Consider the following 72,089-nt stretch of genomic DNA (forward strand, 5'->3'; position numbering starts at 1 on the left):
AGATCACCCCGAACCCCCCTCCTTCAGCACGAAACCTTTCTTCACAAGCACACGACCCGACACAAGTTCGTGGTGCTTCCTCTTCGCAGGCTGAGAGGCCTGCATCTTCCCAAACTGCCCTGGCTCAGGCGACTCCATCTAACGCTGGAGGAGCCCCCGTCCCTCTGCCAGACTTCAAAACTCTATACCCCTAGGCTAACCCAACCCTTCTAAAGGAGACCTCGTCGGTGAACACTGCGGGAGCAGTTCTGCGGTTGACTAAGGGGGACGAGGCCTATCAATTGTTTCACAAGGAGCACGACGAGAGAATGATGGTGCTGCCTTGCCCCGCCGCTCTGCCAGTGTGTGCCGATGACAAAGTAAGCGCCGACGGGCCCTTCTGCTTCGTCTACACAACTTTCTTCAAGAAGGTCAAGCTCAGGTTCCCTCATACACTTATCCTTTTCTTCTCTGAGCTAACTCATGCACTTTCGTTTCATGCAGACACCATGTTGGGTAAAAATATGCTCGCCGACTTAAAGGCGCTCGCCCGAAACCACGGGTTGGCGACCGGTTCCCAAACGGTGCCCAACTCGGCGGTCGAGAAGGCCATCGTTCATGGGCGATCACCGCCCAAGGAACCCACCCAGCGCAAGAAACTGGTCCTTAAGAGGCCTAAGCGAAAAGCCCCCCAAATCGTCCAAGAGGAGGAAGAAGAGGACGACGAGGTCACAGAGGATGGCCTTGTCACGAAAAGGAAGAGGGTGGCACCATCTTCTCCACCTGCTCCACCCCCTCTTCCAACCTCAACACCACCATCAACGCCTGCTCTTCCTCCCTCATCGCCAACACCACAAGCCCCTTCATCACCAGTCCAAGCAGTTCCATTGGCCACTGCGCCACCTGCAGCTGAGGCCCAAGAGCCAAATTTCTTGGAGGACCCCCCAAGCGCCTCTACGCCACATGTGTCAGCAGGAGGGGGCCCCCCTTCAAATACTTCAGCTGCAGGAAACGTTCCGATCGGGGATGAGGTTGCTCATACCTCTCCGATTATAATCACCGAATCCCCGATCCCGTCGCCACACCAGGAAGCAAACACTGAAAATCCTGCTAAGGAAGGTGGCGACGAGAACCCTCAACAAGCCCCCCTGGCGCCTCTCCAAGCCGCAAACCTTTCCATCGAGGTCACAAGGATGTGGGAACCTCTGACTGCTAAACTGAAAACCATAGCAGAGGATATCCCATCGATTATAACGAGGGCCGTGGAGAGCTCCACCAGGAGGCTTCAAGACGATCTCTTCAACCTCAGGACTGAAAATAGCACTATGAAGGTCGAGGTGGAGAAGATGTCATTCAGCCTGACGCTCGCAGAAGTCGAACACTCCCGGGTGGAGGATGCCATGAATACCGAGCTCAGGCTGGCGCGCAAGGAAGCTGCTGACCTTCGCCGCAAAGTCCACGATCTTGCCCAAGAGAAAGTCGAGTTGGAAAGCAAGATCGTACCTCTCCGCGCCAAGGCGATTGACCTGGAGGCTCACATTCAAGCTGACGCCGCTAAGGTACAAAAGCTGGAGCAAAGGTCGATCGATCGCGAGAAGCTACTTGGGCAAGTAGAAAAAGCGAGGGACGACGCCATGGCTGATCTCGCCGAGGCAAACAAGGAAAAGGGAAAGATGGCTGCCGAGCTGACCCAAGCTCAAACGGAATCCAAGAAGGTTACTGACGACCTTCTCCATGCTCAAGAGACCAACGAACAACTCCAAAAACAGGTCGAAGAGCTGGAGCAGCAGAACAAGGAGCTCAAGAAACAGGTTGAAGAACTGCAAGGGCAAATTGAAGAACTTAAGCTAAGCTCTGCTCAGATTCTGGTTGCTGGATTCGAAGCCACTCGGGAACAATTCGCATGTCTATTCCCCGATCTCGACCTCAGCATGGTGTCGTTAAACAACGAAGTAGTAGATGGAAAGGTCGTTCCCGCCGAAGACTTAACCAACTCCACCTCATCTGCTACTTTATAATTTCGCTTGTATATACCTTGTAATAAAAACTCGTGCATATGTGTTTTGAATAGATACTTATTTCAATCACAAAACTTGGATATTCTTTCTTCTGACTTCTTTAAGCGCTTTCACCTTCTTTGTATGTTTAACTTTGTCGGTCTTAACTTAACGATTTCGCAAACACAACCTTTTGACTTTAACTGCCTCGCACCACTTCAAATTTAAGCAATAATCGCTTTAAACAACTTGTACTCTTGAGGCACTAACCTTATCATAAGAATACCTTCCAAGCAACGAACTGCAACTCAATCATTGGCTCAAACAACGTCCCACTCGACCTGCTTTATCAAACAAGTCTTTCAATCTTCTCGCCGTGTTTGAACTTTTCCCGATCGCCAAGACCTCTTGGTAACACCAGCTTTTCCTAGCCTCATGCTTTGGCAATCGTTTCTTTATCTGGGGTAGAAACGCCCTTTGGGATCTTCCTTTTCCCCCGTGAACTTCATTGCAAAAGACCGGCTGACTAGGCGTTCTCTTCGAACCTACCTTAGCCACCCTTCAAGCTTCTTCCACCCTCTTCGCCATACCTGAACTCGTCCGAGACGAGAAGGATTTTATCTTGCCTATGCTCGCACATAAGCGAGAAGGTCTTTAACTCGCCTGAACTCGCTCAACGGCGAGAAGGTCTTTTGACTCGCCTGAACTCGCTCAACGGCGAGAAGGACTTTATATGGTGCCTCAACTTGCCCAGGGTGTACATCTCCTCCCCCCTGGATGCACTGAGGACCTTTTCTTTCTCTCGCCTGCACTCGCTCGACGGCGAGGAGGTCTTTAACTGGCCTTAGCTCGCACAACGGCGAGAAGGACTTTATCTGGTGCCTCAACTTGCCCAGGGTGTACATCTCCTCCCCCCTGGATGCACTGAGGACCCTTTCTTTCTCTCGCCTGCACTCGCTCGACGGCGAGGAGGTCTTTAACTTGCCTCTACACTGCCCCAGGAGTTACATCTTCTCGCTCCCAGAAACACGGAGGACTTTTTCTCTTTCTCGCCTGCACTCGCTCGACGGCGAGGAGGTCTTTAACTTGCCTCTACACTGCCCCAGGAGTTACATCTTCTCGCTCCCAGAAACACGGAGGACTTTAAAACTTAACTGGTGCCTCCAATCGCCGAAAAACGATGAGGACTTAAAACTTAACTCGTGCCTCCAATCGCCGAAAAACGATGAGGACTTAAAACTTTTTAGAAAGCACGCGATATATCTTTTCTTACCTTGAGTCATGTACAAATGACAAGGTCTTTCTTCAAAACTTTTGAAAATGGCACACATGCAATCTGAAAACACCTTATACTTCGAAAACTCTTCTTTTATTGGGTGGCCTCATTAAAAACCCTCCTTAGGGAAAAAAGAGTGCCCCCTTCAAACTGTTTAACAGAGACATTGTAATATAACATTGTGTTTGTCTTTACTTACAAAGCTCTTAACTATAGTACAACTTCAGGTGTGTGGCGTTCCAGGTGCGAGGAATCGCCCCTCCTTCCAGCGTCTCTAAGCGGTAGGCCCCGTTCCCGAGCGCCTCGGTTATTCTGAACGGTCCAGTCCACTTGGGTGATAGTTTATTCTCCATCTCGTACTGGTGGGCCTTCCTCATCACCAGATCGCCTTCTCTAAACTGCCTTGGCGTCACCTTTGAGTTGTATCTTCGCTCGATCCTCCTCTTCACCGCCTCAGCCTTCAGCCTCGCCTCTTCCCTGACTTCATCCAGCAGATCCAGGTTCAGCCTTCTCTCTTCATTCGAGTCTTCCTCTACAAAGTTCTGGAATCTCGGCGAGCTCTCCTGGATCTCCACCGGAATCATGGCGTCACACCCATAGACCAAGCTAAACGGGGTCTCATGGGTTCCTGACTGCTCGGTGGTGTGGTACGCCCAAACTATACGGGGCACCTCCTCAGCCCAACTTCCCTTGGCTTTCTCAAGCCTTCTCTTCAAACCTCTCAACAACACCCGATTAGCTGATTCCACCTGGCCATTTGTTTGAGGGTGCTCGACGGATGCAAACACTTGTTGAATTCCTACCCCTTCGCAAAGCTTCTTCAACAGGTGGCTTGCAAACTGCGTCCCATTATCTGACACCAGGCGCTTAGGCACTCCAAACCGGCACACGATGTTCTTCCACACAAAACCTTCGATCTTGTGTGCGGTGATCTGGGCCACTGGTTCTGCTTCAATCCACTTGGTGAAATACTCAATCGCCACCACCAAGTACTTCATTTGCCTGATCGCCAGCGGGAAAGGTCCCAGGATGTCGATCCCCCAAGTATGAAACGGCCAAGGGCTATAGATCGACTTCAACTCCTCGGGAGGTGCCTTGTGCCAATCGGCGTGCTGCTGGCATTGTTTACAACATTGGGCATATTTCTTGCAATCTTCTCTCATAGATGGCCAGTAGTAGCCTGCACGGAGAGTCCTCGCGGCCAGAGCTCGACCCCCGACGTGGCTTCCACATATACCTTCGTGGAGCTCTGCCATAATTCTCGTGCACTTCTCGCCGTGTATACATTCCAGGAGTGGGTGAGTGAACCCAAACCTGTACAGATCGCCATCAATCAATGTACACTTGCTGGAATTTTTCTTTACCTTCCTAGCTTCTGTTGGATCCAGCGGGAGGAGGCCATCTGCCAAGCACCGCTTGTACTGTGTTATCCAAGTGTCTGGCTCATGGGCGGCGCAGACCTGCACCACGTCCACCTTCTCTCCTCGACATGCTCTAACTCTCGGCGATCTCAGGGTTTCTTGCGTCAAAGACTTATGGCTTCTCGCTGCTCTCTCCGTCGACCTGCTTATCTGAAGGACCAGGTGATCTGCTACAAATGCCCTCGGCGTCTTCAGGGTTTCTTGAATCACCGTCCTTTGCCTACCCCCCTTGCCTGAGCTGGCGAGCTTAGCTAGCAAGTCAGCTCGGGCATTCTGCTCTCGGGGCACATGCACTACTTCAAAAGAGGCAAAGGAACTCTTCAATTCCTGCACATACGCCAAGTAAGCCGCCATTTGTGGATCTTTAGCCTGGAACTCGCCTGTTACTTGCCATGTGACTAGCAGCGAGTCACTCTTAGCCATCAGAACCCTAGCCCCCATCTCCTTGGCCAGCAAAATCCCGGCGATCAGCGCCTCATACTCTGCTTGATTGTTGCTGGCTTTAAAGGCAAACCTCAAAGATTGCTCAATCAGTACGCCGTTGGGTCCTTCCAATATGACTCCAGCACCGTTACCCTGCTGGTTCGACGATCCATCCACCGAGAGTACCCAGTGGAAATCGTCTCCTTCAACCCGCGTCGCCTCTGATGAGAGCTCGACCACAAAATCTGCAAAGATTTGCCCCTTGATCGGGCCTCGGGGCTCATACTTAATATCAAACTCTGACAACTCTACCGCCCACTTCACCATCCTTCCCGCAACGTCGGGTTTCTTCAAGACCTTCTGGATGGGCAGGTCAGTCATCACCAGTATTGTGAAACTGTGGAAGTAGTGGCGCAACCTCCTCGCCGAAAACACCACAGCTAGCGCAGCCTTCTCCAGGGTCTGATATCTCGTTTCTGGGCCCTGCAACACTTTGCTCACAAAATAAATAGGCTTCTGAGCCTGATCTTGATCCTGGGCGAGCACCGCACTCACCGCCCTCTCAGTCACAGCGAAATACAACCTGAGAGGGATACCCGCCAGTGGTTTGCACAGAACCGGCGGGCTCGCCAGATACTCTTTTAGCTTGACGAAAGCTTCCTCGCATTCTTTCGTCCAAGCGAACTTGTTATTGCGCCGCAGACATTGGAAATAGGGATGCCCCTTTTCTCCGCTAGCTGACACGAAGCGAGATAGGGCTGCCATCCGACCTGTCAGCTGCTGGACTTCTTTCACCGTAGTCGGGCTTCTCATCGCCAAAATGGCGGCACACTTGTCTGGGTTAGCTTCTATCCCCCTTTCAGTCAAGAGAAAACCCAAGAACTTTCCAGCCTCCACGCCGAAAATGCATTTCTCCGGGTTGAGCTTTAACTTGAACTTGGCGATCGTCGTTGACAATTCTTCCAAGTCTGCAACGTGCTTGCTTTTCTCCTACGAGGTCACGACCATGTCATCGATGTAGGCTTGCACGTTCCTTCCCAGCATTGGTGCAAGTACTCTATCCATCAACCTCTGGTACGTGGCCCCCGCGTTCTTCAGCCCAAACGGCATCACCTTATAGCAGTAGCACGACCTCTCCGTCATGAAGGCTGTTTTTTCTTCATCCATGGGATGCATCTTGATCTGATTATAGCCCGAGAAGGCATCCAGGAAACTCAGCAGCTTGCACCCTGCAGCACTATCGACCAGGGCATCAATGCTTGGTAAAGGATACGAATCCTTTGGGCAAGCTTTGTTCAGATCGGTGAAATCGACGCACATGCGCCATTTCCCGTTGCTCTTCTTCACCAGTACGACATTTGCCAACCATTCAGGGTACTGGACTTCCCTGATGTGGCCTGCAGCGAGGAGTTTCTGTGTTTCGTCCCTAATCGCCTGCCTCCTCTCTTCATTGAATTTTCTACTCCTCTGTCGCACCGGTCTCACCATGTTGTCCATCGCCAGATGATGGCACAAGAAGTCGGGATCGATCCTGGGCATGTCCGAAGCGGACCAAGCAAACGCGTCCAGATGCCGCTCAATCACCTTGGCGATCTGGTCCTGGAGATCGACCTCCAGAGATCTTCCGAGCTTGAAGATTTTCCCTCCGATCTCCTTTTCGAGCCACTGTTCAACGGGTTTGGGCCTGGATTCTCTGGCGATCACCGCCTTGGCGATTCCCAGTTTTCTCGCTTCCTCGGGGCGATTCCGCGCCTCTTCCTCCTCCAGGCCAGCATTTCTCTCCCCTAGCTCAGCGTCTATCATCTCTACATCCCTTCCGGCGGCCTCCTCTGATACTGGCGGTCTGGGCTTCACACCGGGAGGTGGGGTGGTTGTTACATAGCTCACTGATCTTTTGTTTTTCAGGCTATTCTCATAGCACCTTTTCGCTTCTTTCTGATCCGACTTGATCGTGATCACCACCCCTTCCATGGACGGCAGCTTCACTTTCATGTGCCGAGTCGATGGAATGGCGCCTATCCTGTTAAGAGTGGGCCTACCCAACAGGATGTTATATGCTGAAGGGGCGTTTACGATGAGGTACTTGATTTTCTCCGTCCTCGACCCGGCCTCATCTGTAAACGTGGTTCTCAGCTCAATGTACCCCCTGACCTCCACCTGGTCACCAGCGAATCCATATAAGCACCCTCCATAGGGCCTTAGCTGGTCAAGGGGCAATTCCAGCTGCGTGAAAGTCGGCCAGAACATCACGTCTGCCGAGCTTCCTTGGTCCACCAGAACTCTGTGGACCTTCCTCCCTGCTGTTATCAACGAAATAACAATGGGATCGTTGTCATGAGGCACAACGTCCCGAAGATCCTGCTTTGTGAACGTAATGTCCACTTCCGGCGAGTGATCTTCAAACATGTCCACTGCCATCACCGATCGCGCATACTTTTTCCTCTGCGATGCGGTGCATCCACCACCTGAGAAACCCCTTGCAATGGTGTGGATCTCCCCGTGGATTGGCATCTCGTGTTGCTGGGCTTCTCCACCTGCTGGCTGGGAACTCGATGCTCCCCCCGTCCTCCTGTCCAGCAGATAGTCATTTAGGAACCCGCTCTTAACCAGATCGTCGAGCTAGTATCCTAAAGACAAACACGAGTCCAGGTTGTGGCCAAAACACTGGTGGAACTCGCACCAGGCGTCCGGCTTTGACCCCAGCACCTTGTCTCCCACCTTCTCGGGCGCCTTCAACCTAGCAGATATGTTAGGGATAGCGATCAAGTCCGCTAGTCCCATGACGAATTTGTGCTTAGGCGGGCGATTGTATTCCCGGCGTGCTGGTTGTTGGCGTGCTGGTTGTTGGCGCGCTTGGCTTCTTCCCTTATTTCTCATATCGTAAGGATAGCGAGTCCTTTGGTCTTTTCTGGCCGCCGCCGCCGTTTCCAGCACCCTCTGCGGCTGGATCCTGGTCTGGGCGCGTGGCCTGGCGGGAGCCACGCTGCCTCTCTTCTCGGCGACTTCACTCTCGTCGGCGATGTGGGCCACCGCAAGTCGCCTGACTTCAGCAAACGTCGCTGGATGAGCCCTGATCAAGGCCTCGCAGAATGGCCCTGGCTGCACGCCCTTCTTGAAGGCATAGACCAGCATTTCTTCATCCTTGGCCGGCGATCTGACCATCTGCGCTCCGAAGCGATTGAGGTAGTCTCTGAGGGACTCCCCATGGTACTGCCTTATGTCAAACAGATCATAGGACACCCTGGGCGGTGCCTTATTCACAATGTATTGCTCGACAAAGATTTTCGAGAATTGTTGAAAATTGGTTATGTGGCCATTAGGCAGGCTCACAAACCACTCCATCGCCGTTCCCTGGAGCGTACTCACGAACATCTTGCAGTAGACGGCGTCTGACCCTCCCGACAGCATCATCTGCGTGTGGAACGTGGTCAGATGAGCCTCTGGATCCTCCACGCCGGTAAAAACAGCTTTAACCGGAACCACGCTCGTGGGAATTGGCGTGTCGGTAATCGCCTGAACAAAAGGCATTGGGAAAACACGAGGTGGCGTCGACGGTGCCACCTCTTCAGCAGAAGAACGTCCCTGCTGCTCCTGAAGAGCTCGACGCAGCTCCTCAGTTACCTTGCTAAGCTCCTCGTTCCTGGCGCGAGAGGCGACCAGGTCCTCATGTATCCTCGCCTGCTCTACGCGCGAGGCTTCCACAGTTGCCTGCAACGAGCGCATCATCTCTGCCATCTGCGCCATGGTCATGGCGGCGTCGCCTTCAGCAGCGACAGGCGCCACGGGACTGGAGCGATTGCTTCGCATTTTTCTCATTAACTTCAGCGAACCACAGGAATACAGCAAACAACACTTCAACCACGATCGGCTTCAGCGATCAATCGGAGAAAACTCAAGAAACTGCGCAAGAACTTCAAGAACACCGCAAACCTTCGAAGAAAAGCACAACTTCACCAAAAAAAACCACCGTTTCCCCGCGGACAGCCAAACAAACGAAAGAACTCGAACTTCCACCAAACAGATTGCGCGCAAGCAACAAAAGACCTCACTCCACCGATCGAAGAGCCAAGCGAACGGTTAAAAACGCGGATTCACCGAACGAAACTAAAAAAAAAACTACGAACGACGGTTGCACCAGCACACAACCACGCCGAAAACCTCGAAAACTTCCACGAACTCACGCTGTGGATGGGAGCAAGCTTTACACGGCCCCACGGTGGGCGCCTGATGATCCTTCCTGTTGACCCGGAACACTGGAGAATGCCTCGTCAAAGGATCGACGTGCGCACCGCTTCTCACCTCCGTTCCTCTTCGGGATCTATCTCAAGAACCTGCAAAGAAACGATACGGCGCCGCTGCGGCCGATCGCACTCCGACGCTCAAGTCAGTGACGGTATCACCAAATACTAAGAACAAGAACCGTGCAAATCCTCTCTTACTCGCAAGCGTAAAGTGCATCAACTGAACGTGCGTACCTCAGAAAGTCTGTTAAGAACTCTTATATACCTGGTGGTTTTCTCTCTCCTGGCAGTTACAGACTTGGACACGTGGCTCGTATCCAACTGTACACGTGCCATCATCTGGAGGCTCCCTGACTTGGCGCTGCTTCTACTCTCATTTTGGCTAAGTTACTTATGCATGGTACTGCCCAGTGCATTGCTAACTTAGGAGTGCGATCTCTACTGGAACTGGCGAGTTGGGACTTCATACACCTTCCCTGTGGTCTCGCCGGCCGCCTTCATAATCTTCTTCTCCTTCATCTTCGGCGATGTGCTTGTTCTGGCGATCTCCGACGGCTTGGTCGCCTGAGTCTACATCTGGCGACTTCATCTTCAACCTGGCGATCGCCTATTCTGGTAAGCTGGAAATCGGAACACGCCAACTTAACAACTGGCGACTACACGTGCCTCCCGACTTCCTTCCCATCTGCCAACCTGGCGCTTCGTCAACACGCCTACACTGTAGCAGGATGCCACGTCATCACACCCGACCACCAGGGCGGTACAAATAACATGGATATTAATATATATCACTCAAATCAATAAAATTTGCAACTCTATTCATAATTCAAAACAATAATATTTTTCTTTCATACTCAATGCTTATAGAAAACTAACATCAAGCATGTCCTAACAAATATTATCACTTGACTCATAAAAAAATATTGGAATACGTTCTCAACTCCCTTATTCTAGGATGATGTAATACATACGCTATGAAGTTATACTTCAAACTATTTCTCACCTTATTATAACCTTAATTTCCTTGATCATATTAGTAGTGAAATTAAGATATCTCACTTTCTTAATAAATTCTATGTTGAATACCCGACTTTAATACCTTTTTAGGTCTCATCACCACAACATCCATAAAAAGACAACAACATTCTTAAAGTACTACACCACTCAAAAAGGACAACACAACATCCATCTAAGATAACTTAATAACTCATCAATAAATATTAATAAGTGTTTATCACAGCTAGTACTTAAATTTAACTTCAAATTTTATTTATACAATGTAAACATATATTTTTACTCATAATTATAAAAAGTAACATCAAGCACATATTCCCACTTAGGAGGAAAATCAAACAAAACATATCCAATAATTTTTGCTTGAGTAAGATTACTTGCTTCAATGAAGATGCTTCAATGAAGATGCAACATAGAGCAACCCTTAATTTTCACTTGAGCAAAATTGTGTTGGATGAGATAAAAGAATTTTATTAAGATACTTTACAAATATATCTAATCTTATTCTTTATAAACAATAAAACAATTCATATTAAAAAGACATGTTGGTTAAAAAGACTCTCACTTACATAAATTGAAAAATAGTCTCATTGGCATTGATAAAAAAAATTCTAGGTAACATAAACTAAAAAATAACCTTATCAATGTTGATAGATAAAATCTTAATTAATGTTGATCGAAAATTAACTTTGACCTACATTATGAATAACAATATTGAAAAATAATCCTAAATGACATCAATTGAAAATAATATTTGTAATGTTATTAAAAATAATCCTAAATAACATTAATTGAAAATAATATTTGTTAATGCTAAAAAAGTGTATATGACATTAGTAAAAAAAATAGGTTGTACTTTGAACGCATGATTGTGAGTCTTCTTTATTTTAAACTTTAGTTTCTTAGTTAGTTCACATTTTTCTAATTAATTTCTTAGGCGCATGATTCAAGAGAGAGAAGATAAGCATTCCCATAAAGTATACGATGAAACAAAGTGGGTATTGATTAAATTAGTAGACGCATATTTTACTGGTGAGCTTCAGTTGAATCAGATTGACGCATGTTCAATATGCTCTGTTGGAGGATTGATAAATGATTAATCTTTAGAGAACTTGTGAAGATTTCAATGGTGGAAGAACTTAATAATCAAGCGTTTTTTATTCGTTATTTTAATATTTTTTATATTTTCTGCACAACTATCTCAACCCCTTTTTGTTATTATTGTTATTGCTAACTTTTATTGCTTGAAAAAAAAATTAATTAAAAAATAACACTAGCTTATACCATAAAAAAGAGAATAAAAAATACATAGATAGGAAAAAAAGACCAAATACAAAAAGTTTAAATTCTTAAATTTTCATGTAAAAAATAAAATTATGTAACTTTAACTAATCAAATTACTTTTATAAATTTATAAAATTTATTTTTTAAAAGTTTCTATTCAACCAACATGTATTATTATAAAAAATAAATTATTTATGAAGTAAATTATTCTTTACAAATTTCCTATCTAAAAACTGTCTAATAAGTTTTCAAATAATATTGTATTTGAGAAGAAAAATAGGAGTCCGAAAAAAAAAAAACAAACCAAACTAGTTTTTACCCGAATTAAGACATATTAGAAAAAAAATACATGCTAAAACCCAAATCAAACGGTATTCTGATAGTAGTTTAATCTGCACTATTTTTCTTACAGCAATTATTCAAATCAGTTTAATTCTTTGGAAAATCAAATAATATTATAAGAAAAATCAAACCAAAAACCTTCATAAAAAGAAATTTGGTTCGAAGGTGATTTGCTTAGAATTATATTTTAATAACACATAATGAAATTTAAAATATAATTAAATAACAACACCAACCAATCTTATAAGTAAGTTTCGTCTCTTTTCACAATTCTAAAATGATCCACGTGAAAAAGAAAATCAATTAATAAAATTACTTTTAAAAGTTTCTCCAAAATTATGAGGCCAAACGTCATTTTTAATCTTTTATAGTTTAAAAAAATAGTTATTTGTCATTTTTAACTAAACCGTTAAATAATGGAAAAATAAACTAAACTTGTTAACCTATTAAACATTTGAAATAATTTTTTAAAAAACATAACATACGATATTAAGATTTTTAAGACACTTTAAAATTAACTTACAATAACTGAAAAACATAATGAAAAAGCATAATTTTGTTTTTTTAATTTCATTTTTCTACTATTTTAGATGTTTTGAATTTGTTCTCACTGATGATGTCTGAGTGGGAGATCCAAAGTGCAAGGAGCAGTTGGTGGATCCAAAACTGGCTATAAATACTCCGCAGACCACTCCATTTCATTCGCGCCTTCTTTCTTTCTCTTCTTCTCCACAAACAAACAAAGAACTGGTCAATCACCACCCTCTTCTCCTTCTCTCACTCTCATTCGTTCATCTACCTTCACCTCTTCCCTTTTCACCCTTCACTTCCCTTATTAAATTCACCACTCTCACTTTCTCTTCACAATCTCACTCTTCTCTCCATTTCATTACCACTAGCACTAATCTTACTATTCCTTTTTTCTCATTCCCCACTCCGGTAATTTTCCATGCTTTAACTGTTTCTTCTTCTAATGTGTAGAAACAATTCAATTGCGTACAATGTGATCTTTCATGAAATTTAACACCTACCCTACACCTACTTCTGATTAGTGTATTGAGTTTGTTTACCAATCCAAGATTTTCAATTGTTGTTGCTGCTTATGTTTTCTTAGTCTTTTTCATCTGGGGTGGTTGGATGTGACATTTCTTTCGAAACATTTTGTAAATGTAGTATTTTTTTCATGAATCATGGAACTTGAGTTCTCCCAGGTTTCTGCTTTTGAATTTTGCACCTAATCTGTGCACCTGTTGGTGTGAAATTGGTATGAGTTTGTGGAAAATTCTAGGCGAAACCGTGTTATTAATTTAAAACCTGCATGCATCCAAGGCGCAATGTTAATCAATGATTTTATTCATGTGTATGTGAATGGATGGTGTGGAATATTTGGTTTGCAATTTGATGTTTGATTTGATTTGGCAGAACAATGGCATCCCATATTGTTGGATACCCTCGCATGGGTCCCAAGAGAGAGTTGAAGTTTGCTCTAGAGTCATTCTGGGACGGGAAGAGCAGTGCTGAGGATTTGCAGAAGGTGGCTTCTGATCTCAGAGCATCCATCTGGAAACAAATGACTGATGCTGGGATTAAGTACATCCCCAGCAACACTTTCTCATACTATGATCAGGTGCTCGACACCACTGCCATGCTTGGCGCCGTTCCAGCCAGATATGGGTGGACTGGCGGCGAGATTGGGTTTGATACCTTCTTCTCCATGGCCAGAGGTAATGCCTCTGTGCCGGCCATGGAGATGACCAAGTGGTTTGACACCAACTAGTAAGTGTAGCTCAGGTTTTTGTTGTATTGTAACTTATGATGCAGTGATGGTAATGATTTGGTTACTGATCTGATTTGTGTTTCCACTGATCCAGCCACTTTATTGTCCCTGAATTGGGACCTGATATGACTTTTACTTATGCTTCCCACAAGGCAGTGAATGAGTACAAGGAGGCCAAGGCGGTATGCATTTATAGCCATTCACTTTATCTGGTTAATTGCAAACCTTAAGCTGTGAGTGTGAGCAGCATTGGCATGAAAAAATTGGCTATTATGTTTCCTCACTGTATCTCTCATTCATTAGGAAACGTTCTGGTGATATTTGTTGATCTGTGTAGGAGTCATTATGATGTTTTTGAGTGGCTATTATCCACATCAACATTTTCATTGAATGTTTATTTTCTCTTCCAGCTTGGAGTAGATACAGTTCCAGTTCTCGTTGGCCCTGTAACATACTTGGTGCTCTCCAAACCTGCCAAGGGTGTTGATAAATCCTTTTGTCTTCTTTCTCTCCTCCCAAAAGTCCTTGCTGTCTACAAGTAAGAATTCAAATTGTGTACAGTGCAGTTGTAGAATTTGGGCTTCATGTTAATTCTCAATCTTGCTTGTGACTAAAACTCAGGGAAGTTGTGGCTGATCTTAAGGCAGCTGGTGCTACATGGATTCAATTTGATGAACCTATCCTTGTCACAGACCTTGACTCTCAAAAGTTGCAAGCAATTTCTGCAGCATATGCAGAACTTGAATCTGCTTTATCCGGCTTAAATGTTCTCATTGAGACCTACTTCGCTGATGTTACTGCCGAGGCATACCAGACCCTCACATCTCTTAATGTAGTCACAGCATTCGGATTTGATTTAGTCCGTGGAACTAAGACTCTTGATCTAATCAAGGGTGGATTTCCTAGTGGAAAGTACTTGTTTGCTGGAGTGGTTGATGGAAGAAACATTTGGGCTAATAATCTTGCTACTTCACTCGATACATTAAATAGTCTTGAGGGCATTGTGGGCAAAGGTACTTGTTGCACTTCATGACAAAATTCAGGAAACTTCTTTGGTTGACATAGTCACTTGATTTGTTTATTTACTAAACTATAATGCAGATAAACTTGTTGTGTCCACCTCCTGCTCACTTCTCCACACCGCTGTTGATCTTGTTAATGAGACCAAGTTGGATAATGAGATCAAATCATGGCTGGCTTTTGCTGCCCAAAAAATTGTTGAAGTAAATGCATTGGCCAAGGCATTGGCTGGTCAAAAGGATGAGGTAAACTCAGTTACTTTTATTCACTGTTTCACTACATTTTTTTCCTCTGTTTCACTACATTATTCACTGAATTACTGTTTTTATCCTTTCATTTTCAGGCCTTTTTCTCTTCTAATGCTGCTGCTCAGGCTTCAAGAAAGTCCTCTCCAAGAGTGACTAATGAGGCTGTTCAGAAGGCTGTGAGTGCTGATTTCTGTGGTTTTCTGATTCTCAATTCAGTTGAGCAGGATTTGTAATGAAATTTATTCTCTTGTTATTCATGGCATCTGTTATTTCCTTCATAGGCTGCTGCATTGAAGGGTTCTGATCATCGCCGCGCCACAAATGTCAGCACTAGATTGGATGCTCAACAAAAGAAGCTCAACCTTCCAATCCTCCCAACTACCACCATTGGATCCTTCCCTCAGACTGTTGAACTGAGGAAGGTGCGACGTGAATACAAGGCTACCAAGTAAGATATGCCTAGAGTCAATATATTGGCTTGTTTTCTTTTCCATGGTTCTTTTACTTACTATTTTGTTTTTCTTTCTTTCAGGATCTCCGAAGAGGAGTATGTTAGTGCAATTAAAGAGGAAATCCGCAAAGTTGTTGAACTCCAAGAGCAGCTTGACATCGATGTCCTGGTACACGGGGAGCCTGAGGTCAGCTTCCATCCTCACATCACTAAATATTGACATGCTGAGAATGGAAAACAAGAGTGATCTATTACATTACACACTCAAACCTTTTTGATAGATCTTCTTCCACCTCTTTCATTTTGAAGAGCAAAATACTCTTGTTGACAAATCTTTGTATTTGCTAATGGTTTGGCTTTATTTGCAGAGGAATGACATGGTGGAGTACTTTGGTGAGCAGTTATCAGGCTTTGCCTTCACTGTTAATGGGTGGGTGCAATCCTATGGATCTCGTTGTGTGAAGCCACCAATCATCTATGGTGATGTGAGTCGCCCCAAGGCAATGACTGTCTTCTGGTCATCCACTGCTCAGAGCATGACCAAACGCCCAATGAAGGGAATGCTTACTGGCCCCGTCACTATTCTCAACTGGTCCTTTGTTAGAAATGATCAGCCAAGGTACAAACTCAAGATCCATTGACAAGAACAACACCTTAATCAGAATCAACCACTGTTATTTCTAACATGGTGTGAATTAAACCTATCTATCTACAGGTCTGAGACCACCTATCAGATTGCTTTGGCTATCAAGGACGAAGTAGAAGATCTTGAAAAGGCTGGTATCACTGTTATCCAGATTGATGAAGCTGCTTTGAGAGAGGGGTTACCATTGAGAAAGTCAGAGCAAGCTAACTACTTGGACTGGGCTGTTCATTCATTCAGAATCACCAATGTTGGTGTGCAGGATACAACTCAGGTACTTTCTGGATCACAACCAAAGGGTTAGAATGAAATTGTTTTTCATCTGCATAAAAAGTAATGAACTTGCATGCATTGTGTGTTCTTGACAATTGACAGATCCACACCCACATGTGCTACTCCAACTTCAATGACATCATCCACTCAATCATCGATATGGATGCTGATGTGATCACCATTGAGAACTCTCGCTCTGATGAAAAGCTCTTGTCAGTGTTCCGCGAAGGAGTGAAGTATGGAGCTGGAATTGGCCCTGGAGTGTACGACATTCACTCCCCAAGAATACCACCAACTGAAGAAATTGCTGATAGGATCAACAAGATGCTTGCAGTGCTTGAGCGAAACATTTTGTGGGTGAACCCTGACTGTGGGCTCAAGACTCGTAAGTACCCAGAGGTGAATCCAGCTCTCACAAACATGGTGGCTGCCACAAAACTCATCCGTAACCAGCTTGCCAAGTGAATGGTGTCACCAGAGTAGCATCTCAGCAATCACCATGGTTCTGCTGGATGCACTAAGAAAGGAAAATTTGCTTTTTTTTGGTTGTTGCAATAACAGTGTTGAATACTTAGTCCCTTAGTTACACTCTTCCCTGCTTTTCTGTATTTTTGTGGCATTGCCTCAGTGTTGCCTTGGTATGCAACTGCAATATTGTATGTTTTTTTTCTTCATGCATCAATACAATTTTTTCCCTTTGAGTAATGCACTATTCTCTACCTAATATCCAACAACAATTTACCAATATTTTTACAACCGATCAACGAACTTGTTGAAGATTTTAAGGTTCAATAGAAGTAAAAAGTTAATAAATTGATATAGGATAAAACAAGAAAAGCCAACAACATCACAAAATGTGCATGGCTATATTCCAAGTAAAAGTTCACACTATTAAAAAATGTAAAATATTACTTTCATAATTATAAACACTAATTTATAATTATAATTTGATCGATATAATTTTAAAATTACTTTATTTCAGTTAAAATTATTTTTTTAATCAGTTATAATATGATACATAATTATCAACAGTTTTTAAAAAAATATACTTAAAAAATGTGTATAGAATCAAAATGCCTTGGACACAAAAGTTCCATAGAACAATTGGAGTCAACCTATAGATTATTTTTTAAATAAAAATTCTTCTTTAAAAATGAAAAATCTAAAAAAACACTTACATAAAAAAAATATGTTCACGAAAAAAAAATTACTCTAATATTAATCACAATACAATTTAATTTTAATTCTTAACATTCATATTATAGTTTAACATAATTAGATTACAATATATCAAAGTTTTGGAGGCTGGTGCTTTTTTAACTCACTCGTTAAGTCAATAAAAGATATAACTTATTTTATGAGTGAGTTGAAGTTAATTTATGGATAATAGATCAAATTAACAGCTTTATACTTACTATATTTTCAAATATTCAGTTGAAGTGTTCACAAGTTTAATTATTCTCGTATAACATCACATTATTTGACAATCATTTTAAACACAGAAGTTAGATAAATAACATAAATATTTGAGAGATAATTTTTTATTCTTTTTTATTACATTTTTATATATTCAATTCAAGTGTTTAATAATTAGTTTTTAGAACATAAAAATGTCTCCATTCAGGATAAAAGAAACTTTTAAATATACTTAGAAAATAAACGAAATTTGAAAAATAGTAGAGAGTAACTTTTAAACGGAAGAAAAAATATATACATTTATATTACAAAGAGCTTTTTAAGAAAAAAAAATCGATAATATTTCCATGCATATTTAGAATAAAATTCCTCAACTACATTCTTATTTTATTATTAAATATTTTTAAAGTTTCATCAACAAAATTCATTATTCAATTACTTAGTAAAAAGTTCAATTGTAATAGTCATATTTTAAACTACTACTTTCAATTTATAACAATGTTATACTTTCTAATGTATCTTTCAAATATTACAAATTTTTATTGATAAAATGTATTTTTTCTTTCATTTATATGTTCCATTAAAGTTTTTATTAGAAATTTATATTAAAACTATATTTTATATATCAAACATTATTAATAATAACATGTTACATTCAAATATGATTTACACAACCCACTTAATATTATTTCTTACAAAAAAAATTGTTTTATTATTTATTATTCCCATTATTTTAAAATCTAAAAATAAAATCATAATACAAATTTCTTAATTATTTATTTAAATTATACTTTTTATCTATTTTTTTATGACAATGGTATTCTGTTTCTCGGAAATCTAAATAATATTGACAAAGGTTTATTTTATGTAATTTTGTTTACAAAAAGAAGGTTTAATTAGGAAAAAAAAATCCCCAAGGAAGGAATCTGTGTCCAATGTTCTTATCCTTTTAATAACAGGGTTCGGTTTCATTTCACTCGGTGTGGTACCATTACAGTGATGTAATGCTCAGTGGAAACAGTTGGGAAGAACGTTGAAGGCGAAAGAAGAACGAAGGGAGCGAGAAATGTACAAAACGAAGGTGCAAGAGCTATGCCAGCGACGCTCATGGACATTGCCCGACTACAACACCACCAGAGAAGGCCCCGATCACGATCCTCGCTTCATCTCCACAGTCACCGTTAACGGCGTGTCCTTCGAAACCCCTTCCGCCACGCGCAACGCCAAAAGCGCGCAAAACGACGCCGCTATGCTCGCCTTTCTCCATTTCTCCCCGCCGTCATCGTCATCGTCGCCGTCGCCGTCGCCGTCGCCATCGCTCTCGCCGTCACCTTCGCCATCGCTCTCGCCGTCACCTTCGCCGTCGCCTGCCTCTTTTCCCCAACACGTTCTCTCCGTTTCCGCTCTCTCTTCTTTCCCTCAGCCTTCGCTTTGCAACTCGTCTTCTGGTACCCTTCCCCCCTTTTTCCACGTGTTATTATTTTGATTGTAGCACGTGGTGTTGTATTTTTTGCATTTGATGATGATTGTCCTGTGTGTAATTTGTGTGGCAATTTTTTGGCGGTGTAAATTGCATGTTCAGTAATAAAGTAATTTTATAATTTTGTTGAGTGTTGATGGATAAAGGATTGTGTTATGCTCTTATTTGTGGGTGTACTTCCTCTATAGGCTAGAGGAGATTATTTCCTATTGCGTGATTCCGAACAATTTTATCATGGCTCTGATTCCCGTTACTGAACCAAAATTAAAGCTTTCTTAGTCGTCCTCGTGAAAATGCTTGCAGTTTCAGCTTGTTAAAATACTGGAATGTTACCTTTTTCGAAAAAAAAAATGTTAGGATGAGTACCGGGAAGAAAAGAATGCATAAATTTATGAACACCAAGTCATGTTTATATGTTAAAATTAGTGCGTTGATTTGGTTGTTTCATGAATTGCTGCTGCTGTGTTGTTGAGAAGTTTGTTATGAGATTTTGTTTTGATTGCGTGAAAGAGAATATTTAAATTGTAAACTGATAGTACTTTTTCTAATAGTGTGTTTGGTTTTAGGTTGCAGACGTGATTTTTTACGTTTCGGATGTGATGATGTGATTTTCTTTTGTTTTGGATGCGATGATAATCTTTTATGTTTTGGGTGCGATGACATGTGAATTTTTACTTTTTGGATGTGATAATGTTTTTTTACGATAAGGAAGTGATTTTTATAAGCTAATAATTAATGTGCCCACATCTTAAATCCTTATTCAACAAGTTTCCAAACACAAACCTAAATTGTAGGCAATCTCTTAACTAAGTGGTCTAGGGTTTGAATCCTAGTGATGCCACTTTAGTATGGAATAAACCATGTTGTTGGAAGGGGAATACTCACCTTATGTCTGCTCAAAATCTTTGACAGGTATTTGTTATTGTTTCTGGCGATGAATAATTCTTACCAATACCAAATTTACCAAAAATAGAACTGTAGGGACTATATTCATAATTCTTGATTTCTGTGTGACTACAGTTAGGATTTCAGAATTTACAGAAGATTCATGCTATTTTGCACTGGACCTACAGGTGCACTTGATCCCAGATCTGTTGTTGATGACGTACTTCACACAAACGGATTGTTTCAACAACTGAAATTGGAAGAAGTGTGCCAAACATCTCAAATCAGTAGCCCTCTTGCAGCTGTTAGAGATACAATAACAGTGAAAGATCAAAAAAGTGATATGATTTCTCTTTATCTTTTCTTTGTTGAATCAAATTGATATTTATTGGTTGTTATGCTTATGTTTTAGTTAGTTCTAGTTTAGTACGGTAAAATTCTTGTTAGAGATAGAGTGTTCTTTTGGTGTGAGATGTGCAGGGAAGACTGGATTTGTTAATATGATTTGAGTGACCTAAAATCCAATGTAGTTTTTCCTCTTACTACTTGGCAGTTTCACAGAAAAAAAAACTTGTGGCTCTTGAAATCAGGAACAAATATATTCTGTGTTTATTAGCAGTTTATAGGCGGGTAGATTCTGATATACGGGAACCTAACCTTCAATTATGTATATTAATTACCTCTAACCTATATAAACGTGTATCTGTGGTATATTCAAACACAGTTTTAGCATCACTTTTAGTTTCTTTTTCTCTCTCTCAACATGGAACCGTAGTCATTTATAGAACCATTTTTGGACCCACCTGCATTTGCCACACTTAATGCTGGAAGTCCTGGAGATGAGGATAAGTTTTAACAAGCCACCTTAATTGCACTGTAGCCTTCCTTAGTTGTGGCCAATTTGGGAGTTGCTTGGTGGTTTAGTCCCATATCAACCAATGATGAGGCCAAACCAGTGTATATAAGTAGAAGACAATTCTAATTGCATGGAAAAAACCCTTTTCCCACATATGAATCAAATTAGTGTGGTTGAAATGAATTTATTTTATTTGCACCTTCATAGGGGAATGAATTATTTTGTTGTAACAAACTGAAGTAGATTCATTTGAAGGCGAGTGTTAAAAATCAGGAACAAACATGTTCTATATTATTAACAGTTTATAGGCACATAAAATTTGATTTAGGAGAAAGTAAATTTCCTATATTATGTGTGTTAATTGCCATGAGCCTGTATTAAATATCCTGTATAAAACAGTGATTGTTTGCAGCCAACATTCACTATGCAATGCAGTTGTAGTAGAAACTAAAAGGCTGGTTTTGGTTTTGTATTTTGTTTACCAAATTTTTTGGTCACGAATACTCAAGATTGTTGGTAACAGTGTCCAAAAAATTGTTTTTTCATATTATAAATTTATGTGTGCATGTGTGTTATTTTTAGTTGGACATGTATTGATGCATTTTGATACACTAAACATATTTCATCTTTATCCCACTAGTTTAGGTTGGCTACACATATCAACTCAAGCATCGTAAGAAATAAAAGTATGGAGAAAATTGGTAGTATCAAATAACATATTTGATCTTTTTGTTACGTCCTCTCATGGCATTATATTATTTTATTAATGATGTTGTAATTGTATTACTTGTAACTTTTTGGCATTCAATTTTGTCATAGATATGTTACATTTGTACAAGAACCAGCTGCAAAGCTTTGCTCAAAAGAAAAATCTAGGTCTTCCAGTATATTCTTCCGAGTGGGAGGGTCCTCCTCATGCCATGTGTTTCAAGTGCAAAGTTACTATTGATGGACATACCTATGAAAGTGACAAATTATATTCTACATTAAAGGACGCTGAGCATGCTGCAGCTGAAGCTGCTTTAATGTCATTATCACCAGGCGGAGATCAAGAGGCTAGTCTTAATCACTTGTAACTAATTAGATAACTTAACTCTATATTATTCAGCTTAAAGGATTTCTTTTGGTGGTGGTGCTTATATTCTTATGATTGTCTAAAACATTCAGGCTCATGCTGGATTATACAAAAATCTATTACAAGAATTGGCTCAAAAGGAAGGATTTCAATTACCCATTTATAGCACAAATAAAAAGGGTGAAGCACATATGCCAATATTTGTCTCACATGTAAAGGTAGAAGGGGGGCTTTTTACTGGGCAAGAAGCTAAATCCAAAAAGCAAGCAGAGATGAGTGCAGCCAAGGTAGCTTATATGGCTTTGAAAGAGCATGGAGGTATTCTTTTAATACCAGTGTTGTAGTTTGTCATTCCAACATACGTCTCTCATTCTTTGACCGAGCCTTTTGTTTGTTTAGTCTCTCTGTTCCAAACATTAGCCATGCTGTTGTTCTGTGTGAGTGTGACGAATTTAACCATAATCTATCTCAATTCAATAAAATCATTTTGTAAGGTGGGAACTTTTCAAAGCATTGTAGTTAGTTTTGTACAAGTTGAATGATATGATACAGATCATGAAGCTGACGATGTAAATAGTTTAACATCTTTTTTGTGCTGTGTATTGCAAAGTGAATCACATGATTCGGTCTAGAATCATAAAAATCATGAAACCTTATCGTCTAGAGTGGTAATTTTTTAGGCCAAAATAATGAAAAATGGTTGTCAGTTACTGTAAATCATGTTGCACTAATGGTAGTTGTGCACTCATGGAAGTTAAATCATGTTTCAAATCTATTGTATGTTTCACATGTCTTGATACTAGTTACAGGATTTGAAAGTAATAATCAATAGGGGCTATCAACCACAAATTTTTAATTAGGAAATTGGGTCTGAATAAAACTAGTTATACGTTTTGGATTACAGTAACATCTTTCTTTTATTGTTGTTATATTATGATTTAAGTGCATGGTATTTCCTATCTATTCAGAAGTGCTTCTCATTGTGCTTTTTTATCATGCTTTGTTTTTGTTCAGGCAAGTCAGATAAGAGTTCTTCATTTCCTTTTTCAAATTATGAAGGACAGATTCTCGAGTTCTCGCCTGACCACTCTGAGTCAAATGGGGTATCTGGTCTGAAACGCAATGCTAATCCAAATTCATCTGTGGGTCTTGGATTAGTCACCTGGAAAGAACGTAGCAAAGACACGTGTAAGCCCGTTAGAGCCCTTGTCATTTCTACCTCCTTCCCCTATTGAAACAATTTTCTGGATTTCTTCTCAGGTCTGTAGATTATCTACTGTCAAGTATAATACCCTTAATCCAGATCACGGATTTCAGATTATAATATACTTAGATACTTAGATTCCAAAAATATAGAAATAAGATTGAGGTACACAGTTTGAAAAAAAAAAACTGCTTACGATTCTCCATTAGCTGGCTGTGTCAGCCCCAGCTATGAATTCGTTGGTAATCAATCCAGTTTAAGATAGTCTAACTCCCTAATTTTGGAGGATGACATGGCACATATAAAACTGTTACCACTAGGAAGATGATCAATACATCATAAACCACTATGGAATCCATTGTTTTGCTGTAAACCTGGTCTAGTTATTTTAGGCTGTAATCACATTAGACCAATTGAAGCTATAGGTCTGACCAAGTTTTGGTGCAAGTTTGATCTTTAGCTTTGAAGAAGTTTGACTAAGTGTTAGGTAGGATCCTATTTGGATAAATACTGTTAAACTTTCAATTTTAAATGCCATCAGTCTCCAAGATGAGACAGAGATATCTTTTCAATATTGATAATCTAATTCATTGAGAAATTGATAATCTAATGCACAAATCTTACTTCAATTTCATCTTGAGATTCTGTTATTGTTACAGTGAAGAATGTATCTACTTCATCTGGAAATTCAAATGGCTGCACCGAGGATTCTACCTTGTCGAATGGTAGGTCTTCACCTTCTCTCTCTGGCAGCACCAAAATGGTTTCTGACACAAGTGACAAGTCTTCAACTGCAGTAAACACCACCTCCTCATGCACAAAAAAAATCATTGTTTACTCACGCAAGACAAATGTGAAAATTGAAGATGGTGGTACTCTATTGCCAATTAGCGATGACAAATGGGTTGCTTACTCATATTCTGACTTTAGATAAGTTGAAACTTCTGTATCATATTTTTCGTCTCTCAGTGGATTTGTGTACAAGGATTTGACTCCGGGTAAACTTTAAAAGATAAAATGTGGAACTTATAAGCTATTGATTAGAAAACTAATTCGATAAGATTCTAACTTCAAGAAAGTGAAGCAGATTAGTAAATAATTCTGTCATCAACAACTAGGAATTTCTCTGCTCTGTGCTCAGATTATTTAGAAGAACATTTAAGAATATGTTGATAACTTGCTTTAGGGGGAAATGTTAGAGGCCCTTATTTTTGTTTTTTTATTCTTTTTTAATTCTTAGCCATTATATACCTTCAATTCGCAAATGACTAATTCTCGTTCCTTAATTTTTTGAGAGATGTATGTTGCATATTATCTCTTGGAATAGTCCAGCAATATCTCTTCATTATTTTTTCTAAGGTCAAAACATACTTTTACTCTATAAACATAGAAAAGCTTGTTTTTAATCCTCCATCTAAAACGTCGAGTTTTGGTAGTCTACTTTTAAAATGTCACAAAAATTCCCTTTCAGTAACTTCTCGTAAGGAGAAATGGTTACAAATCCATCATAAAATTGTGAATTATGATTACAAAAGTTTGGAGGGATTTTTATCAAATTTTTTTCCTTCAAAATCACGATAAAAATGTGAATTGCGATTATGAAAGTGTGGAAATATTTTTACCACCACAAAAGTCACATATATGTATTTTCAATTTCACCTCCCACCTTTTCCCTGTTCCTTCCAACTCCAACCTCATTACAAATGTTCTCTCAACCCTCATCTACTACCTTATCATCCCTTTCAATGCTGTCACCTTGTGAAAAATGCCTATTTTGAATATTATAGTAAAAAAATTATTTGAACATTTTGAATATCAAGTGCCTAAGTTTCACAACAATGAAGATGTAGTTAATGAGTTGGGTTGTTACTGAGGAAATCTGGAAGCACAATGTTATTGGTTTTGGATAATGTTTGGCTTGGCTGAGAAGCTCTTGTAAATAAATTAACATTCTATTTATCAATTAAAAGATGTGATTTCAAAGGTTAAATTCCCAAGATTTGCCTCTTGAGAGACAAAGGTGCTCAATTTTGTTTGAGTTAGATGTTTAATAAGTGTTGTGATGATTGTTAAAACTATTTGAACTAAATTAAATTTATATTAAATTATATAAAAAAAATGAAGTTGTTTTCAAATAAAATTGGCTGGTTTTTGAGGTGGGGTTGAATAAGAAGTGGAGATAATCCTTTTGAGATGATCTAAAGGGATGATGATGTTTGGGTGGTCTAGGAACACTGTTGCAGCAGGAGATGGTGGGGTAGATGCAGAGGTTAGCTGGAGTATTGAGAAAGAGTTACAACTACAACTTGTTGAATGGTGTTTTCTTCATCCTTTATAATTTTCTTATATTATTTTTTCTTTGTTAGTGCACATGGTTTATTATGACAATTGAGACACGTTTTGTTAAGGCATAAATAAATTATAATAAATTATGAGACAAGTTTTGTTAAGGTATAAACAAATTTTTATATGATAAGACAAATTTTAATATGAAATTTATGTCTAACACATTCATAATTTAGTAATAATATGTTTTATTGGGCCTAACATTTTACCTAGTCTGAAACAAATATTAGATAAAATTTAGCATAATGTTTGATACTAAGTTATAAAGATTTAAACCAAGTCTTTAAAGATTTGACTGAAGCTAGATGCATAAGACAAGACAAAGTTTCCTAGAAAAACATATTTAAAGAGTAGACACGATTCTCTATAAGGTGCAAGACAGATAACTTAGATATTGATTACAAGTACTTAGCACTAAGTATACCGTTATGTTAAAATCTCTAAAACTTATGAGTTGTCCAAAAACACATCCAAGGATGATTTTGATATAACATACCAACAACTAGAGTTTGTATGTTAAATATGTCATTATTAGAAAAACATAGAAGAAACAAAGATTAAAATTATCATATGTACAACACTTTAAGTGAAACAATAAATATAACATTAAGTCAAGCCCAATTCTAAAAAGGTGCTGACATAAGAATAAATTACATTTATGTGAAGTGATCCTTAAATGCAGTCATGCAATGCTTAAGAATGAGTGTTGGAAGTGTACTGTCTAGGCCGAAAGATCAAAAGGCCAAGTCGAAAGGTTAATACAATAAATAAATTAAATTAAATTAGTTACTATAGCAAAACCCATAAAATAGGCCCAAAGATACAAGTGTGTGTTTAAAAAATATTAGGTGCAAAAAGAAAAGACCCAAGCAGTCTCTAAGTCCAATAGAAAAAACCTTATAAATAGATGTTCAACCTAAAAGGTAAGTAGAGTGAATTTATTTGATAATTAATTAGTACTAATTCTGACTTTGGCATCAGAACACCTTTCAGGTACACACACACATTCGTGAGAGGAGACTGAGATCAAGAACCGAGAGATCCAGTGGACTCTGATGGAGGACCATCTTCACTTCTTGGGCACCATACACTTAACTAAGAGTAGAAGACCAGCCTCAAAAGTTTACAAAAGAAATATTTGCCTTAGCTTGTATAAATTGTTAAATAATAGAATACTCTCTTTTTAATCTTTGTATTTCTAAGCCATTTTAAAATAACTCAAAGGCACTCTAGAAACCTTCACTTAATATTTAAGCAAAGGTTTCTAGAGCACCTAATGGAGCTTGTGCGATCATGGCTTGCTTTAACCTTCACCATATAATTAAGTTTAACTTAACTAAGGTGAAGACATCCAAGAGGCACAAATTTGTGAACATCTTAGACTTGGATGAAATGAAATGTGTAAGGATCTAGAAAATAACTTTGGAGTAGATGTGGTACATTTTAAGTGACACTTGAATATTTTATTATTAAAGTGAGAAAAGTATATAAATAGAAAATCCAGTTATTCAGGATTCATAAAAGAACCACTATTTCTCTAGAAGTTTCATTTTCCTTGCTTTGCCTTCTCTCAAGATTTCTAACCTCCTCGCTCATTAGATTGACAATCAGAGTTCGCCATTGGACTCCTAACAACGATTCCAAATCTAAGATAGATTAAGTTCATTTTGGCTCTTTTTTCCTTTGAGTTATATTTTATCTGGTTAGGTTTACCTTCAGTATAGGTCTTTGCTTGTGACACTTTTAGTTTTAGGGTTAATCCCTGTTAGCTCAGAGTCCTAGTGATATAGTTAGATTTTTTATTAGGAGTCGGTGGTGCAGGTTAAGTTTTCCTTGGTCCTTGTAGGACTTGGAACTCTTATTGAGCACCTGCTCAAAATCAGGTAAGGAGAGCTAGTTTTATTTTCAATAAAACCCTAGGTTAGAGAATATGGTTGTGGGGATGTTTGATTTCGAGTAAAGTAGTATTTTGATTGAAATTAAAATTTGAATTGGTTGATTTTGTGTATTTGGTATTATATAGGTTGATTTTGTTGTGAATGAGTGATTGAATATGTTTTGGATGAGATTAAAATGTTAGTCTGGTTGTATGAATGAATTGAGGTGTATTTTAGTGCATTTGAAATGTAAATTTTTTTGTGAGAACACGTTTAAACCAGTTTTTATGCAGATTTTTATGCATATCTTGCTCAGGTGAAAATGAAAGGATACACTAAGCATTAAACATCTACTGAATGGAATTGAAAGGAATGAAAGAAAGAAGACTTATGGAGTGAAGCTTGCTGGATTTGAGACTTGGAAAAGCAATCACGCCACTTGGAGCCTTGTTCCAAGATAAGTGAAGGAATGCCGCCACTTGAAGCTCACCATTGGCACACAAGATAAGGCAAAGGAAGAAGAAGACACAAGACTCACAATTTCTCTCTAAATTTGAGTATAGTCTCTCTACTTCTAAATTCCAAATCTGCATTGTACAAGGGAAACACCTTTATTTATAGCCTATAAGGTGCTGAAATGCAAAGCCAAATGTGCCTCAAATGAGACTCAAATTCGGCGCCAACTAGTGCATGAAGGAAGTGTGACTTTCCTTCCTAGTTTGGCACCTCCTAACTCCTATCTACACTTCCCCTAGCATCCCTTACTACTTACACACCTATTTATTACATCCGCACCCCTACTCTACAAAAGAAATAAGAAGAGCCATCTTTTGATACTCTTGTCCCAAAGCTTTTGCCATGCTCCTAGTGATTCGTTGGGCTTGGGCCCCTTGTTGGGCTTGGGCTTCATGGGCTTGAGCATCCTCTACTTGGTTTCCATCATACTCCCCGGGTTGGAGAGAATTCGTCCACGAATTTGGGAAACCTGCAGCAAAAGGAGTGAGATCAGTAATATTGAAAGAATTACTTCCAAGATAAGTAGTAGGCATATCTAACTCATAGGCATTATGATTAATCCTCTTGATGACTTGGAAAGGGCCATCACCACGAGGCATAAGTTTGGACTTCCTTAGAGAAGGAAATCTATCCTTTCTTAAATGAAGCCAAACCCAATCGCCGGGCTCAAAGATTAATGCCTTTCTCCTTTGGTTGGCAGTGTCAGCATACTTACCAACTTTCTTCTCAATTTGTAACTTGATGCGGTTATGCAAATCCTTAATAAAAGAAGCCTTTTCAAAACCGTCCTTGCATAGAACCTCATCAAGTACAGGAATGGGAAGAAGATCTAGAGGTGTGAGGGGATTAAACCCATAAACAACCTCAAAAGGAGAATGGTTAGTGGTGGAATTTACTACCCTATTATAAGCAAACTCAACATGAGGTAGTAAATCCTCCCAAGCCCTTGGATTCCCGGAAATAAAGCATCGCAATAATTGACCCAAAGTTCTATTAACCACTTCAGTTTGACCATCAGTTTGGGGGTGGCAAGTAGTAGAAAACAGAAGTTTTGTGCCAAGTTTCCCCCATAAGGTCCTCCAAAAGTGACTTAAGAACTTAGAATCCCTATCGGATACTATACTTCTAGGAAGTCCATGTAAACAAACAACTTCCTTGAAGAAGAGATTTGCAATATGGCATGCATCATCCACTTTGTGGCATGGAATAAAATGAGCCATTTTAGAAAAACGGTCCACTACCACAAAGATGGAATCCTTACCCTTCGATGTCTTGGGTAGTCCTAAGATAAAATCCATAGAAATATCAACCCAAGGCATTGTAGGGATAGGAAGAGGGGTATATAAACCATGGGGTTGGACCTTAGATTCAGCCTTCCTACATGCTATACATTTATCACAGAAGGTATGTACGGATTTGCGCATGTGAGGCCAAAAGAAATTGTTCCGTCCGGTTGACCGGGGCGTCTTCGTGCGCGACCTCAACCGTCAGCTAGGGACTCCTTCCCACGGGTTACCTGTGGATTCCTGCAAAAAGAGGACAAAAGGGCGCCCTAGCGGCCGTTTGCACTCCGACGCTCAAGTTAGCCAGCAAGAAACACCACAACTGGGCACCTCCGTATCTGAGCACCGCGTATGGCACTCTGAAGGTGGTAAAAGAACTGTGTTGTGTGTATGTTTTCTCCCTCAGGCAAAGATCTTTTCCCAGTCCCTTGTGCGTAACCTAAAGGCACGAGCAAGCAACTAGAGAGTTCTGGTAAATTTGCCAAAAGTTCGAACCCCGTTCCCAACATTCTCCGCGCTATTTAAACTACCCAAGCATTTAAAGCGCCTTAAAGCGCTTTTAATCACAAACGTAACGCACTCATTAAAGCGTTTAATTAGAAAACGTAGCGCATTTAAGACGTTGAAACGCTTGGGAGCCATCATAGTACTTGAACGCTCGAAACGGAAACTGTATTGAATGACTTGATTACCTGGCACCTGACTAAAGGGTGTTTCTATTCTGACCTGGCTGTCGAACACGTGGAGGACCTCACGACACCTTGACCCCATCTGGGGGCGTTTCTGCCCAGCTGGGGACGTTTCTACGTGTGGGTCCTCCTGCCTGGGAGTGCTACTGCGCAAGGGGTGACTTCTTGGGTGCCAACTCATGCCCCCAATTATCTAGTCACTTACTTTGAGAGCGTATCTGCCTTCCTCTCGTACCCTGCACCCGGCTACCCTGGGCGTGACCTTCCTCTTGAGTTGTATCTGTCCCAAAGGCGTCTCTGGGGCGGCAGGGGTACTTCTCGAGTCAGGCTGCTCTACACTGGTGTTGTTGCTATGGCCTTGAAGCCACCTTTCTCTCCTCTTTATTACTGTTCCCTGGTTATCCAGGGTCTGGGGCCTTCCCACGGCGTCGCCCCCTCCATGGTCTTTCCTACCCATGGGTATCGGGGAGCAGCGCCGTGGCCTCCTTGCCCTGGTGCCAATCCATCTTGGCGACACCCAGTTGGGCGGCGCCCTATCTCGGCGATGCCCTGCTAGGTGACGCCTTACCTGGGCGACGCCTTACCCTGGCGACGCTTTACGTTGACTTTGACCTGGACTTTGTCAACGCCCGGGTACGGGATGGTACACAAGCCCCCCAGTCTTAAGCCGAAGACTTGTCTTCAGCGTAAAGACTAAAGCCTCGCCCACGCCGTCCAGGTGGCACCCGGTGACGTGTCATTCTTGATGACGTAGCAACCTTGAGACCATTGACGTGACGCTCTTAATGGTTGATTGGACATCCTCTGAAACGGGGAAAGCACCGCTTTTTGGGGCCACGCTTAATCGCGTGCCACGTGGTTCATCACGCGGTCATCCTTAAGAACCTCTTGCGCTCCCCCTGAGCGCCTAATCCTGCAACACGTGGCATCATCGCACGGTCACCATTCGTTGTCCCTCGCGCTTCTTGTAACGTTTAAGTTACCCAAACCCCGCGCTTGGAACCACTGTTACATCCACTTTCTTTGCCTTTCCCCACTGTTCATCTTCCTCGAATCCATTCTCTCACGACCCCTGCTCTTTCGTGCTTCCGCTCTCCACGCCCTTCAACCCCCAAAGGTACGGTTTTTCCTCTCCTTGATGATTCCCTTACTGCATGAACTGCCTGGGACTGTCCATGTTACTGCGTTTCTTTGGATATCGTTTGTATGCTTCTCCGTTCCTCTCGTTCCTCTTTTCTCTCGTGTGGGTAGGGTTCTCCTAGGATTCCTCCATTTTTTCCCCTTTTCTTCACCAAACCATTTTTCTCTGAACCCTTTCTTTCTCTTTTGATCTTCAGCTCTGGCATCCATGGCGAAAACTAAGACCGCCGCGCCTCCCCCGCTCCCTAAGTCTTACTACAAAGGTGAGTATGACTGGGCCCCCGACGATCTCCTCGACGAATGCTCCACCCTAAACTCTGTTGAGGACGTGGAGGCCCACAGGGGGGACCCTGCGCTTTACAATTTCAACGCCTTCCATAAAAATCACGACTCCCACGTCCTGGTATGCCGGGTGAGACCTGGGATACCCGTTTGTGTGGACTCAAGAGACACTGGAGGGAGCCCCTTCTTCTTTCTTTATCAAATGGTACTCAGGAGAGTGGGCCTGCGTCTGCCTCTTACTTCCTTCGAGAAAGAACTGCTTACAGAGATAAACACCGCCCCAGCCCAGCTCCACCCCAACAGCTGGGCTTTCGTAAGGGGGTTTCAGATTCTTTGCGGATATCTGGGTGTCCCCTCTTCCGTGGACGTTTTTCTTCATTTTTTCGAGGTAAAGAAACAGGGGAAGAGCCTATGGATGAGCTTTTCTGGCATCGCCGGGCGCATCATCCTAACGCTCTTCCAAAATTCGTTCAAAGGATGGAAAGGGAAGTTCTTCAAAGTTCGTGCGACCAAGCGCGATCCTACCGTTTTAGAGGGCTTTCCCCTATACTGGACGGATAAGCCCATAACCATGAAGGCCCTGGCTTTGGATGAGCTCGCCCCAGCCGATCGGGACGTGTGCAAAGCCTTGGCGGGGCTGGGGGTAGTCTTCGATACCGCCAAACTCATCGCAAACGAATTCAACGCCCATGGGCTCTCTACCTACTTTGGTATCTACCCTTGATCGTTTACACTGCTTTAGCTGTTGTGGTTATACGGACTCACTTGCTTGCTTGAACCCTTGTGATTATCTGCGCGTGTCTGGTTATAACACTCCCCTTCTGCTTTATCTGAATTAATCTTTGTTCTACTATTCTTCGCCGCTGCAGGTTCAGTGATGACTTCTTCGAGGCGGCTTGCTCTTGCCAAATTTTTGAAGAAGGCAAAATCTGCCAAAGAGGGCGGGGACGCCGTCGCCTCTGACGTGCCCACCGTCGCTTCCCTGCCGACTCCTCCACCATCTGCTTCTCCTCCTCCTATTGCCGCGGTTCCATTAGCCATGGCGTCAACCCCTGCCCCTGCACGCCCCAACAAAGGGAAAAGGGTGCTGATAGTAGACTCTGACAGCGAAGACTCGGGCAATGCCCTGGTTTCCCATAAGAGGAGGGCTACGGGCCTTCCTGCCTCATCAGCCGCGTCCCCCGGTGGTGGGAACTCTCTCAGGGACGATCCTCTTAGTGCCACATCACCGCCACCTCCACCAGCCCACGAGGAACGAGAAGAAAGGATTGACTTGGTTCCCCCGCCTTCGCCGTTGCCGCATCGTGACGCAGCTGAGGCCTCGGGCTCCGCCCCTCCTGTATCAGTCCCTGGCTCGACTTCTCGCAAACCCCGAATTCCTCGCCCCATTCATAGGGAGTTGACGCAGGGCTTCACCGAAGGAATGTCGCCGACTGATCCTCAAAAGGGGGGAGGCATGCCTTATTATATGGGGGCATTCCTGGCGGTGGCAATCAAGTGGCGCACTCAGGCTCGAAATGCTATCAAAGGGAGGGAGGCTCTCCGCAAGCTGAGACAAGAGGTGGGGGCGTTGAAGGAGGAAAAACAAAACTGGGGACTCAAGGAGGAAGCTTCCCAATCTTTGCTAAAGCTGAGGCGTACGCGCGAGAACTGGAACAGGCGCATGCCGCTCAACTAGCCCAGCTCACCTCCTACCAAATCCAAAACATTGGCCTCCAAGAGGCGACTCTTACATCCGAAGTGCAGCGAAGAAAACTTGAAGAGCTGGATGCTGCTTGGAGGCAGAAGCTAGGTGAGAGAGAGGACGCCTTGGCTGCGAAGGTTGAAGCTTTGAGCCTTCTCCAAGCCGAGGCCAATAAGCTCCGCGTGGAGAAGGAATTTCTGGAGAAGCAATTGACATCCAAGGACTCTAGGGTTGCGGAACTAGAGGGAGAGGTCCAAGAATTGACCGGGGAGATGGCGGGGGCGTTTGAAGAGGGCTTCCAAGAGGCTCTGACCCAGGCGTCCTGCGAGAACCCTGGCATCAATATTTCAAACTGCGACCCCACACACCATGTCGTCGACGGGAAGGTCGTGCCCATGGACTTGGATGACTGAACCGCTGTCTCTCACCCGCTACCTTTACCTTCAAGCTTAATTCTTTTATACTTTACCTTTGCTTTTGACTCTCTCTGTTAAACTTGTAATTCTTTGAACCATCTGTACTCTTGTTACAACTCTGGGTGTTTGTATGATTACTTTTGCGCCTTCGCGATATAGAATCCTGCATGTGCGCTCTTATTCTCATCCTTTGCCTTCGCGCGCTTCGGTTATTTTGTTTGTGTTTTACCCGTTTCTTTCACTTCGTTGGACGGCCTTGTATGTCCGGGAAAGGTCACGTGCCAACACTCACGCCCATGGAGAGGCTCACCTAGTGAAGCCGTATCGTCCACGGGGTGTCTCTAACGCCGAAACGGTTCTTTCCTTGATCCTTAACACCCGGCGCCCACGCCTAAGGAGAGGCCTGCTACAGCAGCGCCGTATCGTCCCCGGGTGTCTAAAACGTCGAGTACTCTGGGGGGGGGGGTCGTTCCCTCCATGGTCTTACCTTCCCATAGGTATCGGGGAACACCCTGCCAGCAATTCGCTGGCGTTTGGCGGTCTTATCTCCCTCCACAGTCTTTCCTACCCGTGGGTATCGGGGAGGTGACGCCAGCAACTAACTTTGCCCCCTTCAATTTCGTCTCCCTCCACAGTCTTTCCTACCTGTGGGTATCGGGGAGACGACCCTGCTGATATTTGGGGATGGCGACGCCCGCGACGTCTCACGCTGGCGTCGCCCTTCACGTCCTTCCGGGCGACGCCTCGGGCGTTATCTTTACCTTGACATTGACTTTGATCCTTGCCTTGGTCGACGCTTGATTACAGCAAAGAGCTCAAGGTTTTGTCCGTGCCATCCACGTGGCGCTTCTTGTATGGCTGATGGGACGTTCAGTCATTTGACTTGATCCACGTGGCGCTTCTTGTATGGCTGATGGGACATTCAGTCATTCAACTTGATCCACGTGGCGCTTCTTGTATGGCTGATGGGACATTCAGTCATTCCACTGAGTCCTGACTCCTACTGTGCCCTTGACCCACTTTCGACGGCGCATCGTACCACTGGATATTCTGTTGATACGACGTTCTCTGAGTTTAACCAGCGGTGCCAGGGTCATCCTTTCATCTTCTGCCACGTGGCTCGATCGTGCGGTGCATCCATTCGCGTTGTTTAATGCCCTAACTGCAATACTTCTACTTGCGTCGTTTGGCGCTCTAACCGCTTTATTTAACTCTTCAAACTCTGAAACCATTCTCATCATTTCTGCACTCTTCGTAACCTACTTGCACTCTCTCTTCTTGCACCCTTTCTTCTCTCACGAAGGGTTCTTCCACCATTTGCTCCCTTCGCTCGACTCTTGCATTTCCGGCGGGCCATACGCCTTTGACAATCCCGATCTTGTTAAAGAATGTCTTCTCATGCTGCCTCCCCCAGGGTCAGTCCCAAGGACCTGTACCCTTGGGCTTCGAGTGAACTTCTTGACGAATGTTCATGCTTACTTGCTACCAGGGCCATAAGGGAACACAAAGGGGCCTTCGCGAGGAGGCACGACGACGACATTGCTGTGCTCCCTTGCACTCTAGGGGAGCCAGTATGCGGAGACGAACGGGCCAACGAAGGGGTCCCCTTCTTTTACCTTTACCAGGTGGTTTTCAAGACCATCGGAGTGCGCCTACCCTTCTCCTGGTTCGAGAAGGAACTGCTGACGGAGATCAATGTCGCTCCGGCCCAGTTATACCCCAACAGCTGGGCCTTTGTCAAAGCCTTCGATATCCTCTTCGGGTTTCTGGGTTGTGCGCCCTCGGTTGACCTCTTTCTTCACTTCTTTGAGGTGAAGAGGCAAAGGCACAACCTCTGGGTAACTCTCAGTAACGTCCCCGGGAGAGTTCTTCTCACACCCTTCCAAAACTCGTTCACCGGGTGGAAAGGCCGGTTCTTCAAGATCTGCTGCACTGACCTTGTTCCCGACGCTCTGGATGGGTTTCCGCTGTACTGGGTGAGAGAGGCAAGGGCCCTCAAAACCAAACCCTTCAAGAAGCTGGCTCCAAGTGATCAAATAGCTTGCCAGATTCTTGCTGAGGCGGGAGGTTTTGACTTTGCCACTTTGATCAGCTTGGAGTTCAACGCCAGAACTCTCGAAAAGTACATATGTAAGAGTCGCTGCCCTAGAAACTTCGGCCTTTGTTGCTTTCTAACCGTGTCTGTCTTGCTTCATGGTGTCTCTGACACATTTATCTCCCTTGGTGCAGGCTCGAAAATAAACCAAGAGAGGAGGACACGACTTACTCGAGCTCTGCGGGTTAGGAATGGGGTTTCGCCTTCCTCCAGTGCTGATTCGGATGGCCACTGAGAAATGGCTTGTTCGTGTTTTTGCATGATCTGTAATATTTGCTCCATTTGTGCTACTCCCATTGTATCGAACATTGCTTGTAACACCAACTTTTCTATATCATACTTAATTTTTTGCAACGCCACTTTACTTTGCATATGTTTCGCATATTGCGCGCTTTTCCTTCGTCCTGTTCCCCAACGGCGCCTGCCTTCATCCAGGCGACGCCTTCACCTAGGCGACGCCTCACATTACTTCAAACGGAGAAAGATAAAGGATAAAAACCAAGGCACTTCTTTTTCTCAAACTGGTTTTCCCTTTTATTTGGGTGACCTCATTAAAAAACCCCCGAGAGGGAAAAAGAGTGTCCCCTTCAACTAAACTGTTACATGGCTGCTTACATAAATCAACTAAAATAAAATTTTAAGTTGGCTGCATTCCAGCTGCGTGGGATGGGACCCCCATCCAAGGTCTCTAGGTTATACGACCCGTTGCCCTTAGCCTCGGTAATCCTGAAGGGTCCGGTCCACTTGGGAGACAGCTTATTCTCCAGCTCGTATGGATGAGCCTTCCTCAAAACTAGGTCACCAATCTGGAATTGCCGCGACTTTACCTTAGAGCTGTAGTGTCGCTCTACTCTTCTCTTCACTGCTTCAGCCTTTATTCTGGCTTCCTCCTTGGCTTCGTCCAGTAGGTCCAGGTTCACCCGCCTTTCTTCGTTGGATTCTTCAGCCACGAAGTTTTGGAAACGTGGTGAGCTTTCGTGAATCTCCACTGGGATCATCGCGTCCGACCCATATACCAAGCTAAAAGGCGTCTCCATGGTGGAGGATTGGGGCGTGGTGTGGTATGCCCACACGATCCTTGGCACCTCCTCCGCCCATGCTCCTTTGGCCTTTTCCAGCCTTCTCTTTAGCCCTCTCAGCAAAACTCTGTTTGCTGACTCTACTTGCCCATTAGTCTGGGGGTGTTCAACCGATGCAAACACCTGCTTGATGCCTACCTCAGCACATAGGTTTCTCAACTGTTGACTGGCGAACTGGGTTCCGTTGTCGGATATCAGCCGCCTAGGTACGCCAAAACGGCACACAATGTTCTTCCACACAAAATGTTGTACCTTGTGCGCAGTGATCTGTGCTACGGGCTCTGCCTCTATCCATTTGGTGAAGTATTTGATGGCGACGATCAAATAGTGCTACGGGCTCTGCCTCTATCCATTTGGTGAAGTATTCGATGGCGACGATCAAATACTTCATCTGCCTGATTGCCAGTGGAAACAGGCCCAGGATGTCGATTCCCCATGTATGGAAAGGCCACGGGCTGTATATGGATCACAACTCTTCTGGCGGCGCCTTGTGCCAGTCGGCGTGCTTTTGGCATTGCCTGCAACGCTGAGCGTGTCACGCGCAGTCCTCTTTTACTATTGGACAGAAGAAGCCTGCGCGTATTACCTTAGAGGCTAGGGACCTTCCCCCTACGTGGCTCCCGCAGATGCCTTCGTGTAGCTCCGCCATTATCCTGGTGCACTCGTCGCCACTTACGCATGTTAGGATAGGGTGAGTGAAACCGTGCCTGAACAGCACCCCATCCACCAAAGTATATCTTGCGGCATTCCTTTTGACCTTCTTGCCCTCTTCAGGCTCCACTGGGAGAGCCCCATCCGCCAAGTATCGCCTGTAAGGCGTCATCCAGGTGTCTCCCTCAGTTAAAACACACACTTGCATTTGCTCCTCTCCCTCGGGCACATCCGCGTATGTGCTGATGCGGGACACCCTCTGCGTATCCTGGGTCAAAGAGTAATGACTCCTCGGCCTTCCTCTTGTTGTATAAATCTGGAGGACGTCCACCCTGTTGTCTTCCACGAATCTACGCGGAGCTTTGAGAGTCTCCTGGATTACTGTCCTCTGTCTACCCCCCTTGCCTGAGCTGGCTAGCTTTGCAAGCAGGTCAGCTCTGGCATTCTGCTCCCTTGGGACATGTATCAGTTCAAGAGTGTTGAACGCTCCCTTCAACAACTGGACGTATTTCATATATGCCGCCATCTGTGGGTCCTTCGCCTGGAACTCACCCGACACCTGCCCCGTTATCAGCTGGGAGTCGCTTTTCACCAGGAGGTTCTGCGCGCCCATCTCCTTTGCCAGGAGCATTCCTGCTATCAGGGCTTCATATTCTGCCTGATTGTTACTTGCCATGAAGGCGAAGCGCAGGGCCTGCTCAATCAGCACGCCGTTGGGTCCCTCCAAGACTATTCCCGCACCACTCCCTTGCTGGTTGGAAGAGCCATCAACCGAGAGCAACCACTGCGAGCCCACCTCCACCTCTTGCTCACCTCCGGGCGAAAGTTCCGCTATAAAATCCGCGTATACCTGCCCTTTGATGGATCCTCTAGGCTCATACTGGATGTCGAATTCTGACAGTTCCACCGCCCAGCGTACCATTCTCCCAGCCACGTCAGGCTTCTGCAGCACCTTCTGTATGGGGAGGTTTGTCATCACTACCACCGTAAAGCTGTGGAAGTAATGACGGAGCCTCCTGGCTGAAAATACCACCGCCAGCGCTGCCTTCTCCAACGCCTGGTATCTGGTTTCTGCGCCTTGTAAGGCCTTGCTTACAAAATAAATGGGTTTTTGAACCTGGTCCTGCTCCTGGACCAGCACTGAGCTGATAGCTCGTTCCGTTACTGTAAAGTATAACCGGAGGGGCACGCCTGTCACCGGTTTGCAGAGGACCGGTGGCGTCGCTAGGTACTCCTTTAACTTAATGAAAGCCGCTTCGCATTCGTCAGTCCACGCAAAGCGACTGTTTCTCTTGAGGCATTGGAAATATGGATGCCCCTTCTCTCCCCCGGCGGAAACAAACCTTGAGAGCGCTGCCATCCGCCCTGTCAGCTGTTGCACTTCCTTTACCGACGCCGGGCTTCGCATGGCGATAATCGTCGCGCATTTGTCGGGGTTCGCCTCTATCCCCCTCTCTGTGAGCATAAAACCCAAGAACTTACCGGCCTCTACCCCGAAAACACACTTCTCAGGGTTTAACTTGAGGCGGTACTTGGATATCGTGACGAACAACTCCTCCAGATCTGCCATGTGCTGCGCCCTATCCTGCGACGCCACCACCATGTCGTCTACATAGGCGTACACATTCCTCCCGAGCATCGGCGCCAGGACCTTGTCCATTAACCTTTGGTATGTGGCGCCCGCGTTTTTCAGCCCAAAAGGCATCACCTTATAGCAGTAACTGCAGGTCTCAGTCATGAATGCAGTTTTGTTCTCATCTCTCGGGTGCATCTTGATCTGGTTGTATCCGGAGAAGGCGTCTAGGAAACTCAACACCTTGCTGCCGGACGCACTGTCCACCAAGGCGTCGATGCTGGGCAGCGGGTACGAGTCCTTTGGGCACGCCTTATTCAAGTCCGTGAAGTCCACGCACATCCTCCACTTTCCATTCGCCTTTTTAACCAAGACGACATTGGCAAGCCACTCAGGGTATTGAATCTCCCTGATATGGCCAGCTTTCAACAGCTTCTGCGTTTCGTCCTTCACCACCTGCTGTTTCTCCTCATTGAACTTTCTCCTCCTCTGGCGCACGGGGTGGACCGTGGCATCCATGCTGAGGTGGTGACACAGGAAATCAGGGTCGATACCGGGCATGTCCGAGGCGGACCATGCGAAGGCATCCAGGTGGCGCGAAATCACTTCTGCCACCCCTTCCTGTTCTTCCGGGCTCAGCAAACTCCCTAACTTGAATGTCTTGCCGCCAATCTCCCTTTCTACGGCGTTGGTGGCTGGCTGTTCTCTGCTATCATCCTCGACGGGCGCCGCCTCTTGCACGGGCGCCACGTCGTTGGGACCTTCCTCCATGGGGGCGTCTGCTTCGGACGTCGCCCTCGACGGCATGGCCTCAATAGGCGTCGACCCCGTGGGCGTCGCCTCAATCATCGTCGTGTCCGCGCATGGCGGACGTTCATATACCATGAAAACGCTTCTCTTCGTTTTCAGGCTGTTCTCATAGCATTTCCTCGCCTCCTCCTGGTCTGACCTGATGACTATCACCTTACCACTGAGGTCCGGCAGCTTCATCTTCATGTGGCGTGTGGAGGACACCGCGTTCAAACGGTTTAACGCCGGCCTGCCCAGCAAAATATTGTAGGCGGAGTTGGCGTTCACGACCAGGTACCGGATGTGTTCGGTACGCGAGGCCTCTCCATCCGTGAACGTAGTCCTCAATTCCAGGTAACCTCGGACTTCCACCTGGTTATCACCAAACCCATACAGGCACCCCGTGTAGGGCCTCAACAGGTCGGGGGACAACCGTAACTTGTTAAATGTCGACAGGAACATGACGTCCGCCGAGCTTCCCTGGTCGACAAGAACTCGATGCACCTTTCTTCCCGCTGTGATTACCGAAATGACAACGGGGTCATTGTCGTGCGGCACCACGTCTCGGAGGTCCCCTCTTGTGAATACGAGGTCCGACTCCCACGGCTCACCCGAGAGTCTTTCTTCGATTGAGTTAACCCCCCTCGCGTATTTCTTCCGCTGGGAGGCTGTGGGACCACCGTCGGAAAAACCTCCAGTTATGGTATGAACCTCGTTGAGAACCGGCGTCTCGTGCGCTGGTTCTTCCGCCAGTGGCGACAAGGCGGCGGTCGTTGTGGGCTCCGCGACATAATCCTTCAAAAATCCAGTTCTCACCAGCTCATCTAGCTGGTAACCCAACGACAGGCAGTTATCGATGTGGTGCCCGAAAGCCTCGTGGAACTCGCACCAAGAGTCTTTGCGAGGTCCTAGCACCTTGTCAGTCTTCGCCGGTCGCCTCAGCCTCTCAGCTATATTGGGCACGGCGATCAGGTCCTTCAGCTCCACCACAAAGTTGTACCTTGCTGGTCTCGCTCTTTCTCTGGCCAGGCGATCGCCCCCCGCCGGACCCCGGGGCTGGGGATTTCTGGCCTCATAGGGGCGTCTCGCATCGGGCTTCTTTCTTCCCGTCGTGGTCTCATTGACCCTGACGGGCTGAGCTCGCGCCGGTCCTCTCGGGCGTGAGGGCACGACGCTGGTGCGCTTCACGCACACCTCCCCTTCTGAAGCAATATGTTCTACCGCCCGACGCCGTAACTCAGCGAAAGTCCTGGGGCGGTTGCGAATGTTAGACTCTCCAAAAGGACCGGGGCATACGCCTTTCACGAACGCGTACACGATCATAGGCTCCTCTGTCGTGCCAACCTTCACAACCTGGGCCCCGAAGCGATTAATGTACTCCTTCAGGGTCTCCCCCTGATACTGCTTCACATCGAACAAATCGTAGGAGACCGGCGGCGGGGCTTTGTTTGCCAAGTATTGTTCCCTGAACAATCGCGACAATTGGCGGAAAGATGTGATATGACCGTCCGGGAGGCTGATGAACCAGTCCATAGCCATCCCAGTCAGGGTGCTCATAAAGAGCTTGCACTTGGCAGCGTCAGAACCGCCTACCAGGACCATCTGTGTGTGAAATGCAGCAAGGTGCGTCTCTGGGTCCTCCATCCCGGTGAAGATCACCTTGGGCCCCGCAAATGTGTTCGGGATCGCTACATCTAAAATCTCCTGCGAGAAGGGAGTGGAAAACTCCCTTGGTGGGGAATGGTTTTCCATCTCGTCATGTCCATGTTGTTGAAGATGGTTGCTGCCCCTTCAAGATTGTGTTTGATGAAGACTTATATGTAGTGTTTGATGAAGACATTTATGTACTTTCCATGTATTTGTGCTTTGCCTTAAGTATGTCTTAGTTAGTGCTTAGAGGTTGTCTAAGAGTAGCTTTTTGCTGAGTAACTCACCTCATAACCACTGGCCATCTGATAAGAACAAGCATAAGTTTTCTAAAACTGTTTTTCACATGTTTTACACAAAAACACGTTTTACTGCATAAAAATAAATCTGTTCTTTTCTAAATAAACAGATTCATTTTTTCACTGATGCCTTGGCTAAAGTCTTGTAAAAATTTGATTTTGTGCATCAGGTATTTTGACTAAGTCATCTTCTTTTCAAAACGACTGAGTTTTAAATTGTTAAACTTTCTCTGTTTTCGTTTTGAAAAATAAATCTGTTCATCTGTAAATGAATAGATTCTTTTTGCCTCTGGTGCCATGTCATGCTTAAACGTTTTTCAGTTTTATCTCAGCACCAGAATGGTTGACTAAGTCTCCTCACTTAACAGATTCTCTAACTGCTTTTGAAAATAAATCTGTTCATTTTATTTTCAATCTGTTCATTTTATAACAGCTTTAACTGTTTTTCAAAATTCTGTTAGAAGCTGGCTGTCTATAAAAAGCAAACTTGTTTCTGAGTTAAATATCGATTCAAACAGATCATACATCTGAAAAAAACAAGTTTTAACAGCAGAGAGTTAAGTGTTTTCAAGGATTAGCATTTGTTCTTCAAAGATTTCAAAAATCAAAAAGTGCTTGTTCTTGGTTTGGTTCCAAAAGCTTGGTGTGAGGTGCAGCTACTGTTCTAGCAATCTTGCCTACTGGTTTAAGGCTGATCTTTGTTACCTCAATCAGGTGTAGTCGTTTCATTTCTTATTACTTGTAAAAGTTTGGTTGAATCCTCTTCTTGATAGGTGTTCTTGGAAAGTGGATGTGTGTGTATGAGTGTTGAAATAGGTTTTTTTCAGCAAGAGTACCTAAGTTCTTGTATGTTTCAAGAACAGTGGGAAGTGTACTTGATTGTACTGTGTGTTAGTGAATTCCACCTGTTGTTGGTGAAGACTGGATGTAGCTCAGGTTGAGTGAACCAGTATAATTGTTTGTGTTCATTCTCTCCTTCACTCTGCAATTTCGTTTCTGCATAATTGATAAAACAGCAAAGAAATAAATCTGTTCAATTGTAAATAAATCTGTTCTTTCTGGGCACTGTGCATACTGTTCTTGATTTCTGAAAAAGCTGTTGTAATCAGATAAGAACATACATAATCTGCTAATACCATTGGAACAGATTGACTGTGATAGGCTGATCAAGAAACTGTCAATATCATTAATTGAACCTTAGACAATTGCTTAAAATTGAAGCTTGCTGTTTTGTGATTAAGTGTTCTTAATTTCTGGAAAATTGCTTAACATCAAGAAGAACATTCATAGTCTGTTAAAAGCCACTGAAACAGCTTGTTTGCAAAGATCACTCAATTAATTAGCATGCTATCAATTGAACCTTAATCACTTGCTTGAAATTGAAGCTTGCAGTTTCTGTGTTTCACTGTTTTTCAAATCTGATATTTGAGTGTGTGCTGCTGGAAATTCTCACTGCATAATCTTGTGATTAATCTTGCTGAATTAAAAGCTTTTCAAACAAAAACAGTGCTGAAATAAATCTGTTCATTCTTACATAAATCGATTTATTTTCTGTAAAACTGGGTTAAACACTGTTTCTGCGAAGAAGTTTTAAAAGGTCAATTCACCCCCCTCTTGAACTTTGGCACTATTAAACCCAACAATTGGTATCAAGAGCTAGGACTTGTATTTTAATCAAGTTTGTTTGTAATAATGTCTGAGTTCAATGTGCTTTTTGCTGAAGGTACTGCTGTTAATAGACCACCTATGTTTAATGGAATGAATTATGCATTTTGGAAAGTTAGAATGAGAATTTTTATGGAATCCATTGATGCATTAATTTGGGAAGCTGTGGTCAATGGACCTTATGTGCCAATGCAGGTTGTCAAGGATGAACAAGTTGAAAAGCCAAGATCAGAATGGAATGAGACCGAAAGGAGGAAGGCTCAACATGATCTTGTGGCCAAGAACATCATAACCTCTGCATTGACCATGGATGAGTTCTTCAGGATATCTCAATGTAAGTCAGCTAAGGAGATGTGGGAAGTCTTAGAAGTGACTCATGAAGGTACTGAAGATGTGAAAAGGTCAAGGAAACATGCACTCATCCAAGAATATGAGCTGTTCAGAATGCAACCCGAGGAGAGCATTGCTGATGTGCAGAAGAGATTCACCCACATTGTGAATCACCTCACTGGCTTGGGAAAAGAATTTGACAGAGAGGAGCTCAACACAAAGATATTGAAGTGCCTCGACAGAAGCTGGCAACCAAAGGTGACAGCTATCTCTGAAAGCCGTGATCTGTCAAAATTGGAAACTGCTGCTTTGTTTGGAAAGCTGATGGAGCACGAGCTAGAGCTTAAAAGACTTAAAGAGCAGGAAACAACAGAAAGAAAACCCAAAGGTCTTGCACTGAAAGCAACTGAATTGGATGAGATCAAGGAAGAAAAAGAAGATGCTGAAGATGATGACACAATCAGCCTTCTTACAAAAAGATTCAGCAAATTCCTGAGGAAGAAAAGCAAAAACAGAAACCAGCAGAAAAGAAGGTATCCTAAACCCAATGATTTAAATTCCTCTAAATATACTTGCTTTGGATGTGGCAAAACAGGGCATATCAAAACAGATTGTCCAGACAATCAAACAAGGGACAAATCTGCCAGCAAGAAATTTGAAAGGAACAAAGGAAGAAGAGCCTACATCTCATGGGAGGAAAATGAAGTATCCTCAACTAGCAGCTCTTCAACAGAAGAAGAGGAGAACAATCTGTGTTTCATGATGAAGGATGAGGAGTCAAGCTCTGAATCAGTAAGTAATTTTTCTGCTGATTCTGATAACTATGATGATTTGCTTGCTGCCTTCAAGGAAACACATGAGGAAGCCAATAGGCTAGCTGTAATATGCAATAAGCTGCTAAAGGTAAATAATGTGCTTGCACCTAAAGTAAAAACACTTGAGGAAGAATTGCATAAGGCCAAAACAGATTTGGTAAGCCTTGAACTGATTTGCTTGCATGCCTCTATTAAAAACTGTGAAAACTGCAAAAGATTGGAAAAACAAGTGGAATATTTGCTGAAAACCTTTTCCAATTTCACCAAGGGAAGAGAAAACCTTGAGTCTCTCCTTGGATCACAGAATGTTGTTTTCAATAAGAATGGACTTGGTTATACCCCTGGAAATACAACCAATGTCAAAAAGCTTTCAAATTTTTTTGTTCCAGCAAAATCAGTTTTTTCAGCTTTTAACAGTGGCAAAAAGGCATCTCATGTAACCTGTTTTTACTGCATGAAATCTGGTCATACATCTAGGTCTTGCATTGCTAGAAGACATCTTGTGCCTAAGAACTTAGCTAAATGGCTACCAAAGAGAAGGTGTTAATCTGTGCTGGACCCTATACTGAAAAAGGGTACCATTTGTGAATTTTTTTATTCTGTTTTGCAGATTGGAAGCAAGAAGAACCAGTGGTACTTGGACAGTGGCTGTTCCAAGCATATGACTGGAGATCTTACAAAGTTCACCAGCCTAAAGCTCAAAGCAGAAGGACATGTGACCTATGGTGACAATAACCGAGGGAGAATTTTAGGCAGAGGAACTGTTGGAACAGGGAGCTCAACAACCATTGAGAATGTGCTGTATGTAGAAGGACTTAAGCATAGTCTTCTCAGCATAAGTCAGCTTTGTGACAAAGGATACAAAGTGAATTTTGAGTCAAATGGCTGCACAATCTCAAGTAATTCATCTAGTAAGGTACTGTTTACTGGTAAGAGAGTGAATAACATTTACTTGTTGAATATCATGGAAACTAACTCCTCAAATGAGTGCTTGCTGTCCAGAAGTGATGAGTCTTGGTTGTGGCACAGGAGGTTAGCTCACATACATACAAATCACTTGAATAAATTGAAATCTAAAGATTTAGTTTCTGGTTTACCTAACATTAAATTTCAGGATAACAGGCTTTGTGATGCTTGTGTGAAAGGTAAACAAATCAAATCCTCTTTCAAGTTAAAGGATATTGTCTCTACAAAAAATCCATTGGATGTGTTACATATGGACTTATTTGGTCCATCTAGAGTTGCTAGCTTGGCTGGAAATTTGTATGCTTTAGTCGTTGTGGATGATTACTCTAGATTTACATGGACTTTATTTCTTGCACATAAACATGATGCTTATTATGCTTTTAAGAGATTAGCAAAAATTCTGCAAAATGAAAATGGTTGCTGCATTAAATCAATTCGAAGTGATCATGGGGGAGAGTTTCAAAATGCTAATTTTGAGAGGTTCTGTGAGAAGCATGGGATAGCCCATACCTTTTCAGCCCCTAGGACACCCCAACAAAATGGTGTAGTTGAAAGGAAAAATAGATCACTAGAGGAACTTGCTAGAACTATGTTAAATGAATCTAAGCTTCCTAAGTATTTTTGGGCTGATGCGGTTTATACTGCTGGTTATGTCTTAAATAGGACCTTAATAAGACCAATTCTTAAGAAAACCCCATATGAATTGTATAAGGGCAGAAAACCTAGTGTGAGTCACCTTAGGGTATTTGGGTGTAAATGTTTTGTATTGAATAATGGCAAAGAGAATCTTGGTAAGTTTGATGCTAAATCTGATGAAGGTGTGCACATTGGTTATGCTTTGAATGGTCATGCATATAGAGTCTTCAATAAAAGGCTGCTTATAGTAGAAGAATCAATGCATGTTGTGTTTGATGAAACTGATCATAGTATATCTAAAGCTGCTGATGAACCTGACAGTAATGAATTTAAATCTGTTTTAAATCAAAATGAATCGATTCATTTTGATACTGCTGATACACATACTGTACAAGAATCTACTGCAGCTGCAGGTTTGCCAAAAGAGTGGAAAACCCCAAGAGACTTAACCCTTGATGATGTCATTGGGAACATTGAGAAAGGAGTGTCAACTAGAAAATCCTTGAACAATTTCTGTGAAGCAATGGCTTTTGTATCTCAAGTTGAACCCAAGAATTTGAAGGAAGCTCTCAAGGACAGTAACTGGATTTTAGCTATGCAAGAGGAACTGAATCAGTTTGCTCTTAATGAGGTCTGGACTTTTGTTCCTAGAATACCTGAGATGAATGTTATTGGAAAAAAATGGGTATTTAGAAACAAAATGGATGAGCATGGAGTGATCACCAGAAACAAGGCTAGGCTTGTAGCTAAAGGGTACAATCAAGAAGAAGGAATAGACTATGATGAGACATATGCACCAGTGGCTCGGTTAGAAGCTGTTAGATTGCTGCTTGCCTTTTCCTGCATCAAAGGGTTCAAGCTATTCCAAATGGACGTGAAGAGTGCCTTTCTAAATGGCTATATAAATGAAGAGGTATTTGTCTCACAACCACCAGGTTTTGAAGACCATCAACATCCAGAATATGTGTTCAAACTCCAAAAGGCTCTCTATGGACTCAAGCAAGCTCCTAGGCAATGGTATGAGAGGCTAAGTGATTTTCTCACCTCACAAGGCTATGACAGAGGCACATCAGATAAGACCTTGTTCATTAAGAAGAAAGGAGATGACTCAATTCTAGTCCAAGTATATGTGGATGACATCATTTTTGGATCAAACAATGGAGAATTGTGTGAAGCTTTCGTGAAGGTCATGAAGAGTGAGTTTGAAATGTCAATGATGGGTGAGTTGAACTATTTTCTAGGCTTGCAGGTCAAACAACTCAAGGATGGCATTTTCCTAAGTCAAGCCAAGTATTGCAAGGATCTGCTGAAGAAATTTGAAATGGACAAGTGTAAACCAATCAGTACACCCTTCTCAACAAGTTGTCATTTGGATCATGATGAAGCTGGAATTTCTGTTGATGAAACCAAATACAGAGGACTAATAGGATCACTGCTGTATCTTACTGCCAGCAGGCCAGATATAATGTTTGCAGTGTGCATGTGTGCAAGGTTTCAGTCTGCTCCTAAAGAATCACACTACAATGCTGTCAAAAGGATTTTGAAGTATTTGCAAGGAACTAAAGAAGTTGGCTTGTGGTATCCAGGTAACATTTCATTAAGCTTAACTGGGTATTCTGATTCAGATTTTGCAGGTTGCAAAATTGATAGGAAGAGCACAAGTGGAACCTGTCATTTGCTTGGATCAAGCTTGATCTCATGGCAATGCAAAAAGCAGGCTTGTGTAGCTCTTTCCACTGCTGAAGCAGAATACATTGCAGCAGGGAGTTGCTGTGCTCAAACTATATGGCTAAGACAACAATTGAATGATTTTGGTATCTTACTTAACCATATACCTCTGCTGTGTGATAATACAAGTGCAATCAACTTAACCAAAAATCCTGTCATGCATTCAAGAACCAAACACATTGAAATAAGGCATCATTTTCTAAGAGAACACATATCTAATGGAACATGTGATATTAAGTTCATTGGTACTGATTTACAACTTGCTGATTTGTTCACAAAACCATTAGCCAAAGATAGGTTTAATTTTCTGCTTAATGAATTGGGTATTTTAAATGTAAATTGTACCTAGCAGTGAAAAATTAAATCTATTTATTCGCAATTAAATGTGTTTATTTTCTGCACTGATACACATTGATGACTAGGAAAGAGAAATTCTGATCTTTGACTGCTTTACTGACTTAGTGGGCATTAACCTCTGTACCTTTGACGGTTTTGGTCATGGTTATGTAACCGATTTGATGGTTTGGGTGCTCAATAAGAATTTGAGTGTATGCATCGTGACCCTAAAGATTTGGTGCTTATTTTCAAAGATACTCTGCACAAAATTCAGAAGCATAAAATCTTCATGCATATCTTCTCATAACTGCCATATCAATCCATTTATTCTGCTATAAATCTGTGTGAATACTTGCTACCCACATTGGCCATTCTCTTTCCATTCTCACCATTTGAAATCAAGAAAAGAATTCAGGTTACCATGGCTTCGTCTTCAAGACAAAAACAGAAAGGCAAGGGAAAGCAAACCACTTCTCAAGGTGTGTTAGAAGGATGGTTCGCTGGAAATGAAGAAGGCATCAATGCCTACATTCATGAAACAAGCAGGAAGCAGATCAACATACCCAAGGTGCTGGATTTCAACTGGCTGAAATCTGAAAAATTGGTAGAAACAAGGGCTGTGTTGAAGCACCAGAAACTGAAAAAGATGCTGGAATTAACGGGTAATGTCTATCCTGACTTGGTTAAGGTGTTTTATACTAACCTCACATTGGATGGGAAGAATGTTGTCTCTTATGTGAAAGGGACAAAGATGAAGATCACGAGTGAGGTGTGGAATTCTGTGGCTGGAATAAAATATGCTGGACTGAAAGTAGGGAAAGGGAACACCAGTGGAATTTCAGAATTCAACAAGCTGCAATATTACAAAAGTTGCATGAGGAATCCTACAGAAAGCATAAACAGATTCCATGCAGGGCATTTGAACCTCACTCCACGTCTAGTTGCATACATCATAGCTTGGCAACTGATTCCAAGAGGAACAAACCATGCTGTCCTACATGAAGAGGATCTTATCCTCCTATATTGCATCATGAACCAGATTAAGGTAAACTGGGTGTTCATTGTCAACGAACACATGCTCAAGTCAAAAAGGTTGGCTGATTACAGGTTTCCCTATGCTATTCTTGTTTCCAAATTAATTGATTACTTTGGTATTGATGTTACAAATGAGAGAAATGACCCTATCAAAGCTGTAAGTGAGATTGATACTTCAACTCTCACCAAAATGGGTTTCCACAAGATTGAAAACAAGTGGGTGGTCCTCAAGGAGAAGGACACTCAAGCAGAACATGAAGATGAGGATGAAGCTATTCCTATGGATGATGACTCTCCTGCTGCCCAATCTGAACATGAGGAAGTTGCTGCAAATGCCATAGTTACCTATCAAAGTCCAGAATACCGTGGAGAACCAATGTCTATGTTTGAGAGGCAAGTGCTGTACCGTCTTGATGTCATGTCTGCAGAACAAAGGGCACACTTTGAGGCTACTCATGCAAGGTTCCAACACCTTGATAATCAGATTGAAGGAGTTCAGGCACAACTTGCAGAGCTTTACTACAAGGATTAACAGTCTTCTAAATTTTAATGCTTTCATTATCTGTTTTCAAGTTTCTGTAATGTTGAACAATTTGGTTTTTTTGTTTCTGAACTATTATGATTATGGTTTCTGCTTTATATCCTTTTATTGCCTATGCTTATATGCTGTTTGATGAATCCAAAGGGGGAGAAAAATAGCTCACCATGCTAGGTGATGCTAGCTGTAACAGGGAGTTAATTCTGCACCTTTAAATCAATTCATATGCTATGCAATACTGCTGCTTTTTCTGGTTTAAAATCTGGTGCAGTGCAGGTGCTATTTTGGTTTAAAATCTGGTGCAGTACAAGTGCTTAAAGCAACAATGCTATGAGGTTAGCTATGGGGTTTTGTCTCCATCAAACAGGGGGAGATTGTTGAAGATGGTTGCTGCCCCTTCAAGATTGTGTTTGATGAAGACTTATATGTAGTGTTTGATGAAGACATTTATGTACTTTCCATGTATTTGTGCTTTGCCTTAAGTATGTCTTAGTTAGTGCTTAGAGGTTGTCTAAGAGTAGCTTTTTGCTGAGTAACTCACCTCATAACCACTGGCCATCTGATAAGAACAAGCATAAGTTTTCTAAAACTGTTTTTCACATGTTTTACACAAAAACACGTTTTACTGCATAAAAATAAATCTGTTCTTTTCTAAATAAACAGATTCATTTTTTCACTGATGCCTTGGCTAAAGTCTTGTAAAAATTTGATTTTGTGCATCAGGTATTTTGACTAAGTCATCTTCTTTTCAAAACGACTGAGTTTTAAATTGTTAAACTTTCTCTGTTTTCGTTTTGAAAAATAAATCTGTTCATCTGTAAATGAATAGATTCTTTTTGCCTCTGGTGCCATGTCATGCTTAAACGTTTTTCAGTTTTATCTCAGCACCAGAATGGTTGACTAAGTCTCCTCACTTAACAGATTCTCTAACTGCTTTTGAAAATAAATCTGTTCATTTTATTTTCAATCTGTTCATTTTATAACAGCTTTAACTGTTTTTCAAAATTCTGTTAGAAGCTGGCTGTCTATAAAAAGCAAACTTGTTTCTGAGTTAAATATCGATTCAAACAGATCATACATCTGAAAAAAACAAGTTTTAACAGCAGAGAGTTAAGTGTTTTCAAGGATTAGCATTTGTTCTTCAAAGATTTCAAAAATCAAAAAGTGCTTGTTCTTGGTTTGGTTCCAAAAGCTTGGTGTGAGGTGCAGCTACTGTTCTAGCAATCTTGCCTACTGGTTTAAGGCTGATCTTTGTTACCTCAATCAGGTGTAGTCGTTTCATTTCTTATTACTTGTAAAAGTTTGGTTGAATCCTCTTCTTGATAGGTGTTCTTGGAAAGTGGATGTGTGTGTATGAGTGCTGAAATAGGTTTTTTTCAGCAAGAGTACCTAAGTTCTTGTATGTTTCAAGAACAGTGGGAAGTGTACTTGATTGTACTGTGTGTTAGTGAATTCCACCTGTTGTTGGTGAAGACTGGATGTAGCTCAGGTTGAGTGAACCAGTATAATTGTTTGTGTTCATTCTCTCCTTCACTCTGCAATTTCGTTTCTGCATAATTGATAAAACAGCAAAGAAATAAATCTGTTCAATTGTAAATAAATCTGTTCTTTCTGGGCACTGTGCATACTGTTCTTGATTTCTGAAAAAGCTGTTGTAATCAGATAAGAACATACATAATCTGCTAATACCATTGGAACAGATTGACTGTGATAGGCTGATCAAGAAACTGTCAATATCATTAATTGAACCTTAGACAATTGCTTAAAATTGAAGCTTGCTGTTTTGTGATTAAGTGTTCTTAATTTCTGGAAAATTGCTTAACATCAAGAAGAACATTCATAGTCTGTTAAAAGCCACTGAAACAGCTTGTTTGCAAAGATCACTCAATTAATTAGCATGCTATCAATTGAACCTTAATCACTTGCTTGAAATTGAAGCTTGCAGTTTCTGTGTTTCACTGTTTTTCAAATCTGATATTTGAGTGTGTGCTGCTGGAAATTCTCACTGCATAATCTTGTGATTAATCTTGCTGAATTAAAAGCTTTTCAAACAAAAACAGTGCTGAAATAAATCTGTTCATTCTTACATAAATCGATTTATTTTCTGTAAAACTGGGTTAAACACTGTTTCTGCGAAGAAGTTTTAAAAGGTCAATTCACCCCCTCTTGAACTTTGGCACTATTAAACCCAACACATGTTGCGCCCGATTATTTCTCAGGCCCTGGCGCAACTCCTCATTTACACGGTGGAGCTCGTCATTCCTCTCATGCGAGGCGTCGAGATCCGCCTGCATGCGTTCCTGTTCCAGCTTCGACTCAGCCATATCCTGCTGCAGCCCCCTCATTATCTCCAGGACCTGTTGCATGGATAGTTCTGCTGGGGCTGCGCGTGCTGTACCTCGTCTGGTGGGGGCCATTGTCACTCCAACCTCCTTCAACGTTATTGTAACTTGGTAGATTTTCTCGAACTTGTGGTGGGACTGATGTTTTATATCGGCCCCACGGTGGGCGCCAAATGTTCCGTCCGGTTGACCGGGGCGTCTTCGTGCGCGACCTCAACCGTCAGCTAGGGACTCCTTCCCACGGGTTACCTGTGGATTCCTGCAAAAAGAGGACAAAAGGGCGCCCTAGCGGCCGTTTGCACTCCGACGCTCAAGTTAGCCAGCAAGAAACACCAAAACTGGGCACCTCCGTATCTGAGCACCGCGTATGGCACTCTGAAGGTGGTAAAAGAACTGTGTTGTGTGTATGTTTTCTCCCTCAGGCAAAGATCTTTTCCCAGTCCTTTGTGCGTAACCTAAAGGCACGAGCAAGCAACTAGAGAGTTCTGGTAAATTTGCCAAAAGTTCGAACCCCGTTCCCAACATTCTTCGCGCTATTTAAACTACCCAAGCATTTAAAGCGCCTTAAAGCGCTTTTAATCACAAACGTAACGCACTCATTAAAGCGTTTAATTAGAAAACGTAGCGCATTTAAGACGTTGAAACGCTTGGGAGCCATCATAGTACTTGAACGCTCGAAACGGAAACTGTATTGAATGACTTGATTACCTGGCACCTGACTAAAGGGTGTTTCTATTATGACCTGGCTGTCGAACACGTGGAGGACCTCACGACACCTTGACCCCATCAGGGGGCGTTTCTGCCCAGCTGGGGACGTTTCTACGTGTGGGTCCTCCTGCCTGGGAGTGCTACTGCGCAAGGGGTGACTTCTTGGGTGCCAACTCATGCCCCCAATTATCTAGTCACTTACTTTGAGAGCGTATCTGCCTTCCTCTCGTACCCTGCACCTGGCTACCCTGGGCGTGACCTTCCTCTTGAGTCGTATCTGTCCCAAAGGCGTCTCTGGGGCGGCAGGGGTACTTCTCGAGTCAGGCTGCCCTACACTGGTGTTGTTGCTATGGCCTTGAAGCCACCTTTCTCTCCTCTTTATTACTGTTCCCTGGTTATCCAGGGTCTGGGGCCTTCCCACGGCGTCGCCCCCTCCATGGTCTTTCCTACCCATGGGTATCGGGGAGCAGCGCCGTGGCCTCCTTGCCCTGGTGCCAATCCATCTTGGCGACACCCAGTTGGGCGGCGCCCTATCTCGGCGATGCCCTGCTAGGCGACGCCTTACCTGGGCGACGCCTTACCCTGGCGACGCTTTACGTTGACTTTGACCTTCACGTTGACTTTGACCTGGACTTTGTCAACGCCCGGGTACGGGACGGTACAGAAATGTTCATGCAATGTTTCTAAAGTCTTAGCTACCCCAAAATGTCCCATAAGCCCACCCTCATGAGCCTCTCTAACAAGAGATTGTCTTATGAATCCTTGGGGAACACAAAGCCTTTTTCCTTTGAAAAGAAAACCATTATGTAAGAAAAAGTCTTCGTGACCTCCCTTGGAACACTCTTGATAGATTAGAGAGAAATCTAAGTCATCATGATAAAGTTCCTTTATGTGATCAAATCCTAAATATTGAACATTCAAAACATTTAACAAGGTATATCTTCTTGAAAGAGCATCGGCAACCACATTAATTTTACCTTGTTTATGTTTGATCACATAAGGAAATTACTCAATAAACTCCACCCACTTAGCAAGTCTCTTATTAAGCTTGCTTTGGCTTTTCAAATATTTAAGGGACTCATGATCACTATGGATCACAAATTCCTTTGGAAAAAGATAGTGTTGCCAATTTTGCAAAGCTCTAACAAGAGCATAAAGTTCTTTATCATAAGTGGAGTAATTGAGATGACTCCCTTTGAGTTTCTCACTAAAATAAGCTATGGGGTGTCCTTCTTGAAGGAGAACGGCTCCAATGCCTATATTAGAGGCATCACACTCTATTTCAAATGTCTTAGCAAAGTTAGGAAGGGCTAAAATGGGGGCTTTAGTTAATTTATCCTTCAAAGTTTGAAAAGCGTTTTCTTGCTCTTGTCCCACTTAAAAACCACATCCTTCTTTACTATGGCATTTAAAGGTGCGACAATTGTACTAAAGTCTTTCACAAACCGCCTATAAAAACTAGCAAGTCCATGAAAACTTCGTACTTCATTGACATTGGTGGGTGTAGGCCAATGTTGAATTGCTGCAACTTTTATTTGATCTACATGCACCCCTTTATGACTTACCACAAACCCTAGGAAGTCTATATGATCTAATGCAAAGAAACATTTAGCATGATTAGCATACAATTTCTCCTTCCTAAGGGTTTCTAATACTTGTCTAACATGTGACTCATGATCTTCTAAAGACAAGCTATATATAAGAATATCATCAAAGTAAACCACAACAAACGTGCCAAGGAATGCTCTTAATATATGATGCATGAGTCGCATGAAGGTACTAGGAGCATTAGTCAAGCCAAAAGGCATGACCAATCACTCATATAAACCAAATTTGGTCTTAAAAGCGGGTTTTCCATTCATCACCATGTTTAATTCGAATTTGATTGTAACCACTCTTAAGATCAATTTTGGAAAATATTTTAGACCCATGTAATTCATCCAACAAGTCATCTAACCTAGGAATGGGATGCCTATATTTGATGTAATGTTATTTATAGCGCGACAATCCGTACACATCCTCCATGTCCCATCTTTTTCTGGGACAAGTATGACAGGCATAGCACATGGGCTCATGCTATCTTGTACCCACCCCTTAGCTAATAAATCCTCAACTTGTGTTTGAATTTCTTTGGTCTCTTGGGGATTGGTCCTATATGCAGGGCGATTTGGTAAAGAAACCCCGGGCATGAAGTCTATTTGGTGTTCAATCCCTCTTAGAGGTGGTAAACCTTTAGGAGGATCTTGAAACACATCTTCATATTCCTTTACCAAATGGTCCAAACATGTAGGACTATCCTTAGCCGACTCACAGTCAATAGGTCTAGGAATAGCTAAAAAAATAGGCTTGTGAGTAACTATTACCTTTTTGACTTGTTGGGTAGATATGAGAAGGCTTCTCTTGGAACTTTGTTTATCATTTTCTTTCTCTCTCTTTTCTCTCATTTTGACTTGGTCCTCATGCACTTCGTTTGGAGAGAGAGACTTAAGAATGACTTTGTGCCCATGGAAGTTAAAAGAAATTTTGTTGGTAAAGCCATCATGAAATTTTTTTCTGTCAAATTGCCATGGCCTACCTAAAAGTATATGAGTAGCTTCCATTGGAACAACATCACACAAGACCTCATCTTTATATTTGCCAATGGAAAATGTAATGAGGACTTGCTTGTTCACCACTAACTCACCCACCTCACTCAACCATTGTAACTTGTAGGGCTTGGCATGAGAGATGGTAGGCAATCCAAGTTTGTCTACCACTCTTGTGCTTGCCACATTAGCACAACTCCCCTCATCCACAATTAAAGAGCATACCCTATCATTAATAAGACACCTTGAATGAAAAATATTTTCTCTTTGAGTTTCATCAAAAGGTTTCAAAACTTGTCCAAGCATGCGTCTTATTACAAATAGGTCACCCTCATGTGGGCTTTCACTCTCACTCTCACTTGGGGATCTAGAAGGTGAGGAATGTCTAGAAGATTCGGACTCATGCTCACTACCATCTACCCCATCATGCATATACATAGCTCGTTTAGAAGGGCAATTAGAAGCAATATGTCCATAGCTTAAGCATTTAAAACACTTCTTACTAGACGATTTAGGTGGTGATTTAGGCCTAGAATTGGAAGTGGAAGGCTTAGACTCTCTAGGTTTGAAAGTAGAGTCCTTAGAAGGGATATTTGAAAAAGAGTTATTTTTATTTTTCCAAGAAGAGTGGTAGTAGTTATCCTTAGAAGAATTTTTGAAAGCATTTTTCCTTGCAAGTTGATTTTCAATTTTACTAGCAAGGTGCACCACATTTTCCAAAGAAGAATATTCTTGTAACTCTACCACGTCTTGAATGTCTCTTCGAAGGCCACTCACAAACCTAGCTATCTTAGCTTCCTCACTCTCATCCATAGTAATTCGAATTAAAAGCGTGTCTAGTTGTTTAAAGTAATCATCCACACTTAGCGTGCCTTGATGAAACCGTTGGAGTTTCAACATTAGGTCTTTCCTAAAGTATGGGGGTACGAATCTAGCGCGTAAACATGCTTTCAAATCGTTCCAAGAGACCACGGGCGGCCTCTTGTGTAGGTCAATGTCCATGAGATATTGATGCTACTGAAGATGGATGAAGCCTCTTCTCTACCTAGTGTTAGTGTGTGTTTGATGTAGAAAAATAGCTAGTTTGTTGTAATGTTTGTAATAGGTTTAGATGATCTTGTATGTAGGCTTGTATTTGTGTAAGGTTGCCTTTTGCTACATGATCTATCTTAGATGCCTAACCAAGCCTAGATCAAGCACATGATGTGGTTAAATGGTTTTTGAGAAGTTTTTTAAAGTGCTCTTAAAAGTTTTAAATCAGTACACAAATAAATATGTTTTATGGAGAAAGAATCGGTTTATTTCTTCTTTGTTAAAAGGCTTTTCTAAAATTATGATAAAACACCACAGGTAAAGCTTAGTTAGTTATTTCAGTTAAAGCTGAGCTGGCCTATTTGCTATCATTTAATCTGTTTCACTATGAAAGAATCGGTTTGCTCTTTGGTCAGTTGAAAGGTTTTTCACAAGTTAGTTAGGGCACCAAAGGTACAACTCAGACAGTTACTTTAGTTAGCTGAGTTGGCGATTTTCACAAAATAAATCTGTTAAGTTCAAAAATGAATCTGTTGTTTTCATAACTGCTTTTCAACTGTTTTTTGAAAAGAAGTTAGAAACTGTTTTCTATATACAGAAAAGTCTCTCTCACATGAAAAGGAGCTGAGAAATTACGTTTTTGACAGAGATCAAACATTTTCCATGTGAGAAGAAAGGATCAAAAGATTTTTGAAAGGTTTTCCAAAGAGATTTTCAAGTGTGCTTGTTCTAGAAAACCTTTGATCTTAGTGAAGGTGTTGGTGCAGTTCTGCAGCAAATTGAACTACTGGTTTTGAGTTCTTGCATCTTCTTTTCAGGTGTAATCTTTCCTTTATTCTGGTTTGTAAAGGTGTAAGTGTTAGTCACTCCTTGATAGGGTTTCTTGGAGTGCAAGGTGTGCTGAAATAGGGTTTTTCAGCATTGATTGTGTTGTTCTTGTAGTGTTCAAGAACTGGTGTGTTTGTAAGTAATTGGTACTGTTTTTAGTGGATTCCACCTTGGGGTAAGGTGAGACTGGACGTAGCTCTGTATGAGTGAACCAGTATAAAAACTTGTGTGCCTTTTCTTCTCATTCCTGCACTCATTTCTGGTTTTGCTTAATTCTGTCAAGAACTAAATCTGTTCTTTTGAAATTGAATCTGTTAATTCTGGGTTTAAGTAAGAACTGTTCTTCCTGATTTGTTAAAGCTTTCTAATCACAAACAAGGCAGTTGTATATGATGGTTTAAGTGATCTGTGAACAAACAGTCTATTCATTAAAATCTGAGAAAGAATCATTCTCCTTAGAACCTTATGTTGAGTAAATTTGTTTGATCTCTAAGCATAGCTGTATCCTTGATCCTCATAATATTCAGCTGATCTGACTCTGTTATAATCCTCTGTTGATCACAATTTTATATTGAACAAATTCAAATTGTGCTAGACTGCTCTGAAGAATCAATCTGTTTCATGCAAAAACAATCTGTTCTTTTTGCCTCTGGTATACTGAAAATTGTGTGTTCTTGCGAAAATTTTATAAGCTCAATTCACTCCTCCCCTCTTGAACTTAGACACTAATAGACCCAACAGATGCCACCATTGCATGGCATAGTCCAAAAATTCTAAAGAAGCTAATCTAACCCTATGCTCATCTCTAACCCCATTTACATTAAAAATTTGGTCAACCTTAGCCTCCCATCCTAAGTATACATTGGGATCACTTTCACTACTAAAACTAGGAAGTTTTACATTAGGAGAACAAGGGCTAGCCACATGTTGGCGCCTCTCTTCATGGTGATGATGCCTTGACCGTGCATTGTCTTCATAAAAACCATGAGAAGAATGTGAATGTCTTGAAGAATGCCGAAGAGGAGGATGAGGTCTTCTCTCCCTATTTTGATGGATTTCTTCACGGTTTAACTCCAAACTTTGGAGCCTTGCCTCCATTTGTCTTATCACCTCAAGATAGTGAGCATTGGATTGCTTGGCATTCTTTAAGTCTTCAAAAAGGGCTGCCTTTTGTGGTGAGCAAGGTTTGGAGGATTCTCCACTAGAAAAATGAGCCATGAGCAAAAGATACAAAAAACAGAAACAAACAGTGAAAGAAACTTGTTAGAATAATAAAGTGAGATATAGGTTGCTGGAAAATGCCAAAGAAAGTACTCAAGCCACTCCAAGAAAGTATTCTGTCCTCAACCAAGCCTTTCTTGTGGAATGGAGGAGCTTCAAATGAAACAATGTCACAGCAAACCAACTTACTTAAGAACAAGTCTTCCACAAAACTTTTAGAGAACAAAAAGACAAACAAGAAAAGGTATAAACAAGAAAAGCTAAACCAAAAACAGAAAGCAATGTATGACAAACTGGAAAAGAATATGAATGAAAGACAAGCAAGAAAATAAGGAACTCAATGAATAAAGAAGGCACACCAAAAGAGTCCTAAAGAAAAGTGCTAGAGTAGATTGAAGAAAACAGAAAACAGCTACTGGAAAAAAAAAATTTTAAATGCAAACTGTGCTATGTTTACAGATTTAACTGGAATGATTGAAAGCGAACTGGAATGTGAAAAATTAACCACAGAAACTTCAATGTCTTAACTCAATAATGGCACTGGAATGAGGTAAAAAAAGTAAGCCAATTGAGAGAAATAAATTTTTCAAAATTGCTGCCCAATTACCGTATTCTTTTCGGCAGTATTGTACACTTTCCGTATTTTATTTATCATTTTTTGTGTACTTGGAATTTTTGAGTAATTATTTTTTCTATGCTTTTGTAACACTTTGAAGAATGTAAATCCAAATTTTCACAAATTTCCAGTGAGCCAATTAATTGCAGTAAATTGAAAACAGTAGCACGTTTGTAAGAAAACAGAGTATCCTATTTAGGAATGAAAAAAAAAAGTATGATGAACTAGCAAAGACATAATGGAATTTGTGTAAAGGAACTTGTATAGAATGAAGATACAAGCATGAACTCAAATCTAAAAATGAAAATGCACAAAGGATCAAGCAATAAACTCAAAAAACAGAAAGTAAACCAAAGCAAGAAACAATCAAAGCAATAAAAGTACTACAAGAAGTAATGACAATTATGGAATAACATGACTAAGACAAAACTTGACATGATTACAAAATTAAAAGACATATCACAAGATATAACAACAAGTGAAAGGAAGCTTAAGGTCAGCTCTAGGAAGGAGAGTGCCATTCCAAAAGAGCAGCCATACTCATATGAAAAATGAGTGCCATAATCCTTTTCACAAACACTTGGTGTAACACAAGAAAAACAACAAGAAAACTCAAAATAAATCCTAAAACAGAATGGTAAACAACTTGAATTAAAGAGCTCTTGAAAGTAAAGTGCAATACAACTCAAAATTTAAGCAACAACAAGCCTAGACTCTAGATACCACATGATGTGAATGCAATAACAAGAATACATGATTCTTTGACATTCTTAGGAGCAACTTGAGTTGGTCATGAAATGACACTTTACTTAGAATTGGATCTATGTTCTAATTCAAGAACTCACCAAGACTTTGCACCAAACCAAAGCTCATATGGAAGTCCATATATTGTCAAATGGAATCAACAACAAAGAATGAAGAACAGAATTAAAACAACCGAACAGAAATGGAAAGGAATGATACTGCACTGAACATAAAAGGAAACTAAGCTAGAAAACACAACTTTAATCGGTGAAAATGAAAGGAAACACTAAGCATTAAACATCTGTCGAATGGAATTGAAAGGAATGAAAGAAAGAAGACTTATGGAGTGAAGCTTGCTGGATTTGAGACTTGGAAAAGCAATCACGCCACTTGGAGCCTTGTTCCAAGATAAGTGAAGGAATGCCGCCACTTGAAGCTCACCATTGGCACACAAGATAAGGCAAAGGAAGAAGAAGACACAAGACTCACAATTTCTCTCTAAATTTGAGTATAGTCTCTTTACTTCTAAATTCCAAATCTGCATTGTACAAGGGCAGCACCTTTATTTATAGCCTATAAGGTGCTGAAATGCAAAGCCAAATGTGCCTCAAATGAGACTCAAATTCGGCGCCAACTAGTGCATGAAGGAAGTGTGACTTTCCTTCCTAGTTTGGCACCTCCTAACTCCTATCTACACTCCCCCTAACATCCCTTACTACTTACACACCTATTTATTACATCCGCACCCCTACTCTACAAAAGAAATAAGAAGAGCCATCTTTTGATACTCTTGTCCCAAAGCTCTTGCCATGCTCCTAGTGATTCGTTGGGCTTGGGCCCCTTGTTGGGCTTGGGCTTCATGGGCTTGAGCATCCTCTACTTGGTTTCCATCACATACCTTTCTTTATTATAGTCTTTGTTGCGATTCTTCTTCAAGAATTTGCCGAACTTTTTGGACAACAAACTAAGAGTTTCTCCTTCACTCTCATCACTTGAAACTTGATTGTTCTTGTGCTTGGCAGTTTTCAAGGCAATGTTTCTTACATGCTTTTCTTCACTCTCTTGAATGTTGAGTCTATTCATCTCCAACTCATGCTCCCTGAGCTTTCCAAACAAGGAGGCTGTAGTCAAAGATGTCAATTCCCTTGATTCTGAGATAGCCGTGACTTTAGGTTGTCAAGATCTATCAAGACATTTGTGAATCTTGATATTCAACTCTTCTTTGTCAAAGACCTTTCCAAGACTCATGTGATGATTGACAATATGAGTGAACCGCTTTTTCACATCCGCAATTGATTCTCCCTTGAGCATTCTAAACATCTCATACTCTTGAATTAAAGCATGTTTCCTTGCCCTTTTTACATCGTTCCTTCCTTCATGAGTTACCTCTAGAGTATCCCACATCTCCTTAGAAGATCTGCATTGAGAGACCCTGCAAAAATCATCAGAATTTAAGGCAGAGGTGATAATACTTTTTGCAATACAATCAAACTTTGTTATTTTGTTTTCTGCATCAGTCCATTGCGACCAAGGCTTTTCAATAGAAACATCATCCTTTTCAAGTGTAGGAATAAAAGGGCCATTTTCAAATGCATCCCATATTCCTTTATCAAGAGATTCAACAAAGATCTTCATATGTACCTTCCAAAGTTGGTAATTCAAACCACAAAACAAATGTGGTATGTTTATTGATGCACCCTCCCCAAAGGGTAATTTTTCAGCAATAAGAAAAAGATTTTTAGGATCAAACTTGAGAGTATTTTTCAAGTACCAAGCTCTTGATGCAAATTGTTAGAATATATGAACTTAAACAAGAGAGGGGTGAATTGTTTATGAAAGATTTTCGCAAACTTTGAAGGTATAATGAAGTTCAAAGCAGAATCACATATATAGAAATCCAGAAAGCAATCAATTAAAAATGTATATGTTGATTAACAAAAAATCAACTTGTTGTTTTTGCGATTCAACCGGTTGTTTATATCAGCAAAATTAAAAACAACATAAAAGAAGAATTTAAATGAGTTTAGGGTAAGAGAAAAGTACACAAGCTATTTATACTGGTTCACTTTTATCCCAAGAGCTACATCTAGTCCCCATAAATCACTGGGTATCTACTATGTAATCAAAATCCAAATTACAAACACACCCCCAAAGAAGTGACCTTGAACACCTCAAGACACACTTCATTTGGCACACAAACACTACAAAAATCAGAACAACCTCTAATTCTGCACTTACACAACAGTGTTCAGAAATACAATAGATTTAGAAAGCATTACACCCAAAGAAGACCAAATCAAAAGATTACAACAATCCTATTCCATTGCTTTGAGAAAACCCAAAAGCTTGAATGCAAATCTTGAAAACTCAAATCTATTTTCACACTTTCACAAATGTCTCAAAACTTTTATCAAACTTTAAGAAAGTCAACCAAGTCAAACAGTTTCAAACGCTTTTAAAAAAACCTCAAAGTGATAAACAACTGATTGAAATGACAAAGCAACAGGTTGTTTTTCCACTTCTTTATAAAACAATCTTTTTCAAAAATGTTTTGATTCCAAACTGTTTTAGATTCAAACAAAGAGTGGATTACACAATATTCTACACAAAACCCATCCACACACACAACAACTCCAGCCTTCCATCAAACACCATGGATTTGGAGACATCAAAGCTTTAAGATCATCCTTGATCAACATAAACTTCGTGTGAGTGAGTGTGAATTTAAGAGATTTTGAATTGGGTTTCTTCCACTTATGAGAGGTTTTTTTAGTACAACGGTGGCAATGATATTTAAATCTAAGAATTATATTTGTGAATTATGATTTATGGTTGCTATTTTTTTTTATTGATAATGAAGATCAGGAGGGATATTTTTATTATGAAGCTAGTCAGACATCCATATGTTGTTCGTTTGAATGAGGCATGTGGTATGGTATCAAATATCAAGTTTTACAACTCTTTTCTAGAAAGTAATATAAAATCAGAATGATAGAAATTTCCTTTCATTATTAGCTTGGAGGGAGGAACAATATTGGAAAATCATTTCAGAATTTGTCGTGGTTACTAGTACACTTTGTCCCCTGAAATGTTATAAAAAAAGGTGCAGAATGTCTAAATACTTTTTATCATAAGTGTTTTAATGTTTACCTCTTGTTTGTTGTGAACAATCAATACTCAACTCTTTCCTCTTTGATATATGCATGCGGGTTCATCTTGTGCATATCATAAACAGAGAACATGCAAAAGTTGAATATAGCTCATAATCTAATGTATTGCAACTTAGGGAGAAACTTATAGATATTGCTTTTTTTTGACACTTGGAGATAATCAATGTCTTTGGAAATACAAGTTTACCATTAAGTTATAAGTATCTTTGATTATCTAAAGAAACATTTGCAAGAGTAATAAGTGCTAAATTTAATGATGTTGAATTTGGTGCTTTTGATCCACCAATGCAAGTCATTATTAGGCTACCAGCAGGTCACTTTCTTTTGCCAATAATTATGATTTAACTATTCTGATTCAATTTGAATACATTTATTATCTTTTACGGGATATGTTTCACATACCTATATTTGATGATTGGAATGTTGGTGATGAAAGTTCTACATATGTGTTCTCTTCTAGTGATGGGGAAGATAGTGATGGTAAGTTTTTCTCACTCAAGTAAATGATATTGATTTTCCTTTTGTTTCTTCATCAAATAATTATGTTGTAACAGTGATTACTCATAGGTTTGTAACCCTTGGGAGGGGACATAAGAAACCTAGGTAATTATGTATAAACTTATGTAAATGGTTGATTTGGATAGCCTTATTTTTCAATCTAAATATTTCATATATTGAAACTACATTTCTATAACATGACATGATTTCTAGAATTAGGCATGATCTTTTAAAGAATTTTCTGTTAATGCTTGTTAGGGATTCAATTCTCTTCTTTAATTGAAGTTCTTTGTTAATTTGCTTAATTCTAATTAATATTTTGTTCGCTTAGTTCAAGAGATAGAAGATACACATATCTAGAGTAGATGCTTGGGTTAAGCCTTAAAGACTTTTATTGATGAAATTTTCATACTCAAAATCTTTTCTGTTTTCACAAGTTATATAGGTCTTAGTTTCTGATTTTTTTAAAAACATTTGCTTAGTTTTCTTTTTTTCTTTTTGTTCAATAATGCGAAAATTCTAAGTGTGGGAGTGTGATATCTCTCATTTTTCTCATATTTTTTTATATTAATTGCATCTACTTGAGGTTTATTTGGTTCTTATTTTCAATTTTTTGGTTAGATTTATATTTTCTACAAGAAATTAGAAATTTTACAAAAAAGTACTGAAAAACTGTCTTTTAGAACTTAAATATTGCATAGACCGTCTAACAACTATTTGTGGTCTTTTCTAGGACATTTTTGAATGTTCTTTGACATGAGGAGCTTCAATGAAGACACTTATACTGTGGGGATTGGAAAAAGTTGAGTCTAAAGAGTTTAAATATGAAAAATGAAGCATTAAATGGTCAAAGGTCACTGAGACCGTCAACGAAAAATCAAAAAGATGCTAGGACAATTAACGTTGGAAGTTTAGATTAGTTTTGTCGCAATTTTAGTTCGAACTAATGCCCACCCAATTGTAAAGCTTCGAAACTACATAAATACAGTGTAAATGTAGAAGTTGAACATCGTTAATCATCTTAGTTTTTACATTTTAGTTTTTAGAATTGTTAGTTTTTACCGTGGTTTTAGTTCATTTTAGACTAATCAAATTATTTTTCTCATGTTCTTCAATTTAACTTTTTTTTCATTTTACTTTCCAGTCATTTAAGTTTCTTGCGATTTCAATTTCATCCATTTACTTTTCTACCAATTTACATTGTAGTTGTTTTGTTTTTATAATTTACTTTTAGACATTCTCACTTTGTTTCTCTTTCACTCTCTTTAAGCAAAACAATTATACAAGATGGTCTAACAGTTGTACAAATTTCCTTTTGCATCAGTCATTTTGTTTTTATAATTTACTTTTAGACGTTCTCTGTACTTTTTTCTTCTTTAGTATAACTATTAGACATCCTAGTAGACAATTTAATAGTTGTACTTCATTTTTTTTATATCTTCATTCGCATTTGCATTGCACTTTTTGTTGTAGTGTATGGTGGAGTTATTGGTCATTGTTCACATGATTCACAATTGTTCAAGAAAACATACATATGTGTCCGCACAATTGAACCAAGGTAACTACTTATTTCTTACTGCATAACTTTAAATTTAAAACATTCCATAGTTGGTAGCTTTTGCTTCTATTAACACCTTAGCACATAACCAAATGAAATGCAAATGTACTAAGTGAAGATAGCAAACAAAATTGGTGGAGATTATGCACATGAGTAAGGATTGTTCAAAAATCCATACTCAGCCACATAATTGAATTAAGGTAACCACTTATTTCTTATGGCATAACATTAAATTTAAAACATTCCTTAGTTAATGATTTTTGCTTCCAACAACACCTTAGTGTAGAACCAAATGAAATGCAAATGTGTTTAGTGAATGTAACAAATAAAATTGATAAAGTTGTCGGTGATTATGCACATGAGTTAGAATTGTTCAAAAATCCATACTCATGTATCCACATAATTGAATGAGAGTAGCCATTAGTTCCTCTATGTATAAATTAAGTTTAAACATTCCTAAGTTTGTGGTTTTTCTTCCATTAACACCATACTACATAACCAAATACAATTCAAATTCATTGAGTGAATATAACAAATAAAATTGGTAGAGTTGGTTGTGATAGTGCACATCAATCAGAATTTTTCGGAAACACATATGAACTATCCACATAATTAAACAAAGTTAATCACTTATTTCTTATTGCATAACTTCAATTTAGAGAATATCTAAGTTGGTGGATTTTCCTTTCATTAGCACCTTAGTACAAAATCAAATGAAATGAAAATGTATTGAGTGAAGATAACAAAACAAATGGGTGGCGTTGTTGGTGATTATGCAGAATAATTAGAATTGTTCAAACACACATACACATGTGTCCACATAATTAAACCACGATAACCACCTATTTCTTACTGCATAACTTTAAATTTAAAGCATTCTTTAGTTGGTGGCTTTTGTTTCCATTAACACCCACAAAAGAAAATTATTAAATAGAAACCAATCTTAGAGACCAAAAATAAAAACTATGTACTATTTTCAAGACTACAAAAATTATTGGTATTTAAATTAGTTTCTATTATTGATAAATGATTTTTAAATTAATATCTAATTAGATGCCAAGGTTTTAGTTACCAACTTTTAGAATCTAAATAATTTGTAGCTAAAACTTAGACATATGTCTCATTCTTTTGTATGCATGTGCTATGTCTAAATTATAATTACTATCTTTATTGACATTCATTCTATGTCTAAGTTATTTTGATATGAATATAGGGAATTTAAAAAATTGTAAATGAAAATTATTTATATCTTAAAATAAAAGTGATAATATATAACTATTAATTTTTTCAAATTTGAAAGCTAAGAAGGTCATGTTTTCCACACTTCAATTCATCCATTGATGTCATTTTCAAGTCCATTCTTCCGCAACATTCAAAACTACCACAAAAAAAGAAGTCAAAACAAGCTAGTTTTGCGTCACTATGAATCCTTAACGACATCAACCTTATTTGGACGAGAGCATAACATTGAGACATCTTGAAATTTTTGTTCAAATTGGACATTTTAAAATAGAATTCTCACGTTGAATTTTTTAAATAGTAGAAAAATATAACCCAATGTACATAATGTTAAATACAATGTTCATTGCACCAAACATTGGATGATCCTAGGAAAAATATTTTTGTAATCCATACAGTTGAGGTGAGACTTAATTTCAAGTGGACAATTTCGTTAAATGAATTGAATTGAATTTACTAATTCTATTAGATCATTCACAATTCTAGTTTAAATAAAATAAAATGGACTAACTTTAACTAAGCACCAAACTAGAAATTTCAACATTATTTTCTATAGAAATTTAATTGTTCAGCGCTTTTGTAGACTTTAGAACTCAACTTTAGAACTAAAAAGTCTAATTAAAAATCTGAAATAAGTGATGTGAGATTTCTAGAGCATATTGGCAATGGAAATTAAGAAATAAGTGATGCGAGATTTCTTTTTATCCACACAAACTACAGTTTGAGTTCATAATACACTCTTGCCGCCACAAGTTCTCATTAACGGGAAGGCGATTAAGTGAATTTTCTTTAACGTACAAATGTGCCTTCTTAAAGGTCAAAGCATCATTACTAGCTAACTTCCAAAGAGGACGAAATATATTCTCTTTAGTATTTAAGATATACAGTTTAGACCAAAAAAATTTCTTACCTTACTAACTAGGTAAACATACCAATTTATAATTTCCTAAGTAACTCATGGACTTGATAATTAATTTAATATATCTAATAACAATGGGATGTATTTATGCTAGCTTAATCCATTTCTACAAAGAAGAGCTCTACTAATGATTTTGTAGTTGTGATGATAAATTAGAATAAATTATACATTCACATGATGTGAGTTGATTAAGGGATTACCCATTATAAGACACTTTCAAGAATTGGATCAAGATTCTACAAGCAATTCAAGAACACAACAAGATCAAGAGAACCAAATGGAAACCCATTTCAATTACAAAAATCGAGAAACTCATGGGAAAGCCATTTCAAGAACATGAACCAAATAGAACATCAACAAGTAATTCCAACCGATTAAAACAAGAACCAGTGATAAACTATGGATTAGAAACATTCAATAGCAACATTTGACCGATTGAAAAATAAGAACAAGAAACCAAACATGTTTTAGAGTTTTTGATATAGAATGGGTATGGAAGAAGACAATGAAGAGTTGAAGAAAGTTATGTGGTTGAAAACAATGGGAGTGATCACGCCACTTGGATGGTGGAAGGCTCCAAGATGAGTGAGAGTGCCGCCACTTGAGGATTCCCAAGACCCACAAGATAAGACAAAGAGAAGGAGAGCAAGTCTCACAAAGAAACCACTCAAATTCTAGAGATTAACCTCACTTTCAATTTTCAATATTCAACTTTTGATACAAGGCACCATGCACCTCTATTTATACAAGGCAAGGGAGTTGGAAGAGTCACTCTTCTAGTTCCTTCTCTAAAGTACCACCTAAGAGAGAAGGGAGTTGGAAGAGTCATTCTTCTAGTTCCTACTCTAAAGTAGCGCCTAAGAGCCTTACATGAGAGGTGTCTTTTGGTTTTCCTCTTTTGGCATCTTCCTAAAGCTACTCTTATATTATTTACAAATTTATACAAGGGTAATTACAAAAAGAGAAAGCATTTGATGCTCTTTACCCAAAACTTTAGACTTGCTCCTTGTAATCCTTCCTTGAAGTTCTCCTCAATATTAAAAACACTAATAGGAAGAACTTAAAGTGTTGTGGACCTTGACCATTCCTCCTATTGATGGCATCTTTAAATGCTTGTTGAGATGACTCATCAAGTATAGCATCCTTGGTCATCTTCATGTATTTTTGGATCATATCACAATTATCCTTGTGTCATTATCATTGATATTGAACCATTAAGCATCTAATATAAAGTTTATCATTGGCATCATTCATATTGATATCCAATATACTATTATGTCTAATAGATTCTTTATGATAAATCCCTAGTGGTCAAATCCTACCCTTACTCAAAACTGAAAGGTTTAACTCACTAGTGACACAGATCCCTCTTCATTCTCACTGATCCCTCTTCTTTCCCTCCTCACCCGCACTATTCATAGACCACCCTTCCACCTTCGCCGTCGCGCCGCTTGCTTTGCGACCAACGCTGCCCGCACCGCCTACTAGCACCGCCCCACGACCGCGCCCCTGCGCCACCATGACCGCGCCCCTGCAAAGTCGTGCCCCGCATCGCGCCCTTGCACCGTCACGCCCGGCGCCAACACCGCCTCCTTGTTGTCCTGTTTGTTAATAAAGTTCTCGCTCGTACGCGCGAGTTTCTTTTTTCGTTTCGTTTCACTTTTGATGTTAGTATATTTTTATTTATTATTTAAGTATATATTAAATATTATTAACTATATTTTGAAAGTGTTTGTTTTGAGTTAGATATTAATTTTATATATTGAATGTATTGAGTCTGAGTCCGAGGGTGTCCGACCTTCACCAATTTGAATTTAGTTTTTAATGATTAGATGATTTTTCTATGTATTGAACTAACTGATTCTGAGTCCGAAGGTGTCTGACCTTCGGTAGGTTTGATTTAGTTTTTAATGATTATATATTGTTTTCACATATTGAACACACTGGTTCTAAGTCTGGAGGTGTCCGACCTTCGACAATTTTGATTTATTTTTTAATGATTACATATTGAACGTATTGGTTCTAAGTCCGCACTGGTTCTTAGTTTAGCAATTCTATGGATCGAAGTTCGATTAATACACCACAGATAAGTGATGCTTACGAAAAAGGGGTGGAAGAATTCATACAGTTCGCAGAACATAATGTCGTTAGTTGTAATAATGGAGTAAGAATAAGGTGTCCCTGTGTCAATTGTTTGAATGGAAGGATATTGAGTGTTTCCAAAATTAGAGAACATCTTTTGTGTGATGGATTTTAGAAAAATTATACAACATGGACATGGCATGGTGAATTGTTAGACTTGCCAAGTGTGCGTGGAGCTTCGGAGGATGTTCATTTATCAATGGATGATAGATTAGAAGACATGATTCGTGATGTGGGAGTAGAATCTTTTGCTAATGCAGTTTTCGAAAATATGTCTAAAGATGTAGTGACTCCTTTGTATCCTGGTTCAACTAACTCCACACGATTATCAGCAGTGTTAAGGTTGATGAATTTGAAGGCAATGAATTGGTGGACCGACAAAAGCTTTACATAATTGCTCGAATTGGTTAAGGACATGTTTCCAGAAGGAAATACATTACCCAATCGAAATTATAAAGCAAAAAAATACTTTGTTCGATGGGTATGGAATATAAAAAAATACATTAATGTTCTAACGATTGTATTTTATAAAAAAATGAGTACAAAGTTTTAAGATGATGTCCCAGGTGTGGTTTGTTACGTTTTAAGGTTAAAGTTGGTCAGAATTGTTGAACCAAGTGGTGTTCAAGCTTTGAAAAATCCAAACCCTTTGAAGGATGTTGAAGCCTTGGTTGTGCTTGCTGTTGCTGTGCTGGTTTAGTTTAGTTATGGGGTAGTTTGAGTGTTGTAATCCACCCCTTGATTGAATATAAATCATAGGCATTCTCAATCTTTGTGAAAGTAAAATGTTTTTCAAACTAAGTTAAAACAACCAATTGTTTTGTCGAAACAACCGATTGTTTATACTTGGATGTTTTTAGAAAAGATTGAAAACTGTTTTTCAAATGGTTGAACTGTTAGAACCAAAACAACCGATTGATTCGAGGAAACAACCGATTGTTTGTTTTGGTACCATAACAGAAAAACTGTTTTATCTTTGACTGAGCTTTAAATGATTTAACTGCTTACGCTCCAGTCATTAAATGCTTTGATCAATCTTTTAATGCAATTTAAGAGTTTGTTAAGATTTGATAACAAACAACATCTTTGAATATATTCAGAAAAGCAGATTTGAGTAACAATCTATTTAACAAGATTTTGCTAAGAGTTTTTGAGTTTTTCAAAGAGCTGAGATTGATGAGAGTTTGTGATTGATCAAAGTGTGTGGAATAAGATTCTGCTTGGATTGATTTCAGATTATCTTCTGTAACAAGTGTAATCCTTGTACTCTGTGAAACAAGTTTTCGTTTCTGTGTTTGCTAAGATTGGCTGTATGTTTTTGAGGGGATCAAGATCAGCAATCTTAGTGTTGGTGTGTTGGCCAAGAAGAGTGTGTGTCTTGAGGTGTTCAAGGTCACTTTCTTGGTTGTGGTGTAAGTGATCAAGGTGTGATTGCTTAGTGGATTTCCTCAGAGGGTTTATGAGAAGACTGGATGTAGCTCTAGATTTGGAGTGAACCAGTTTAAACATCTGTGTGCAATCTCTCTATCCCTAGCTCTTTAAATTCAGTTTTGATATTTGTTCACTGGTATAAACAACCGATTGTTTCGGTAAAACAACCGATTGTTTTTACTAGTGTTGTGCCTTTTGCTTTATGTTTTGAAAAACTGATTTCTTAATCAAGGTTTTCTTGAAGTAATTTCATTCAAGGCTTAAAAGTTTGCGAAAACCCTCTTTAAACAATTCACCCCCCTCTAGTTGAAAGCCATATATTCTAACAATTGGCATCACGAGCTTGGTTCTTAAAAGTTATTCAAGTTGATCCAAAAATCTTTTTTCTATGGCTGGAAAACTATCTTTTGAGGAAGGTGCTTCAATCTACAAACCACCTTTATTCTGTGCATTGAATTACAAATATTGGGAAGCAAGAATGAAAATCTTTATGGAATCTATTAATCAAGGAATTTGGGATTCAATTGAGAATGGTCCTTACATTCCAAATTTTAAAAAGAATGGTTCTTTCTTTGCAAAACCTTGGTCTCAATGGACCAATGATGAATGTAAGATGGCCAAGCTTGATTGTACTGCTCAAAACATAATAGCTTCTGCACTAGATACTAATGAGTTTTTCAGGATATCAAAATGCAAAACTGCTAAGGATATGTGGGACACACTCAAGGCTGCTCATGGACACAATGAACCAAAGGAGGCAATGACAAAGAGTCAAGCAAGAAAGAAAAGAAGGCAAAATAAGAAAAGCCTCAACCTTTGCTTCATGGCCAGAAGGGAGGATGACTCAAGTAGTGTAAGTTCATCAAACTCTGAAAATTATGGTCAATTGCTTCAAGCCTTTCAAGAAACACATGAAGAAGCTCTCTTGAACAATCGGTTAAAAGAAAAGAATAGTTGGCTTGAAAACAGAGTAAAGACACTGAAAGATGAATTAGAAAATTCAAAAACAGATTTTGAAAATCTTGAAATCATTTACAAAAACTCCTCGTGCAAGTGTGATACTCTAGTTTGTGAAAATTGCGAAAATCTTGAAAAGAAGGTCCACTATCTTGTTAAAACTGTGGATAAGCTTTCTAAAGGCCAATCCAACTTTGAGAGTGTTCTAGCATCTCAAAACTGTGTTTTTGGAAAAGCTGGATTGGGTTTTAATCCACAAAACAAACAAGATAGATTTTCAAAATCATTTTCGAAAATGCCAGAAAAACAATCGATTGGACCATCGAAACAACCGATTGTTACATGCTTCTATTGCATGAAAAGAGGCCATTCTGTGAGG

General features: G+C 40.7%; 2 protein-coding genes across 5 annotated transcripts; both read left to right on the forward strand.

Moving 5' to 3' along the window:
- Nucleotides 1-12,589: 12,589 nt before the first annotated feature.
- Nucleotides 12,590-17,094, forward strand: LOC137837101 (5-methyltetrahydropteroyltriglutamate--homocysteine methyltransferase 2). 2 transcript variants are annotated; one of them, XM_068645956.2, is made up of 12 exons: nucleotides 12,590-12,916; nucleotides 13,400-13,753; nucleotides 13,849-13,936; nucleotides 14,165-14,292; nucleotides 14,376-14,767; nucleotides 14,856-15,019; nucleotides 15,118-15,198; nucleotides 15,304-15,470; nucleotides 15,555-15,660; nucleotides 15,842-16,092; nucleotides 16,189-16,390; nucleotides 16,492-17,094. In XM_068645956.2, the coding sequence occupies exons 2-12, from the start codon at nucleotides 13,404-13,406 to the stop codon at nucleotides 16,852-16,854; spliced, it is 2,292 nt and encodes a 763-aa protein (XP_068502057.1). In that variant the 5' UTR covers nucleotides 12,590-12,916; nucleotides 13,400-13,403; the 3' UTR covers nucleotides 16,855-17,094. The 2 variants fall into 2 exon arrangements, with proteins under 2 accessions (XP_068502057.1, XP_068502059.1); XM_068645958.2 differs by having other exon boundaries at nucleotides 12,682-13,241.
- Nucleotides 17,095-18,674: 1,580 nt separating this feature from the next.
- DRB4 (double-stranded-RNA-binding protein 4) lies at nucleotides 18,675-24,383 on the forward strand. 3 transcript variants are annotated; one of them, XM_068645960.1, is made up of 6 exons: nucleotides 18,675-19,253; nucleotides 20,359-20,508; nucleotides 21,846-22,081; nucleotides 22,194-22,419; nucleotides 23,116-23,361; nucleotides 23,965-24,383. In XM_068645960.1, the coding sequence occupies exons 1-5, from the start codon at nucleotides 18,872-18,874 to the stop codon at nucleotides 23,334-23,336; spliced, it is 1,215 nt and encodes a 404-aa protein (XP_068502061.1). In that variant the 5' UTR covers nucleotides 18,675-18,871; the 3' UTR covers nucleotides 23,337-23,361; nucleotides 23,965-24,383. The 3 variants fall into 3 exon arrangements, with proteins under 3 accessions (XP_068502061.1, XP_068502060.1, XP_090157479.1); XM_068645959.1 differs by having other exon boundaries at nucleotides 23,116-23,289; XM_090301353.1 differs by lacking the exon at nucleotides 18,675-19,253 and adding an exon at nucleotides 20,080-20,197 and having other exon boundaries at nucleotides 20,306-20,508; nucleotides 23,116-23,289.
- Nucleotides 24,384-72,089: the final 47,706 nt, after the last annotated feature.

Source organism: Phaseolus vulgaris, chromosome 4 (assembly GCF_051622355.1).
Source record: "Phaseolus vulgaris cultivar YP4 chromosome 4, ASM5162235v1, whole genome shotgun sequence".
NCBI lineage: Eukaryota > Viridiplantae > Streptophyta > Magnoliopsida > Fabales > Fabaceae > Phaseolus > Phaseolus vulgaris.

Bases quoted from the DNA above. Each gene is read 5' to 3' on its own strand.
- LOC137837101 (XM_068645956.2), top strand. From the start codon at position 13,404: ATGGCATCCCATATTGTTGGATACCCTCGCATGGGTCCCAAGAGAGAG. The intron at 15,471-15,554 runs GTAAGATATGCC...TCTTTCTTTCAG, and splicing joins CGTGAATACAAGGCTACCAA to GATCTCCGAAGAGGAGTATG. The intron at 15,661-15,841 runs GTCAGCTTCCAT...CTTTATTTGCAG, and splicing joins TGGTACACGGGGAGCCTGAG to AGGAATGACATGGTGGAGTA.
- DRB4 (XM_068645959.1), top strand. From the start codon at position 18,872: ATGTACAAAACGAAGGTGCAAGAGCTATGCCAGCGACGCTCATGGACA. The intron at 19,254-20,358 runs GTACCCTTCCCC...CTGGACCTACAG, and splicing joins GCTTTGCAACTCGTCTTCTG to GTGCACTTGATCCCAGATCT. The intron at 22,420-23,115 runs GTATTCTTTTAA...GTTTTTGTTCAG, and splicing joins GGCTTTGAAAGAGCATGGAG to GCAAGTCAGATAAGAGTTCT.